Source organism: Aethina tumida, chromosome 1 (genome assembly GCF_024364675.1).
Source record: "Aethina tumida isolate Nest 87 chromosome 1, icAetTumi1.1, whole genome shotgun sequence".
Lineage (NCBI taxonomy): Eukaryota > Metazoa > Arthropoda > Insecta > Coleoptera > Nitidulidae > Aethina > Aethina tumida.
The window spans coordinates 45,918,203-45,979,150 of NC_065435.1; the positions used below are offsets into that span (position 1 = coordinate 45,918,203).

The window sequence follows — 60,948 nt, forward strand, 5'->3', positions numbered from 1 at the left end:
TGGCGGGTATGCGGGGAAATATGGGTATGGTGAACCAGAAGACGAAAGACAGCCAAAGATGCCAGCCTATTGTCGACCGAGTTCGAGACCAATCAGAGAAATCTTTCTGGAGTGCAATTGGAAATGTTGGTGGATTCTAGTTTCCCACTGCCACTGATTTGTGGAGTGGTACTAAGGAGTGGTACCCAGGACCACGTCAAGTTGGATTCATCTTGGAGATTCGGACCATTAATGTTTTGAGTGAATATAGAAGACTGTAGTGCAGCCACTTTTATTCGCCTTATATTAAATGATTCAATCTATTTGTTGGAGTTGGCCACGATAATGAAAGACGATCGTAACTATGGAAATAATTTATTATTAACATATGAATCTAGAACAACACAGTATATTGTTAGCGGGTGAGTGTTCATACAAAGTTGTACAGATAAAATCTCCAAATTATTATAAAAACACAACAAATGGCAATTGTTTTAATTTACAACGACGACGTCGTTCTCGGAGCAGGACGGTGATGCGTGAAATCGGTTGATAGTCGGGTGAGTGTTCATTGTCTTCTTTTATATAGTATATCATAAGTCGACGTGCCCATAATCGTACGATGCTGCCGACGTAAGTGAGTTCCTCTTTGTTTCTGCAAGCATATAGGTTTACCGGATTTAACCGACATTTGCGACCCAGCTCTTTGGCCATACGCCTCAACACCCTCTCAACTCCACTACCATAGCGACCCCATACCAACAACAACGCCATCCCAACTTCACTCTCCAAAAATCAGCGGGTGTTATTCTCGTTTATTCCTTACCATTTACATCCCCATCAACTTCGTCTATCCACCTGTCTCATTTACCAGAAATAGACCATTTTCCTTTCGTCGATCAGGACGACACCTTTCCCTTTATTTCTTTTTCCCCGCACACTTCAAATCTGTTGCAAGAAGATCTCATCCCGCGATGGGTACTTATGCCATTATCTCCTGCTGTCCGCAGGCGTTGTTCTTCCGCCACTTTTATTTTGTCCCATCGCACACTTCAGATATGTTGGTGAAGGGAAACCAGTAATCTCAGCCCGCGGTGGATACTTTTGCCATATCGTCCTGAATTGTCCACCGATTCTTCCGCCACTTTTTTCCTTAACCGCACACTTCAGATATGCTGAAGAGGGGGACTCAGCAGTCTCTGCCCGCAGAGGGTACTTTTTCTAATACCTCCTATTTTCTATTGTTTCTACCACCATTTACACTGCTCTAGAGCAGTGTACTTGTCTTGAACACCTTTAGTTTTTCCCCATCGCAACACATTCCAACCCGAAGTTTTAACGGTTGTCTCATTCCGTCTCACGATGGGTACTTAAGCCCCCACACCACAAGCATATGATCCTTCCGGATCATTGGTTATCCAGACTTTCAGCCATAAACCCTTTCCTTCCTTTTCATACCAACTACCATAGCGCCCCCATACCAATAAGAAATCCATCCCATCTCCAACTCTCCAAAAATCAGCGGGGAGTTAACCCTGATCGTTTCCATTATTTGACCACCTTCATTATTTTATCCAGCCATATTTGAACTGAGGACGGCGCCTTATCCTGATCCATTATTTACTTTCCCTTATATTATGTTGTTTTCTATCCTATGATTTCCAGTCTTTTTTCCCACTGCTACTTTATTCACGGCGGGTTTGCCCAACAAACTACTTTCGTAGCCATTCTCCAACATTTATTTCGCTATTCAATTCACAAAAAGTTTGTTTCCCAGTTAGTCCTCAATTTTGACACTTTATTCTTCTCCCACTTCTCAGTGTTACTTCCCTACCCACTTGTTCTTAACCATTTATTGTTTTCAATACCAATTTTTCCCCACAATTTACTTCAACGACTGCCCGATATTACTCGACAACCACCTCAAGCTCGTTGTGGGTACTTTTCTCCTATGCTACTCAAAAGCAGCGTTTCTTGAGCCACCTTTAGTTTTCCCCACCACAAGGTTCAGCGACCGCCCGAGGGAGAAAGCGCCTACTTCATAACACACCACGCCAATGTAGTGACTCGTGATAAGGGTCTGCAAGCATACAGACGGAATCCGGAAGGGATTGGAATTGTGATTAGATCTTAGCTTTCCACTGCACTGGTTTGTGAAGTGTGGTATTGAGCCCCAGGACTACGACAAGGATCCATCCTGGGGATACGGACCATTTATGTTTTGAGTGAAATTAGGAGACTGCAGTGCAGCCACCTTTATTCGCCGTATATTAAATGATCCAATCTATTTGTTGGAGTTGGCAACAATGAATGTATAACAACTTTGCTTGATGCTTATAAAGTGGATAAATTACTCTTCAACTGTCGGGGATATTATTGGCGATATCACCATTAGACAAGATCTGGAACTAACGTAGCCGATCTTCAAGGACGGATCTCTGGGACTCTGCAATCTCCCAGAACATCATAAAACGTATACGAAGGAGGATCGCTTGTTGCTGGCGCAGTTTATTGTGAGCGGGTGAGAGAATTATTATAAAAACACAACAACAAATGGCAATTGTAATGATTTACAACGGCGACCAATCTATTTGTTGAAGTTGGCCACGATAATAATGGACGATCGTAACTATGGAAACTGTTTATTATTAACATGTGAATGTAGAACAACACAGTATATTGTTTGCGGGTGAGTGTTCAATCAATGTTGTACAGGCAAAATCTCCAAATTATTTTAAAAACACAAGAACAAATGGCAATTGTAATGATTTCCAACGGCGACGTCGGCGTTCTCGGAGCGAAATGGTGATGGTGAAATCGCTTGATGGCCGGGTGAGTGATCATTGTCTTCTTTGATATAATCTACCATAAGTCGACGTGCCCATAATCGGACGATGCTGCCGACTGTGAGTTCATCTTTGTTCCTGCAAGTATACAGACAGAATCGTTGCCATAATGATACCGGGAAACCAAGGAGCTCATCCACGAATAGTAAAAATGTTGCTCCCTTAATTGAGCCCGCCCCATTCCTGCAAGCATGCTGACAGTGTGGCGGTGTAGCCCCCATAACGAGGACCCCCGGGCTCACAGATTGAATGTTGTTAGCCGTTAAGAAGGCCCCGAAGGACTCTGGCAAGCTGCGTGAGCAAGAGGATCCTTCACTACAACTTTTACAACTTTAATATACGGATTTTTTTTATTGGAATAATGAGGGAAAAATCTTAATAGACGCACTTTTGGTGGAATTCGGAGGCAGTGTCGGATTGTCACCGACAAAAAAGCCTTCTTCGGGAACCGATCAAAAGATGATAGCCAAATAGGAGACATATATGAGGATACTCATATACGGATAGCAAAAGTATGGAAGATGGCGGGTATGCGGGGAAATATGGGTATGGTGAACCAGAAGACGAAAGACAGCCAAAGATGCCAGCCTATAGTCGACCGAGTTCGAGACCAATCAGAGAAATCTTTCTGGAGTGCAATTGAAAATGTTGGTGGATTATAGTTTCCCACTGCCACTGATTTGTGGAGTGGTACTAAGGAGTGGTACCCAGGACCACGTCAAGTTGGATTCATCTTGGAGATTCGGACCATTAATGTTTTGAGTGAATATAGAAGACTGTAGTGCAGCCACTTTTATTCGCCGTATATTAAATGATTCAATCTATTTGTTGGAGTTGGAGTCCTAGAACAACACAGTATATTGTTAGCGGGCGAGTGTTCATACAAAGTTGTACAGATAAAATCTCCAAATTATTATAAAAACACAACAAATGGCAATTGTTATAATTTACAACGGCGACGTCGACGTTTTCGGAGCAGGACGGTGATGCGTGAAATCGGTTGATAGTCGGGTGAGTGTTCATTGTCTTCTTTTATATAGTCTACCATAAGTCGACATGCCCATAATCGGACGATGCTGCCGACGTAAGTGAGTTCCTCTTTGTTTCTGCAAGCATATAGGTTTACCGGATTTAACCGACATTTGCGACCCAGCTCTTTGGCCATACGCTTCAACACCCTCTCAACTCCACTACCATAGCGACCCCATACCAACAACAACGCCATCCCAACTTCACTCTCCAAAAATCAGCGGGTGTTATTCTCGTTTATTCCTTACCGTTTACATCCTCATCAACTTCGTCTATCCACCTGTCTCATTTACCAGAAATAGACCATTTTCCTTTCGTCGATCAGGACGACACCTTCCCCTTTATTTCTTTTTCCCCGCACACTTCAAATCTGCTGCAAGAAGATCTCATCCCGCGATGGGTACTTACGCCATTATCTCCTGCTGTCCGCAGGCGTTGTTCTTCCGCCACTTTTAATTTGCCCCATCGCACACTTCAGATATGTTGGTGAAGGGAAACCAGTAATCTCAGCCCGCGGTGGGTACTTTTTCTAATACCTCCTATTTTCTATTGTTTCTACCACCATTTACACTGCTCTAGAGCAGTGTACTTGTCTTGAGCCCCTTCAGTTTTTCCCCATCGCAACACATTCCAACCCGAAGTTTTAACAGTTGTCTCATTCCGTCTCACGATGGGTACTTAAGCCCCCACACCACAAGCATATGATCCTTCCGGATCATTGGTTATCCAGACTTTCAGCCATAAACCCTTTCCTTCCCTTTCATACCAACTACCATAGCGCCCCTATACCAATAAGAAAACCATCCCACCTCCAATTCTCCAAAATTCAGTGAGGAGTTACCCCCTGATCGTTTCCATTATTTTACCACCTTCATTATTTTATCCAGCCATATTTGAACTGAGGACGGCGCCTTATCCTGGTCCATTATTTCCTTTCCCTTATGTTATGTTGTTTTCTATCCTATGATTTCCAGTCTTTTTTCCCACTGCGCTACTTTATTCACGGAGGGTTTGCCCAACAAACTACTTTCGTAGCCATTCTCCAACATTTATTTCGCTATTCAATTCACAAAAAGTTAGTCCTCAATTTTGACACTTTATTATTCTCCCACTCAGTGTTACTTCCCTACCCACTTGTTCTTAACCATCTTGTTGTTTACCATGGTTTATCTCATTTTCACCTTATTATATTTACACCCCATTTATTGTTTTCAATACCAATTTTTCCTCACAGTTTACTTCAACGACTGCCCGGTATTACTCGACAACCACTTCAAGCTCGCTGTGTGTACTTTTCCAATTGTTCTTAAATATCAAGTTGTTTACCGTGGTTTATTTCGTTTTCACCTCCATTTGCATTTGTCCAAATTCTTATTTACACTTCATTTATTGTTTTCAATACCAATTTTTCCCCACAATTTACTTCAACGACTGCCCGATATTACTCGACAACCACTTCAAGCTCGTTGTGGGTACTTTTCTCCTATGCTACTCGACAGCAGCGTTTCTTGAGCCACCTTTAGTTTTCCCCACCTCAAGGTTCAGCGACCGTCCGAGGGGGAAAGCGCCCACTTCAAACCACACCACGCCAACGTAGTGACTCGTGGTAAGGGTCTGCAAGCATACAGACGGAATCCGGAAGGGGTTGGAATTGTGATTAAATCTTAGCTTTCCACTGCACTGGTTTGTGAAGTGTGGTATTGAGCCCCAGGACTACGACAAGGATCCATCCTGGAGATGCGGACCATTTATGTTTTGAGTGAAATTAGGAGACTGCAGTGCAGCCACCTTTATTCGCCGTATATTAAATGATCCAATCTATTTGTTGAAGTTGGCAACAATGAATGTAGAACAACATTGCTTGATGCTTATAAAGTGGATAAATTACTCTTCAACTGTCGGGGATATTATTGGCGATATCACCATTAGACAAAATCTGGAACTAACGTAGCCGATCTTCAAGGACGGATCTCTTGGACTCGGCAATCTCCCAGAACATCATAAAACGTATACGAAGGAGGATCGCTTGTTGCTGGCGCAGTTTATTGTGAGCGGGGTGAGTGACAAACATTTGTGTATGGTACGTAGGGGGCGCGTTCTGATTTATAGTGCTTATACAAAATTGTACAGATAGTCTCCAAAGTTATTCAATCGGTAAAAGCAAAACATGTACTAGTGCATAAGTGGTCTGCCACTTTTCGAAGCGCTTGACCTCGACCGTCACTTTCCTTTACCGTGTATCGTTTCTATTTCTATTCTATTTCTATTTCTTTCTATCAATGGTATTATTTAAATATCCAAACAAAGGTTTTGTAAATACATCTGCCAGGTTTTTATCAGTAGGACAATGTTTGATATTAAACCAGCATCTTTGAAGATCATCGCTGATAAAATGATAATAATATTAATATAGTTACTAATATTAATATGGTTACTAATTAATGTCATCTGCATGTCTTAATGAGTCTTATGGATGATGTATTGTCCACATGAAGAGTAACTGTTACTGTCAGTTCTTGAAGAATGGTCTGGATGGTTTTCATTAGTTTGCAGTATTGAGCCGGAGAGATATACACTCTATTTCACTAACAGAAGTAAGGCACAGTTTTCTGTTTCTTAGTCTTCTAATGTATTGGCCCATTCATATACATCATAACGCATCCAGATGTACTTTTTCTATCATTTCGATCTCCAGAGAAATCTGAGTCACAGTAAACATCTAGAGTTTTGTTAGATCTTCTTTCCTCTTGACTGTATATCTAATTCCCAGTTCTCTGGTCCCACTGATGTAGCGTAAAGTTCTTTTAACGTTGTTTATATCTTCTGAATCTGGGTCATTTAGTTTGCGGCTTTCATAATTCACAACAAATGTTTTTGTAAGTTAAATATTGTAAGCTGTCTACAGCTTGTCCATATGGAAAATCTTCATTCTTCTCTGTTTCTTGATCTGGTTGATCTTCTTTAGTGTTTTTCTTGGCCTTGAAGATTGGTATACGTCATACTGACTTTGATTCTGGAAGATTGTATTTTTGTTGGATTTGTTTGGCATATTGAGGTTGCTTCAGCAAAATTCCATCCTCTGTCTTCTCCAATATCATTCCTAGATAGTTCTTTGGTTTTTCAAAGATTGTTAACTCAAATTCTTTCCTCATACCTTAAGTAAATCTTTGATTTCTTCTTTATCTTCTCCAAAAATAATTCCGTCATCGACATGTATTCATTCCAATATACAATTTCTTCTCTTATTCTTGGGGTTCTTGAACACACATTTATCTGGCTTGAGTTGTATAAATTGTTTCAGAAAACCTGTTAGCTTGTTGTACCATTGGTGAGGGGCCTGTCTGAATCCACAGAGGGCTTTCTTTAGTATTTTTCCAAAATAATTGTATCTTGGTAGATTCTTGAATACTTCCTCTTTCATGTTGCCATGAAGAAAAGCAGAATTTACGTCGAATGTTACTATTTTTAGATCTTGATCTGCAAAAGTTATATCAGAGCGGGTTTTTTATGTTAAATATTGTAAGCAGCCTACAGCTTGTCTATATGGAAAATCTTCATTCTTCTCTGTTTCTTGATCTGGTTGATCTTCTTTAGTGTTTTTCTTGGCCTTGATGATTGGTATACATCATACTGGCTTTGATTCTGGAAGATTGTATTTTTGTTGGATTTGTTTGGCATATTGAGGTTGCTTCAGCAAAATTCCATTCTCTGTCTTCTCCAATTGCATTCCTAGATAGTTCTTTGGTTTTTCACAGATTGTTAACTCAAATTCTTTCCTCATACCTTAAGTCAATCTTTGATTTCTTTTTTATCTTCTCCAAAAATAATTCCGTCATCGACATGTATTCATTCCAATATACAATTTCTTCTTATTCTTGGGGTTCTTGAACACACATTTATCTGGCTTGAGTTGTATAAATTGTTTCAGAAAACCTGTTAGCTTGTTGTACCATTGGTGAGGGGCCTGTCTGAATCCACAGAGGGCTTTCTTTAGTATTTTTCCAAGATAATTGTACCTTGGTAGATTCTTGAATACTTCCTCTTCTATGTTGCCATGAAGAAAAGCAGACTTTACGTCGAATGTTACTATTTTTAGATCTTGATCTGCAAAAGTTATATCAGAGCGGGTTTTTTATGTTAAATATTGTAAGCGGCCTACAGCTTGTCTATATGGAAAATCTTCATTCTTCTCTGTTTCTTGATCTGGTTGATCTTCTTTAGTGTTTTTCTTGGCCTTGAAGATTGGTATACGTCATACTGGCTTTGATTCTGGAAGATTGTATTTTTGTTGGATTTGTTTGGCATATTGAGTTTGCTTCAGCAAAATTCCATCCTCTGCCTTCTCCAATTGCATTCTTAGATAGTTCTTTGGTTTTTCACAGATTGTTAACTCAAATTCTTTCCTCATACCTTAAGTAAATCTTTGATTTCTTCTTGATCTTCTCTAAAAATAATTCCGTCATCGACGTTGTATTCATTCCAATATACAATTTCTTCTTATTCTTGGAGTTCTTGAACACACATTTATCTGGCTTGAGTTGTATAAATTGTTTCAGAAAACCTGTTAGCTTTTTGTACCATTGGTGAGGGGCCTGTCTGAATCCACAGAGGGCTTTCTTTAGTATTTTTCCAAGATAATTGTACCTTGGTAGATTCTTGAATACTTCCTCTTCTATGTTGCCATGAAGAAAAGCAGACTTTACGTCGAATGTTACTATTTTTAGATCTTGATCTGCAAAAGTTATATCAGAGCGGGTTTTTTATGTTAAATATTGTAAGCGGCCTACAGCTTGTCTATATGGAAAATCTTCATTCTTCTCTGTTTTTTGATCTGGTTGATCTTCTTTAGTGTTTTTCTTGGCCTTGAAGATTGGTATACGTCATACTGGCTTTGATTCTGGAAGATTGTATTTTTGTTGGATTTGTTTGGCATATTGAGTTTGCTTCAGCAAAATTCCATCCTCTGCCTTCTCCAATTGCATTCCTAGATAGTTCTTTGGTTTTTCACAGATTGTTAACTCAAATTCTTTCCTCATACCTTAAGTAAATCTTTGATTTCTTCTTGATCTTCTCTAAAAATAATTCCGTCATCGACGTTGTATTCATTCCAATATACAATTTCTTCTTATTCTTGGAGTTCTTGAACACACATTTATCTGGCTTGAGTTGTATAAATTGTTTCAGAAAACCTGTTAGCTTTTTGTACCATTGGTGAGGGGCCTGTCTGAATCCACAGAGGGCTTTCTTTAGTATTTTTCCAAGATAATTGTATCTTGGTAGATTCTTGAATACTTCCTCTTCCATGTTGCCATGAAGAAAAGCAGAATTTACGTCGAATGTTACTATTTTTAGATCTTGATCTGCAAAAGTTATATCAGAGCGGGTTTTTATGTTAAATATTGTAAGCTGCCTACAGCTTGTCTATATGGAAAATCTTCATTCTTCTCTGTCTCTTGATCTGGTTGATCTTCTTTAGTGTTTTTCTTGGACTTGAAGATTGGTATACATCATACTGGCTTTGATTCTTGAAGATTGTATTTTTGTTGGATTTGTTTGGCATACTGAGGTTACTTCAACAAAATTCCATCCTCTGTCTTCTCCAATTGCATTCCTAGATAGTTCTTTGTTTTTTCACAGATTGTTAACTCAAATTCTTTCCTCATACCTTAAGTAAATCTTTGATTTCTTCTTGATCTTCTACAAAAATAATTCCGTCCGTGTTTTTTTTATTTTTATGACATTGAGAATTTATATGATCTGGCTTACCACATTTGAAGTACTTAGTTTTTTTCTTCAGTATTGGAAGCAACTTGAACACTATCCTTCTTGTACCTATCCTATTCTTGTAGCAGTCAAGATTTTAAATTCTCCAGAGTTTTCGACTCTTCAAGGGTGAACTCTCAAGCCACTTGCTTCCCACATATTCCTAGGATAAAACGCCGAGCTCTTACATCATTTGTCTTCCATTGCTTAATGGCGGTGCGACACTCATCCGCCAAAGATTTACGAATATTCTTCTGTAACGATTACTTGGCAATAAGATGTGGTTTTCATCAAACCGAGTACCGTTCCTTCACCAAAGTTGCATCCTCCCATGATTCGACTTGAAAACACTTTATCTGAAAAATTAGCTTCCAGCTTTCCTGGATACTGTTGGGTATGTTGTTTTCTGTTGTTTATTCTTTCTTTCTCAGAATTGTTCACATTCGGTCAGTACATGTTTTACAGTTAGTCGACTATGACAGATGGTGGTTCTTTGGCGCTTAGAAGGTATCCATGTGTGTGTTTTGACCGATTCTAAGACGGGTTATTATTATCTGTTCTTTCCTTGTCATCGTTTCTTTAGGAGCGCTAAGGACATTTAATTTCATCCAATTTCGTTCAAAGGTTTTCCCAATTTGTTTGTCATAAATGTAGAGCTGCATTTTTAAGGTGGTTGCATATTTGTTGGTAGTTTAGAATTTTCTGGTAGTTCTTTCAAATCTAACTCATCTTTGTACTTAGAAAATCTCTTTCCAAAGGTGGTTTGTTAGTAAAAGTTTTATGCAATCTTGTGGTAGTTGCTGTTGTAGAATTTGGGTGGTGTTTCGCTGATGTATTTAAGGGATTGTATTTGTCTTCTTAATTTTAGTAATGGTTCGATGACTTCACTAAGAATGTTGGCACCTCTGTGAATTGTTTGGCTTGAGTTGGAAATTCTATATCTTTGACTATATCATTTATCAATATTAATAATAAGGTTACATTTATGACATATCCTTGTGGTGTCCCATTTTGTTGACTTCTTTTCTCTGAAATGTGTCCGTTGGCTTTGCACGGAAGGTTCTTTGGTCGAGAATACTTTTGACGAAAGCTAGCAGGTTTCCATTGTAGTTCCATTTTTGTAGTTTTTTAATGAATAGTTGTTTCCATACTGTGTCATAGGCTTTGTTATGTCAAAAAACACAGCTAGACACATTTGATTGTTTGAGAAGGATTCGTTAACAAAGCTTTTTAACTATAATCATTTTTTCTAGTAATTTTTACATTGTTGTATATTATATGTGCTTCTGACCATCCTTTAGGAAACTTCTTTTTTGTCCACATATAATTATATATGTTTGACCCTGGACTGGTATTTTTTGAGTTTTTTAGGGCGTCTTGAAGTTCTGTTAGTAATTATGGTTTCTTTTTCTTCTTCGGCAGATTTAATGTTCAGAAAGTCTGCAGTATACTTGTCATCAGAGTTTTCCTTGAAAACATCTGCTAGTGTCTCCACTATTTCTTGACTACTTATTGTGCTTTGATTATTTCTGATTAATTGCGATATTGTGTTATTAAGACCTTTCAGTTTCTTGATATTTTTCCATATTAATGAGGTTGGAGTTGTACCGTTAATGGTACCGGTAAAGGCATTGTAGCGAGTAGGTTCTCCACTGTTTAACAGAATGAGGTTTTCTTGGTTGATTACAGATTCTATTAGCGTTCCTCTGGTCTTTGTGTTTTCTGATCCCCATATAGTGTTGTGCCCATTTAGGTCTCCTAAAATAAGTCGGGGTTTGGGCTCTTGTTTGAATAAGTTCTGTAATTCACGTTTAGTAAACTTAACTTAATATTTATTCATATTGCTTCTAGGTTTGTTTGTAGGGGGATTTCTGACGATTTCATATTTTTGGATATATAGATTGATACTCCACCACTCTTCTATAATTTGTTCTGCTTTTACTGTATATGTTAAAATTTTTTAGCTTAGATTCCTGAAAATGAGTTTCTTGGAGGCATATTATGTTTTGTTGGTGTTCTTTTACTAATATTTGGAGTGATTCTAGATGACTACTAAACAACCCATTTATGTTCCATAGCAATATTTTTTATATCATCTTAATTAACTCTATTTTGAAAGGAGTCGCTATCAATATCAGTTAATGGTTTTCCTTTTATTTGCCTATTTATTTTCTTTTTTAGTTTGGTAAGGTTTCCTTTTATTTTTCTGTCCGTTAGATGTGGCTATATTTGATTTATGTCCAGTAGGTCTTCGGTGCTTCGGTGCTTAGAGGCACCGTTGAGCCATTAACATTTTCAAGGAAATCTAGTATTTGTTTGTAATGAAATGAATTTCTTTATCTATAAATGTTTTCGCAGGTTCTAGCATTTTCTTCAGTTGGCTTTCTTTATTTGGCTTTCCATTGCAATATTTTTCTATCATCTTAATTAACGCTATTTTGAAAGGAGTCGCTATCAATATCAGTTAATGTTTTTCCTTTTATTTGCCTATTTATTTACTTCTTTTAGTTTGGTGAGGTTTGCTTTTATTTTTCTGTCAGTTAGATGTGGCTATATTTGATTTAACATGTCCAGTAGGTCTTCGGTGCTATTTGTATACTGTTTAGAACAGCTTAGAGGCTCCGTTGAACCTTTAACATTTTCAAGGAAATCTAGTATTCATACGTTTTATGTATGCGAAGAAGGACCGCTTGTTGTTGGCGTGGCGCAGTACATTGATAACGGGTGAGTCCTAAAGGGAATTTGTGTATTGCGACGTTTAAACCCAGCCCAAGTGGACAGTAATGTGAGCAAGGAAATGAGCAGAGTGAGAATGTAAAGACGTTCCTACCACTAACCCTGCTATTGCCATTGCCTGGAGCTCCCGCAGTTTTCGATTTTACGTGACGAAGTCAAAGGACGTGAGGCAGCATTCTACGTCACCATGATTACTGAAATTGGGAAGATTTTTGTGCAAGACAGAGGCCAGCGCGTGTGGCAATGGCTGAATGTAAACCTCTCATATGATGGTGTGAGCTTATCGCCCTCCTGACCAAACCAATGATCCGGCCGTAGCATTTGGGGGGACGGAGCCTCCAGCAAAAAGGAATGATGCTAGACAGCGTAGTGGCAGTTCACACCAACATAGACAGTTGTGCGGGTTGTAATCTTCGCCTTGTGTGCCGCAACACGGAGTCTTATTACACAATTATTATGGACAGGTTGGATTGACGGAATGTGTGAACTGCACCATCATGTAAAACACATGTAATATGCTGAAGGAGCGAACTGCGTAATATGTCGGTGTATGAAACCATCTAGAACTATGTGCATCTTCGAGCAGAGTGTCCGAACTAGATAACTATGGTGACATCAATATAACCGAGTGTAGTGGTGATGTGTGTCTTTACAGGACTAGTGTGTCGAGATGTGCCCGTGGTTTGGCCACAACCCTCGTGTGAAGTGTACAGTGTTGTGTAGGATTAACGATGGTCATGTACTTTTAGGCTTTTTCTAAATGAAAACACTTGATTTAACGCGCAGCTGTAATGGCAAGTATAACTGAGTTTACTGATTAAGTGAGAGTGTGAGTTGCTTAGGAATTAACTCTGATACGTTAAGAGCTTTGTGAGGGAGAGCTTACATAGAGCTCGTGAAGTGTACAGTGTTGTGTTGGAATAAAGAATGTCATATGCATTTAGGTTATTTCTCAACGAAAATACTCGATTTAACGCGCATCTGTAATGGCAAGTATAACCGAGTTTACTGAGAACTAGTGAAGTGAATTGCACAGTGGATCATTAATTCCGAGTGCGATCAAGTGGTCGGACATATGTGAAGCTCTACTAAACCAATGGTCCGGCCGTAGCATTTGAAGGTCGGAGCCTCCAGTCTGCTGAATGTCATGGGAAGAGAAAAATGGACTGATACTAGCGGCAGCGTAGTGGCAATGATTCTCATATCAGGAGCAACGTAACGTGTGAGTTCCTTAGGAATTAACTCTGATATGTTAGGCGCTATGTAAGGGAGAGCTTTAGAGGGATTTTTTTCCCCACTAAAAGGTGAGGTAGCTGCGATTTATCATAGCGCGATAATTGGGCTTGTCCCAATCCCGTGTCCCATAGAAGATGTTTACGTGCATTGGCGTATTGTCAGAGATAAATAAAGTTTCACTGAATTATCGAGCCACCAATGTTCGCCCCCCAAATGGACAGTTGTGCGGGCTGTGATCTTCGCCTTGTGTGCCGCAACACTTATTGGACAATTATTGTGGACAGGGTGAATTGACGGAATGTGTGAACTGCATAACGTGTTGCGAAGCATCGGTGTGTGAACTTGAACTATGTGCATCTTCGAGCAGAGTGTGCCGGGATGTGCCCGTGGATTGGGCACAATCCATTTGTGAAGTATACAGTGTTGTGTTGGAACAAAGAATGTCGTGTGCATTTAGGATTCTTCTCAATGAAAATACTCGATTTAACGGGCTGCTGTAATGGCAAGTATAACCGAGGTTACTAATTAAGTGAGAGCTACTGAAGTGGATTGCACAGTGGATCATTAATTCCGAGTGCGATCAAGTGGTTGGACTGGGTGTTTGTTGGAACGTAGGGGCATATGTGAAGCTTTATTCTTAACTGGATGTTTGTATGCATTACGTATATTTCATGGGTGGCGACTATGCGTATCCAAGCTGGCAACATACTTCGCCCTGTGAACCTCATATCAGTGCTGACTAGAATGCCCTGATATCTTGTAATACTGCTCCTTCCTGGGCAAGGATTCGTTCTCATATCGCGAACAACATTTTGAGTGAGATGAGTAGCAATCAACTCGGATAGCTTACCCGCTATGTCAAGAAGGAAGTTAGATAGCTTCGGCTGTCACTGACAGACAAGAGAACAGTGCATGGTCGAAGGCATTCAGTAAATGCGACTTGTCTGGTCTTGCTGATTAGACGCTTCTTAACTCCACGCCTCATATGAGGCCTTATTTTTTAACCAGCAAGCGAGTACACGCACTTTAAATCACTAGCTTATATGTCCAGAGATATAAAATTTGTCCAAAACAAGGATAGTAATAATTACATTAAGGTAAAAATCACAAAATCTGAAATGAAACATAGTTTGACATCAAGGCTAAGAATGTCAATGTTGAGATTGTAAGTGAAAATAAGGTTGTATTATTGTATGTATTGAAATTGAAATTGTACCTGAAAATACTAAAGACTATTCCAGAAAGTCCATATCTATAATTATTCGGGTTTATTGGTCGACATTTGATGAAATTATTTCCAATAAACCCGAACACTATAGTTTATCTTATTAGTTCAAATTACTTAATTTTCTGAGCTTAACATTTGATTATTATTTTATTTTAGTTGTTAAATTAATTAATTTAAATTAAATTAATGGCAGCTGTTGATATATAATTACCAACAGATTTCATTATGACTGTTGATAATTATATACCAACACTGAGGCTGCCATTAGAAATTTACCAGAAAATGTAGCCCAAGAAATCCGCAATTCTAATGGCAGTCTCAGTGTTGGTATATAATTACCAATAGTTATAATAAAATCTGTTGGTAATTACATACCAACACTGAAGCTGTCATTAGAATTGCGGATTTCTTGGGCTACATTTTCTGGTAAATTTCTAATGGCAGCCTCAGTGTTTGTATATAATTACCAACAGATTTCATTATGACTGTTGGTAATTATATACAAACACAGAGGCTGCCATCAGAACTTTACCAGAAAATGTAGCACAAGAAATCTTTGATAAAGGTTAGGGTGTTTCCAACATGAGGTTGTAGCAATCTGGTAGGATACTTAGCTGAGTTATATGTTCGTGACCCAGGAGTACAAACGATGGGTCGGAGTGGTACATTATCCTTATGTATTTTGGGCAGACCATATAAGGGAAGTGGAACTTCTTCTGATTTGATTGTTTTTAGTAACCCTCTGACATGGATGATTTCTTTATTAGGAGGGTAATGTTTCTTGGCCTTCTCTGTGTTGGATCTTTAGCGATAACTTGTCTTGTCCAGCAGTTCTTCCATCTTGTTTTTTTAGTTCTAGGATTTCATTATAACCGTTTTTGCTTTGCCTTTATTGCCCGAAGAACTATGATACTTTTATCCAGGATCAGAACTCTGAACTTGGATAAAAGTATCATAGTTCTCCGAGCAGATAAAGGAAATGCAACAACAGTAATAATGAAATTCGCGAACTACAAAAACAAGATGGAAGAACTGCTGGACCCGACAAACTATCGCTAAAGATCCAGCACAGAGAAGGCCAAGAAACATCACCCTCCTAATAAAAAATCATCCATACCAGAGGGTTAGTAAAAACAATTATATCAGAAACGCTTCCATTTCGCTTATAAGGTCTGCCCAAAATACATAAGGATAATGTACCACTCCGACCCATCGTTAGTACTCCTGGGTCACCAACATATAACTCAGCTAAGTATCCTACTAGATTGCTACAACCTCATGTTGAAAACACCCCAACCTTTATCAAAGATTTCTTGTGCTACATTTTCTGGTAAAGCTCTAATGGCAGCCTCTGTGTTGGTATATAATTACCAACAGTCATAATGAAATCTGTTGGTAATTATATATCAACCCTGAGGTTGTCATCAGAAATTTACCAGAAAATGTAGCCCAAGAAATCCGTATAGAAACTAATAACATCCTAATGAAAGCCAAACCACCGACAAGCAACCTTACAAATATGGAGTGCCAAGGATCAGAACTTTGAACTTGAATAAAAGCATCATAGTTCTCCGAGCAGATAAAGAAAATGCAACAACAGTAATAATGAAATTCGAGAATTACAAAAACAACACGGAAGAACTGCTGGACCCGACAAACTATCGCTAAAGATCCAACACAGAGAAGGTTAAGAAACACCATCCTCCTAATAAAGAAATTATCCATATCAGCGGATATTCAAAAACAATCAAATCAGAAGCGCTTCCACCTCGCTTATATGGTCTGCCCAAAATACATAAGGATATAACTTAGCTAAGAATCCTACCAGATTGCTATAACCTTATGTAGGAAACACCCCAACCTTTATCAATGATTTGTTGAGATATGGAAAGGATTACATCTTGATGTAGAAGATAGACTGGTCAGTTTCGACGTAGTGTCACTTTTCACTAAAGTTTCTGTCAATAAATCCTTAAACATGATATCAGAAATATTCCCTTCAGATATAGTGGATCTTTTTCGTACGTGCCTTACTGAAAGTTCTTTTTCGTTTGGAACAACAAATTCTACGAACAGACTAAAAGATTAGCAATGGATAGTCCTCTAAATCCAGTTATCGCCTATTTCTTTATGGAAAAGTTTGTACAAAATGCGATTGAGACTTCCAAACACAAATCTTCTGTTTGGTATCGGTACGTAAAAGATACTTTCGTGATATGGAAACATGGACAAGAAAACCTGGAGAAGGAGAAGAGTGGGTGAATATTTAGACCATACAATATACCGAAAACCTACACACACTCATCAGTATCTACATAAACTATCTATCCATCACCCTAGTCAAAAACAAGGGGTCATGAAACCATAACCGAACGAGCCAAAAGGATATGTGCCACTCACCACCTCGCTGAAGAACCCGAACCAAATCAGACAGCTGATAAACATTTTTCAACGATTTTGCCTCAACATTTCGGTTAATGATGGAACACCACTTTATTCATATGGCTGCCGCGACTTGGACTTGCAGTAGCCCATTCTATCGACCCAATTTTTCAACACATTTTCGATTGTGTGGCCCTCTTCGGCTGCGATGGCGTTAACAAGCAATACATCCTCAACGAGTGACTGGTGCGGCATATGAACCGGCGGCATCATTGGTCCGAAGGAGATGCCGTTACCGCCAATGCCGATCGTTACCGTGCCATGCTCAGAGATTATTCGTTTCCAAATGTTGAAGAGAAGGACATGGACGATGTGCGGTTTCAACAGGACGGCGCTACGTCCCACACAGCCAACGTGTTACAATCGATCTTTTGCGCACTGTGTTCGAGAATCGCATAATTAGGCAAACGGCGATCTCAACTAACAGTCTCGCAGCTGCGATTTGATTCCGATGAACTATTTTTGTGGGAAGTCGTTAAGGATAAGTGCTAGGCCACCCATCCAGAGACGATTCATAACTTGAAACACGAAATTGAAGTCGCCATTGTTGTCATAGAGGGTCACACAAACGAAAATATGTTGAAAAATTGAGTCGACAGAATGTCCTACTGCAAGGTCAATCGCTGCCGCCATGTGAATGAAGTAGTGTTCCATCATTAAACGGAATGTTGAGGCATTTCATTAAAGGCAAAATATTAAAAATAACAAATTAAAACTAGTAAACTTATAAAACTAGTAACCTAAACTTATAAAACTTACAAATTAACCAAATAAATTTAATAAAATGAAATTAATTTTAAATTATAAGTTTTAAAAAAATTATTATTATTAAAAATTATGTTAAATATGTTGTAAAATATTATATAAATAAATGTTAAACTCTAGAACGTTTGGTGAGATGTTTTAATAAAATCAAGCAGTAAATATTCAGAAAGATCAATATAAAAAATAAAATTAATCATTTCAGTAATAACAATTAAAATTAAAATTATTAAATTTATATATAAAATTTTAAAAATTCAAATTGAGAAAATAAATTTTAAACAACTACCCACCCGGCATTGTGACTCCCATAAACATCCCAGAGAGATTACATCGTCGCACTAGACACTTCCCAGGAAATGCCTATAAACATCCCAGCCAACGCGAAATGACCTATCAAAGGAAGTAACAGGGTGAAGTAGGAATTACCAGGTAAGTTTTATGTGCAGATCACGGGATTTTTGTTAATTAAGCTTTACAATTTTAACAGCACTGCGAACAAATTAACTGGATTCCCGCCGTGGATGTTAATGTTTGGTGAAAATCGACGCCTGAGAGGAACTAACGAATTGTTCAATAGTATGCCAATACAGACCAGTGATGTGGAGGCTGAAGTACTTAGGCAACCAGCTCACAGTCGCGTGTGCGAAGTAACCAGTAAAACAATTACAAACTTAATAAGAAAACGCTGTTGGAGATAAAGTTGTTGAAAATGGTAAGCTGTCGAATGGAGGAAAGTTGAAAGCAAAGTATCACGGACCCTTTGAAGTAACACATTGTTTATCTAATGAGAGGTACGCACTCAAAAGGATTGGCAGCCAAGGTAGAAGTACAGTAGTAGCGCATGAACAGTTACAGTTGGTGATCCAGGAGTACTAACGATGGGTCGGAGTGGTACATTATCCTTTTGTATTTTGGGCAGACCATATAAGCGAAGTGGGAACTCTTCTGATTTGATTGTTTTTAGTTATCCTCTGGTATTGAGATTTCTTTATTAGGAGGGTGGTGTTTCTTGGCCTTCTCTGTGTTAGATCTTTAACCCATTCTCGATAGCTTGTTGGGACCAGCAGTTCTTCCTTCTTGTTTTCTTAGTTCTAGGATTTCATTATAACTGTTTTTGCTTTGCCTTTATCTACTCGAAGAACAATGATACTTTTATCCAGGATCAGAACTCTGAATTTGGATAAAAGTATCATAGTTCTCCGAGCAGATAAAGGAAATGCAACAACAGTAATAATGAAATTCGAGGACTACAAAAACAAGATGGAAGAACTGCTGAACCCGACAAGCTGTCGCTAAAGGTCCAACATAGAGAAGGTTAAGAAACACCATCCTCCTAATAAAGAAATCATCCATATCAGTGGATATTCAAAAACAATCAAATCAGAAGCGCTTCCACCTCACTTATATGGTCTGCCCAAAATACATAAGGAGTATGTAATGTACCACTCCGACCCATCGTTAGTACTCCTGGGATCACCAACATACAACTAAGCTAAGTATCCTACCAGACTGCTATAACCTTAAGTTGGAAACACCCCAACGTTTATCAATGATTTGTTGAGATATGGAAAGGATTACATCTTGATGTAGAAGATAGACTGGTCAGTTTCGACGTAGTGTCACTTTTCACTAAAGTTTCTGTCAATGAATCCTTAAACGTGACATCAGAAATATTCCCTCCACATATAGTGTATCTTTTTCGTATGTGCCTTACTGAAAGTTCTTTTTCCTTTGGAACAACAAATTCTACGAACAGATTGAAGGATTAGAAATGGATAGTCCTCTTAGTCCAGTTATCGCCAATTTCTTTATGGAAAAGTTTGTACAAAACTATATACTAAATATATAAAAACTATATACTAAATATACTTTCGTGGTATGGAAACATGGACAAGAACACCTGGAGAAAGAGAAGAGTGGGTGAATATTTAGACCATACAATATACCGAAAACCTACACACACTCATCAGTATCTACATAAACTATCTAACCATCACCCTAGTCAAAAACAAGGGGTCATGAAACCATAACCGAAAGAGACAAAAGGATATGCGCCACACACCACCTCGCTGAAGAACAAGAACACTTGGAAAAAACGCTACTGGCACCTCCTAATAATAAAGATCCACCTGTTGAGCCCGCGACAGGTAAAGCTTTTCTCCCATATATATGTAAAGTTACTGTTTTCATACCAACCAAGAAGATTCAACGTAGTCTCAGATCTGCCAAAGATAGGAGAGAGAGATCATCAAACAGCTTCTGGGATATACCGCATATCATGCTCTTGCGGGGAAGTATACATGGGTACTACAAAACGTTCAGTAGGGACTAGGACTAAGGAACACAAATGAAATTGTAAACTAGGACAATCAGACAAGTCTGCTGTAGCTGAACATGCACTGTTCATTCATATGGCTGCCGCGGCTGGCCTTGCAATAGCCCATTCTATCGACCCAATTTTTCAACACATTTTCGATTGTGTGGCCCTCTTTGGCTGCGATGGCGTTAACAAGCAATACATCCTCAACGACTGACAGTTTGGTGCGGCATGTGAACCGGCGGCATCATTGGTCCGAAGGAGATGCCGTTACCGTCAATGCCGATCGTTACCGTGCCATGCTCAGAGATTATTCATTTCCAAATGTTGAGGAGAATGACATGAACGATGTGCGGTTTCAACAGGACGGCGCTACGTCCCACACAGCCAACATGTTACAATTGATTTTTTGCGCACTGTGTTCGAAAATCGCATAATTAGCCAAACGGCGGTCAACTGACCGTCCTCGCAGCTGCGATTTGATTCCATTGGACTATTTTTGTGGGGAGCCGTTAAGGATAAGTACTAAGCCAGAGGCGATTCATGACTTGAAACACGAAATTGAAGTCGCCATTGTTGTCATAGAGGGTCACACAAACGAAAATATGTTGAAAAATTGAGTCGACAGAATGTCCTACTGCAAGGTCAATCGCTGCCGCCATGTGAATGAAGTAGTGTTTCATCATTAAACGGAATGTTGAGGCATTTTAATAAAGGCAAAATATTAAAAATAACAAATTAAAACTAGTAAACTTATAAAACTAGTAACTTAAACTTATAAAACTTACAAATTAACCACATAAATTTAATAAAATGAAATTAATTTTATATTATAAATAAGTTTTAAAAAAATTATTATTATTGGAGGAAAGTTGAAAGCAAAGTATCACGGACCCTTTGAAGTAACACATTGTTTACCTACGCACTCAAAAGGATTGGCAGCCAAGGTAGAAGTACAGTAGCAGCGCATGTGGCAAGATAAGGAACCATTTTTCTCCATCAGATTTCTTTATAACAAGATCACTTTCACAATTCCAATGGTTCACTTAATCACTATTAAGTCATTCACTTGTATTTATTTTGTTGTATTTGTATTTATTTATTTCTATGGTGTATAGTTCTTAAGATTGTTATAATGTACAATAAATAATATAATAAAAATGATTTAATTTCATATATTGTTTTATTTTTGGCAATACACAGAACACATTACATTACATACAAATTAATTTAAATTTTGTTGTTTTTCAATAGGAAGTTGTTACTTCTTAGGTTTTCTATGAGCGTCCATGACTCATTATTCTGAAATCTAGTAAATTAGTTTCTCTAACTAAAAACTAAATATTCCCTGCTCATCCCGGAAATTTTTGTGGAATTTCTATTACCAATAAAATCTAACATTACAAATCCCCAACACTCCATTTCTCACCAGTCTGCACCCCGAGACATAAATGTCGTGCCTTTTCGACGATGCCGAACGTCTATGATCGGCTGTTGCCCCTCCGCCCCTATTCGCTTATGCCCCCCATTGTCAACTGAAATTCTGCACGCAAAATCTTCCCTACCATGGGAAGTAACATCCCAGGGAAGTTGTAGAGGAGCTCCTTGGGAATTCCTGACTTCCCGGGAGTCTTGGGATATTTATAAATTGTTAAGGTAAGGAACTTTTCTGTATTTGTAATTGGCTAGAGAATCTAGATCAGATACTGATGATGATTTTTTTTCTAAAGCCATCTAGAATAAATACATTGGTCTATATTGTGTTTTAGTTTAGCGCTACCAAAAACAAACAAATTAAACTATTTTTTTAGTTCAAAAGCTCCACCTAGAATTAGTTTTTAAGAGCTATTTCTAATAAATACATTGAATTATATTTTTTGTTGGTAATGTTGCATTATAGCGGCCTGAAATTTTGTTGGTAGTTCCCGCAGGAACATTACCATCAAGAACTATTTTATTACTTTTTGAGCAGAAAATGTACATAACAAATAAAGAAAACGCTCTAATTAATTAAAAGTATATTGTTTCCTTAGACAAACTAAGAATGAATTTCGACTACTTTTATACTTATTTCGCCAAACAGTTCGTGTATATCCGAATGCCCTCATCCACATGTGTTCTATATTTTGTGTGTATTACATAAATTTTTGAAAATCTTAATATTGTTAAAATATTGACAAATTTAAAACAAAACTAAAAAGTTTCAGTATTTTTCAAATTTAAAATTATTTTTTCTCTAAGATTTCATAAAAAATAAAAACGTTACGGAAACGTTTTAATATATTTTTAATGAACTTTCCGGAAAAAATAGGTTAGATTAGGTTAGGTTTCCATTTCTTTTTTTTTTTTTTAATAATCTATTGATTATTATTTATTACATAAAACCGTAAAAATTAGCATTTTTTTCAAATTTGAAATTTTTTCTCTCTTGATCGAAACATATTCTTTAATGCATCGAAAAGTAAAATGTTTTGAAAAAATAGTATGAAAAGTCGTTTTGCCGATTTTTTATAGCCTAAAATAGGTGGAGCATCATGCATGATTCTATTTCTATAGGACTTGATCAACAATTTCTGTTGGGGTCACCATCATTCAAATCCTTAAAAAAAAAACTAAACAATTTCGTTTCAATATTATCATTATTCATGACTGATATTATAATTAAAATTAACCTATGAATACCTAAAAGTACTAAGCTTAAGTTGTAGCACAATCTGAAATAGTTGAAATAAAATTAATAATATAATATACAAATAATTAATAATAAATTATTTACCAATAAAATTAATACAAATGAAACAAATCAAACATAATAAAAATTGTCCATAAATCATAATCAAACTAACACAAATTAATAAACACGGCAATAAATTAAAGATAAATATAATTCTAAAATAAATGGACATACGTAAACACATGTAAGAAATGAAATGTTAAAAAATATAAAAATTCACGTTGAGTCCAATTTCGAGGTTCTAAAGCTGACAATTTAATTTTAGGTCGCTATAATTCAGTTTTACCTTTTTATTTACTAGAGCAATCTACAACAAAAACGCTAAACTACTTTTTACTAGCGGCATCTGGAATTGATACGTTGAAGAATTTTTTAGTTTAAAAGCTCCACCTAGAATGAACCTAGTTTTAGTTTTTAAAAGCCATTTCTAATAAATACTTTGAATTATATTTTTTGTTTACTACTACAAAAACGCTAAACTACAGTGTACTATCGGCATCTAGAATTGATACGTTGAACTATTTTTTTTAGTTTAAAAGCTCCACCTAGAATTAATTTAATGAACTATACTTTTAGTTTTTAAGAGTCATCTATAATTTATTGTAGATGTATTTAATATATTTACAACAGTGGTCTTGGATAGCCAACACCAATCCAAAACAATTAAAAAATTTCTTCCATTTCCATAATTAGTGATATCTGTTTTATAAACTGACGGATCAATCACTTTTTTAAATAAATTTAATTAAATTGTGGTTCATTAATACCACCTAGAACAATTTTAAAAATAATAAAAATAGAACAAATAAATAAATAATAGAACAAATACGTTGAACTGTTAATTGGTGGTTCTTTTGTTTTCTAGGGCCCTAATATAAATAATTATAAAGAAAATGTTTAATTAGGTAACCGTTTTCTTCAACAACTAACAATATCTAGAACACAAATACATTTTCTTAGATAGTTTACTAGCGTCATCCAGCTTATTTTGTATTAAAAGCACCACCTATAATACACTAAAATATTTAATTTTTTTTGTCACACTAGCGCCATATAGAATATATACTCTAAACTATTATTTTAGTTAATAATACTAAGCTCTAGTTACATAGAGGAGGTACATACAACTATTTTTTTGGTTCACTAACTCTATCCAAAACAAACAAGGTGAACTATCAAGGTAAGGAAGTTTTTATAACAGGTTTCTGTATTTGAAGTTGGCTTGTGAACGTAGAACAGATACTCTGAATTATTTTTATTTGTTTTTAAGCGCCATCTAGAACAAATTCATTGTATTATTTTTATTTATTTAAAATGCCATCTAAAACAAATAAATTGAACTATTTTTGCTGGCGACATCTAGACAAGTCGATTTTTAAACTATATTTTTTTGTTTAGGATCGCCCTCTACAGGAAATCAGAACTACTGAAATAATAAGAATCATTTTTTGTTTAGGAGTGAAATTTTTAAATTTAAATTTATCACTTCCAGGTTAACTAAACAGAAATAGTTCAATTTATTTTATCCAATGTGAGTAATAAAAAAAATAGTTCAATTTATTTGTTCTAGATGTCGCTAATAAAAAGTAGTTTAGCGTTTTTATTGTAGATGGCAGTAGTAAACAAAAAATATATAATGGGGTTGCATTTAACCGAAAAAAATCGGCTTGTTCTTGATAGTTCAGTTTACTTATTCTAGATGGCGTTAAATAAATAAAAATAATTCAATATATTTATACTGGGTAGCGCTTATAAACTAAACAAAATAGTTCAATATATGCGTTCTAGGTGGTGAAACAAAAAAATAGTTCAATATATTTATTCTAGATAGCATTGGTTTAAAAGTAGTTTAGTTAATTTGTTCCAGATGGCGCCATTAAAAATAGTTCAATTTATTTTTTTTAGATGGCGTTTTAAACAATTAAAAATAATACAATGTATTTTTTATAGATGGCGCCAGCAAAAATAGTTAAATAGTTAAATTTATTTGTTTTAGATGGCGTTTTAAACAAATAAAAATAATACAATGTATTTGTTCTAGATGGCGCTTATAAACAAAATAATTAAGAGTATCTATTCTACTTTCACAAGCCAACTTCAAATACAGAAACCTGTTATAAAAACTTCCTTACCTTGTGGAAATGGAAGAAATTTTTTAATTGTTTTGGATTTAATTTGGTCTATCCAAGACCACTTCTGTCGTTTAACCTTATATTCTTATTAGTTTTCGCGCTCTTGAGTCTTGGATATTTGTATAATTTTATTTTAATTTTATTGTTAAATACAATTTTGTGGGGATCTTTGCGATGGGCATTCCCAGGTTTTAGACGGTTTTAGAGGGCCCCGTCAATTACATAAATGTATTTGACGAAAATATAAATAATAAAATTTAATTTTGTATTTATGTTTTCATTTGATTTTCAAATCAAATCAAATACGGTAATATTAGAAATAAAAAGATAATTTATTTAAAAATGTGACGATACAATTTAATACAAATTAATAAAAAGACATAACTTGCGGCGATGTATGATTTTTAAAGATCATTGGTGGTACATACTGACTACCAACGTGAGTATTAGTTCAAAGATATGGTAGTTCTAATTTACTAACACATGTTTGGAATATGAACTTTCGATAGGTTATGTTTAATTACAATTATATTTTTAAAACATTTTTTTAACAGAAAATAATCAGAAATGGATTTAATTAACGACGACAAGCCACGTATAATATTAAATGAATACAAAGTGACACAGGTATGTTCAATAATGTATATGTTGATAGTGAGTAAATATTAAAATTTTAGAACCTTCCCCAAAGAAAAACTGTAATCGATGAATTATTCGATGTTAAAAAGTTCACTGAAAAATTTCGAATAGTGATTATTCGGAATGAGAATTACGAAATGGAATTTGATATGATTGGAATTCATCCATTTTTAGCAAATACTTTTCGCAGACTAATGCTTAGTGATGTACCAAGTATGGCTATTGACAAGGTGCATGTATTAAATAATACTTCTATAATTCAGGATGAGGTCTTAGCACATCGAATTGGCTTAATACCTTTAAAAGCAGATCCAAGACTATTTGAATATAAATCTGAAGGTAAAATTTAATCTTAATGTCTAGCAGTTACTTCATTTTATTTTTTACAGATAGTGCAGAAAATACTGAACATGATTCATTAGAATTTGAATTAAAAATTAGGTGCAGTAACAATAAGGATCAAAGTACTAAGAACTCTTCGAGAACTGAAGATCTCTATAAAAATAGCAATGGTAAGATTAATATATATATATATATATCTAACCACTTACTAATACTGTTTTGGATTGTCTTTTTGTGCTATATTAGTTTTATTTTTACTATATTTTGTTTAATGTTGTTTACTTACTGACACTCGATAATTAACATTTAAAGAATATTATTATGTATTATGAACGAACTGAATTTATTGAATGAAGATTTGTTTCAGTTTGTTCCAGCCATATTAAATGGGTGCCTATTGGTACACAAAAAGAAAGATTTAAAGAAATAGATGTAGGCCCTATCCATTTCAATATTCTGATAGCAAAAATGAGACCAGGACATGAATTGGATTTGAAACTAATTGCAACCAAAAGTACTGGTAGAGATCATGCAAAATTTTCTCCAGTTGGTAAGTTGTTTTAATTTGTAAATATAATTTATCTTTATATCTTGATTTGGGGCTGTTTGGAGCAACTTGTAAACATAAATTTTAGCTACCGTATTCTACAGACTATTACCTGATATAAAAATAATTAAAGAAGTGGAAGGAGAAGCAGCTGAGAGATTGGCAAAGTGTTTTTCACCAGGGGTAATCGCTGTTAGACATGAGAAAGGAAAGAAAAAAGCTGTCGTTCAAAATCCCAGATACGACACTGGAAGCAGAAACGTTTTTCGATATGATGACCTGCGAGATTCCGTAATAATGTCAAAAATCCAAGACCACTTTATATGTAAGGAATACCTTTAACGTTGCTACTGTTGTACAATGTTTAATTGTCTTTATTTTAGTTACGATCGAGTCGGTCGGAGCTCTTCAACCAGAGGCAATATTTCGGGAATCTATAAAGATCTTGAAAAACAAATGTTTACACTTATTGGAAGAGTTAAATAGTAGTTAAAACAGATGTTGTTAAAAATCATTTTTATTAATTTTTGCAACAATATTGTAAAACATTAAAAAACATTAGATTGACCGCGAAGTCATTAGATCATAAAACTATACATTACTACAGAACGCATTTTAAACATATATTTTACTTATAATTACTTTTTACAATGTTTTTATCTTATTATTAAATATTAATTATGTCCAAATTATCAACTTATTTTTATTTAAATTGTGATCACCATAAGTCTAACAACTCTGCGGACAGTCTGTACAATAATTGACTATTAAATTAAACTAATAAAATTGTTTTATAGTTTACATAAATGAAATCTTTTTATTTTTGGTATAAAACACTATTTGATATTTGATTGTTTGAACATTGAAAATTAACTCACCAGTACCCTTAACCAGTGTGGGTTATGTGACCATCACCTAAATTATTGAGATTAATAAGTACGAGTTATAATAAATTTTGGTAAAATGTATCAGTGTCCTTTTTTAAGCATAGTAACTTGGGGGCACAGTGAGATCACTTAGAACTAATAATTCTTCTTCTGTAAACTTCAATTTGTGCAGTTCCCAATTGTCATGGTGTGTCCTTTTAAAATCACCTAAGGTTTTCCGAATTGTGGCCTAAAAGTATAAAATATTAGACTTCAAAAGTGAAAGTTCATAATGACATACCGGAATGGGTTGTGGATCACTTAGGTGTGGTCCCAGATTTCCAAATATCGCTGGCATGTAATCAGGTACATCGTAAGGATGAGAACTTATAAATGCACAAAGTCCTAAAACACCTGCATGTCTAATTCGCAGGTTGCTTAGTTCTTTGTTTGTCGAATTTGGATTTCTCTTTAATTTCGTTTTCGCCTTCAGTTTAAACTTGGTCTATAAAAAGAAAACAGGAATTATATTTTACTATCAGTTTCTATAGCTTATGTTTGGTAATTAGATGTTAAAAAAGAAAACTTACCAGAAGATCCATTGGATTATCCAAGAAATCACAATGCAACAGGCCACTGAGCACCTTTGCAGAATTCTCTCTAACTTCTGGTTGGACATCTTCCATTAATTCCAATACCATAGTTTCAACCTTAAAAAAATAGATAAAAACAATAAGAACATTTAAACAAATGGAAATAGTTACCTCGTTCTTCCACTGAGCGTTCGAGTGAAACGAAGGCATGTTGTAAAACACAAACACTGCCAAAAATTCGGCGATAACAGCACGTCCAGACCAGAATGGTCCATGCGCCACCTTTCGTATCGCCTCCAGGCCATATGGTATATTCCGAATGGGGCTCATCACTTGTGCTAACACCACCAACATGTTAATGCTGCAATTGACCACCTCTTCGTCCGTATCGTTGGTGTGAAGCGCAGTCGCCAGCGGAAGCAGGTCGAAAAACTGCGGCAATGTTGAGAAGTTCAGACGCACAACACTGTGGGTAACGTATCTCGACACTGGAAACATTCAAGGATTTATTGCTGCTCAATAAACAATCTTACTATAAGGAATACCTATTTTAAACATCCGCATAAACCTCTCTTTTTCTTCTTCAGCCTCTATATCTAATACCGCTAATTGTTCACATGCGTCATCAATTTCATTTCTACCATTAGACTGGACCTTTTTCAACAGGTAGTTGTAAAGTTTATTTAAACTGGGCATAATTTCGGCGAAAAAGTTGGCTATTAGTGGCCCCTTTGTTTGTTCACCGCCTGGGAAAGTCATGTCAGTACTCAGAACTAGACACAACAACATGCTGAGTTTCTCCCTAATATTCTGGAACGGATGCGTCAAGTGTTCCTTTAAATATTCGAACAGTCGACTGTGCAGTTCCGCATTTCGCCAGTGTTGTTGGTTCATGGCTATAAATAACATTTGCAGTCGCGTACTACCTAGGAAACTGGTCTGGTCCTTCAGCGGCTCCTTTAGGAGATATTCGTAGATCCAGAAGTACCTATACAAAATTGCAGTATTAAGAGGCTTTGTAACGGCGAAACAAGACTAACCTTTTGGGATCCCTCCATTCAAGTCCCATTGTAAAGCACAGACACCAATCGGGTACCGTCTCTGTGTGCAGGTTCGCGAACACCGTATCGAAAATGGGCAAAAGTGATTCCCATAATTTTTCACACTGCGCGTAGCTCCAGTGTTTGGCACCGCGCATCATACCCGCTATTATTTCTGCGGCGCACCGCTGACTAGATTCTTGTTTGTCCTTCACCAATTTTAGTATGTGGGGCAAAAAGGCAGGTACCAGTGTGTCTTCGAAAATTTTGAACAGGTTCTAAATTTACACAATGATTTATTATTTTTAAGGCAAATATTATTAATAGATCTTACCTTGAACATTAAAAATCGGTACCCATTAAACTGATCCATTCCTTTACGTTCTTCCAGGGACAAGTATTTTATTAATATCGACATGTTGTTTTCGTCCATAAAAAAATCGTAAATTTCCTTTTCGATTCCGTCTATGGTGTTCATTCTTTTCGCCACTGTAGGTTGTTCAGGATAAGGCGCGTATATTTGCAACTTCTTGGGCCAGGAGTAATATCCAACGTTAACGTCATGTACAAAACTGTAAAGAATATTTAGAAATTCCCAAAACTATATAACAAACATAAAAATGATTATTTTATATTTTATAGATCCATGTGAGTGTGATTTTGGATATTTTCAGCAAGTCAGAGAGAAAAGTAATAAATAAAATACAATAAAATGAGCAGAGATTCTAAGTAACCACTCACTTCCAACCATTTCAGAAGCGGAGTTTATAAAAGTCTGATTTTCTATCGTCTCGTAAAAAATTCAACTACTTACCGTGGCTGATTCCATTCCTCTTCGTTTTTGGGCACGCTTTGTAGGGAATATAATAACCACTGATTATCAGCCCTATATCCAGGTACAATAGTTTTCGTTTCAGGATGTACGCCAGCAGTTTGGTAAGGGTCAATTGTAATTTTTTTAAATTCAGGTTTATTTTGTACAGTTATATATACAAAAACTCTCAGCGCTGTTTTGCGTATAATGATCGAATCACTGATGATACACTTAAGAAAGTATTTTACAACATCCGTACTGTATTTTACATCAAAATGCACCAGATCTTTCATAAATCCTAATGCCATATGATGGTACCTCCAGTGTCTAAAGATAAAGAAATAAATATAACTTATAATAGTAAGACTAAGTAAACTTACAAGTTTCCGTTTTGGCAAGCATCTAATAGGGCATTCAGAGTGTCATCGTATGCTTTTCTACGATTATCTGACAGTTGTTTCAAAGATGTTTCGCTATTATTTATAATTGTTCGGAAATGGTCGTCTATGTGACACGGTGTTTGTGCATTGGCAAATTTCAAAGCTGCTTTAATGCAACTCTCCGGAATTAACAATTTTATAGCAATAGTGGGAAAATATCTGTAAACGTAAATTATGGTGAGTCAATTACCCGTTTCAAGACCTAATTTTTACCAACCTATGAACACAGTCGCTGATTGAATTTATAAGACTTATAATTGACTGTTTTTCTGAAGGCTTAGACCTAATAATCAAAGGCCATATGTCCCTTGTGAAATTCCAATCATGTCTTGCTATAATTGGCGCATTCTTTGGGCAACACAAAATATACAAACATCCCTTGAAACACTCGTGGTGGGTTTCCGAATCCTTTTGTAAAATTTCGATTATTTTCGGCTTAATCACGGTGTACGAATAAGGAAAGTAGGTGATCATTGCATTTAGTTTCGACTGAGCGGCAATTCTGACCTGAAACCGCAATTTTGAGTACCCATAATAAAATTGTAAGACGGAAACACACCTCGCTATAACGTGACACCGACAACTCGAACAAGTCCAACAGTATTTGCTTGTGAGTGGCACTAAATGAACAGTTCCTGCTTTCAGTCCTGAACTCCTGATGTAACACCGCTCTGTCAATTAAAACGTGCCTCAAGTGCAGTTTCTTTTGGTGCAGGCGATCTTCCAGCATTTTTTTACTCAAATGGAAGTTTTTCCAGTGCAACTCAAAATCATGACCTTGTGTCTTACTGAACACAAGTATGTTGTAAATCTAAATAATATAAATTTTAATAAACGTGCAATTACTAAGGTTTAGGTGGTAATTACCAGTATTAGATTTTTGATGCTCTGGGTGTCACCTTCATCAGTCTCAAGAGTCTTTTTCTGGAGACGATGCAAAGTATCGGCAACCACCTTGCGCACGTTACGACCATCGGGCATGGTGGCCGTATGAGACCCTGAAACTTTCAAATTGAAAGCCCACGGTTCCAGTACAGAGTCTACACTAAAAAAATATAAAACTTAAAACGTTTGAACCCCACACTAATTGAGAACTAATTGTGTGCATAACTTGAACCAGAAACTTACAGTTGAATGGCAGGCTCATCCCATACTGGCAATACTGCATGGCACGACAGAATAGAATAGACGATTTTAAGGGACTGTTTTAAACTTTCTCTGCTCAACATTTCTTCGCCGCTTGAATGCTTATCCAAACGTTCCAATTCCGGTACCAGATACCGGTTAATTAAGAATTGAACTAGTTCTACCTCTTTATCACCTGGAATGTACCAATTGATTTTAAGTTTGCGTATATCTTGAGCCGGACCCCATTCTCTAAAAAAAAACAATGGTACTATTCCCTTATTTTCCCACAGTTTAATGTTTGTTGGTGTGATGGCTAATGGTGATTACCTTATAGATAGAAAATCTTTCACGTGTAATCCATAATCTTTAGCCGAACTTTTCGCCTCAGTTGGTTGAATAGAAGTTAACGAAAACATTACTAAATCTAACATTCTTGCAGATAAAGGACTGGCTTTTAAACTTGTCATGTGCAATGTCCTATCTAATATTGGTACTATATAGTCAATATAATTTAAAATTTCATTTCGCCCATTTATGACCTAAAGTAAGCATTATTTACATATTATTTGAAAACCTATCTGAATTAGTCACCTCTGATAAAATTAGTAAGTTGTACAGTAGTTCATCGTCGATGTTTTCTTCTTTCTCTATATGGGGATTTTCATTAAGAAGCTTGTTAATTCTTTCACATAAATATGGAACAAACACTTTGAGTGTTTCCTTAGGATTTACTCTGGCAAAGCAGTGACAAGCCACTGCAACCATTTTTCCTGAAATGTGTATTTCCATGATCTTTTCGCTCACGAAATTAAACATCTTTTTAAGTGCAACCTTTAAAATAAATTGGATAAAATAACGTAAACCATTAAGAGTTATACAACTTACGTTAAATATTTCCGGTGAACATTGACTCAACACGACGGAAATTACTGACGCTAAAGCGGACTCGGCAAAAGTTTCGGATCTATTCTTGTTGTTGTTTGTATTATTCGTTGTTTCTTGACGAACGAAATCTAGCGAACTTGACTCGACCCAAATGCAAATTTTATCGAAAAACTGGATAACAAAGTCTTCGAAATTGGCACTGGCCTCACATATAATATGCTCTTCTTCTGTGAGGTCGCTGTAGTAATTGTGAGCGTCCGAAGAATTGATTACTGGAATCATGTTTATGAAATGCACGATGAAGCTAAAGGTAACGTAGGATTTTCGGATATCGTTAGGATCAATTCCAGGTAACAGGGCCAACAAAAGTGGTATGACATGTGTTGGTCCTTCAGGATAATTGTTTTTCTTTCCTTGAATCATGTACCTAGAAATGATCTTCAGTTGGTTTTCGAGGTTTTCAATTAACAGGTTACGTGGGTTTGAATTTTCCTTAAATTTTTTGTCTAATTGGACAAATAGGAATAAAACTACAGAAGAAAAATTTGCTAAGTTTCTAAGTTGACACACCTGCTCAGTTAATGCTTCGTCCTCTGTCTTTAACCTTTAATAGTATATGATTTTTGAAATTGTTTTTGAAAAATGTAAAAATGTATTCTTAAGAACTGCTGAAAATTTAGATTTCTTTTTTATTTAATCCTTCCATCATGAGTTATCCTGACAATCTTTAAGAGAATGAACGTCAAAAATATTATAAAACACTGTTTTTCATACGGTTGAAATTTGATATTTACTCTTCAAAACCCATGTAACCCATTAAGGCATTGTTTTTTCATACCTTCCAACAGCTATCACCCCCATCATGGAGCATGTTAGCTTGTGAGGCTCTGTCAAACTGTCCATGGATGCATACAATTTATCTATGGTCATTGGACATATGATATTAGGTCGTAACGAAGATAAGTACTGCAAAGTTAAGCTGGTTTCTTGTTGTCCAGTGCGTGAAAACAACGAATGTTCGACACAAGGTTTCATGATGTTAACGAAACGATCGATATCTTCGTCCGTAAGACAGAACTCCGGCACAATATTCATTTCCCACGAAATAGTTTTGAATCGTTCATAGTGAACGCGCTGAACAAAGTAATAAGAAAGCTTCCGAAGTAACTCGCGAAGCTTAACAGTCCAACTGCAGAAAAATATCGGGTTAATTACAAGTTAAGAAATTGGTCATCATTTTCTAACCGTCCATTGTTGGCTGTGTAGAAATATGACTTGAGTGTCTGCATGAACTTCTCGAAGTGATAGAAGACGGAGTTTTTATCTCCGTTTAAGGCACATGTAATCCAAATTGCTATGGGAAATATGTCCATTTTGTGCTGTATTCCTAACTGCTTCTGCTTGAAAACGACCGGCAGTTGGAGTATCCTTATAAATCGTGCAAACATTAATGGCACGTACGGCTCCCAATTAATGTACCCCATATTATACGAACTCAGACGGGACAACAGCCACATCATATGCTACCAGAATAAACAAAAACGTATATTAAAAAAAGTGTAAATTCATTCAAAAATAATCTAATAAAGAAATTGCTTACATTTTTCCAAATCAATTGAACAAAAGAAAAAATGTTGAAATGTTGAATATTATTTATTTATTGCAATTTTTAACATAACAAATTTGTCCTATTAGACAAAAATTTTAATTTTATACTCATAGACATTTCCTCTTGTACTTTTTTAGGATAATATGGTAAAATTAAAATTAGTGCCTATATTTTTGCTGTAAAAATTCGAGTTACCGCTAAACTCGCTCACCTGGCTGTGCCCATAACAAATTTTAATAATAATTGCTTACATTTTCCCAGTGGGCAGCATTATGACAAACATCCCACAATGTTAGAAACTCTTCAAACCACAGCTTGTAACTAATATCTGCTTCTTCTGGTTTTACACAAACTGGCAAGAACATTTCTAAATATTGAATGGCACTTGCAATTTCAGTGAAGTTTGAAGGGCACATCTTAGGCCTAAACTCATCTAGTATGTCTTGGGTGGCAGAAGCAGGGAAATATCTAAAAATAGAATGTGGTACATTGTCAACAAAGAAACTAATTGGACTCACATTCTTGCAGCTTTAATCATATCGAATATGCTGTTTTCGAAGGTGGAAAAGTATCTGTACATTCCTATATCTGATTTGCTTTTTTCAATTGTACGAATACAAAGATCATAGAGTGGTCTCCAATCTAATTGCAATTCATCTCTTGATATAAGGTATCTTTTTCTGCAATAAATCATGCATTATTTTCCTGGATTTGCATACAAAGGCTCCAGTACTCACTTAAGCAGATTGGTTAATGTGGTTGCACATTTATTTATTCTTGTTGGTTCCAAATCAGGAATTGTAACTAATTCATAAAATAATTTTATTAAAGCTATGTGGTCTTCCTTTGAAAACTTCAGTCCATATATTTTTATATATCTTAAAAAAAACAATATTCATGATTAATTGCATGATGTATTTATTCTGTCAAATTTCATAAACAAAACATGACAAGCAATTATGTATGGTAAAATTGCACAACGTGAAATAATAAGAAATGAAAATTAATGTTACTTGTTTAAACGAGATGTCCATAGGGCACATCCTGGTCTCATTTCCCTTGCAAGAACAGATTTTGCAAGGTTCTCCTTAATATCACAGAACAATTTTGATGATTCCTCATCAAGTTCTTTTGCATAGGGTAGTAATTTGTTGTAAACATTTTCTTTTTGTGGTATAAAGCCCAATTTTTTAATACGTTGATCTTCTACATCTTCATCCATTCTTTCTAAGGTCTGGGAAAATAGATTATGTCACTGTCACAATACACCAGTTGTAAATAAACAACATGCAATCACGAGAGTATGTTAAGAAATGGTTGAAATTAAACGAACACTACTTGCTATTTTTATTTTACAATAGTCATTTTGTAGACATAATTACTTTACACAAAGTGGCAGTTTTTCAACCAATCCCCGAACTGTTTGTGAATCGTCAAATCATGCCAACCTATCGCTGCCCACTTTTACAGCGGCAAATTTGAATTGCTTACAAATAATATTTTTGTTGCCAGTAGTAAGTTTATTTAAAAACACAAGTACACATTGAACACAATGACTTATCCCAAAGGTTAACAATTTAACTGGCACACAAACTTTTTTGTTTGTTTTCAAATACCTACACACGCATAAATAGCATTTTATTTTGTATACATTTTAAAAACATCATAAAACCTGAGTGTTATTTTGTACTTTTTTACTTTTCGGGAAAAATCTTGGGAATTTCTTTAAAAATGAAAAACATTAATCTAAACACTGTACAGACCTGTCATTTAGGCACGTGTATCAAAATTCAAATGTCACAGTGGTGTGTGTATAGGTTATGTAAATTATGAAACACTTCCGAAAATCAAAAAACAATACAAGTGTGATTTTATAGTTTTTTTTAATTTTACAATTTTACCAATAAAAGGTAATTGATTTACATATAGTTTACTGCATGAATAACATCCTTAACTTTTAGATAAAGATGTCCCATGTAATAAAAGCAATAACAAACACCCAAAGATGCCCACAGTATAATATTTTACGGTTTATGTGCAGTTATGGGAAAGGTACTATATGCGTACTGCGTTAAGCACTCAATGTACTAATAATTGTTGTAGATCTGGTGAGATCAACTGGACCTGATTTGTTATTACAGAACTTAAAATGTGCAAGTACTACACACAGTGTGTTGGACATGGTTGCCAGCCACTATACAATAATGAACAGCAAACACAGTATGCAAGCACTTAGATCTCTATTTGAACTAAAAAGAGATGAAAAGTATTAACAAATGTTACCTTTAAATACCAACCACTCAAATTATTATTTTAGGGATGGTGCTTCCATGAATGACATCCTAAAAAATCCAAATTTTGTAAAATTATGCAAAAAGCTCAAATCTCAAGCTGGTGTTATAGAACTGAATGAAACCATCGAAGCTTTGAAAGTAATGACCTATGTTGGTGTCCCTTCTGACAGCAAAATCATACAAGTTTTATTGCAACTGTTAAGACACAATGTTAATTATTTAACATTGAATCACATTATGTTCCTTGACTTTTTATTGGGACAATATAAATCATCACCTCTTGTGGAGGCTTTAAAAATTGCACTGCCCATGGTATTTGAGATTAATTTATCATTAAAATTGGACAAATCTAATTTATCTCAATTAACAGAATGTTTGTATTATGCTTCGAGGCATAAACTTTCTGATCAATCAGTGGAACTATTAATAAAAACTTTGTGCGATTATCCAGATGAATTCGATGCCAGATCAGCAAAATCTATTATTTGGTCAATAACTGATATGAATGCAGATGAAATGTTCAAGCTCCCTTTAGAAAAAGCTTTAAATGACTTAATTGTACATATGGATGAAGTATCTTTTATTGATTTAGATAAAACAGCAGGCAAACTGATTGTAAAATATAGTAGCAAACACACATTCTATTACAATGAAACATTTTTTGATAGTTGTGTGAACAACATTATTGACCACAATTTGGGTTTTGAAGAAGCTATGATTCTTCTTAGGAAATTTATTAGGATTGTGAGTGTACAAATTATTATTTAATATTCTCAGTTTTTGCTATTAATTTATCTATTTATAATAACATAATGAATAATAATGATTCACAATTGAAACATTGATTTTAGAATCACTGGAACAAATATCTGATTGATTACATATGCAAGAAAGTAGTTGAAGATAATAGCCTTCTGCAATCAAACATAGGACACATATACACCTTGGTAACATCACTATCTTCTGTGAACTACAAACCTAATGAATGGGATGCTGTTAAGGATATTATAAAGAGTGTTAAAAATATGGCTACCTATAGGAAACGAGATATCCTTTGGTTGCGATTTGGGGCGTCACTCTGCCTACTGGATATCTATAAACTAGATGTTTTAAATAAATGTCTTAGTGAAGAATATTTAAACTCATTGTTTGATAAGAGTGAGTTCATCATCAATTGATAAATAATGTTTTATTTTATGTTAATTTTTCAGAATTCCTATTTATGTCCGACATCGAAAATTATTTGTGCATATACCATGCTCTGCACTTATACAAAAAAGATTTTATAGAATTGTTACCTACAAAGTATACACCTGAAGTTTTAATAGGGAAAATGAGGGAAGTTACAGAGTATCCTCTGGAAGGGGCCCTGAAAAAAGGCATTGGAGGAGAAGATTATGTTTTGACGAAAATGTATTCTAAACTTGGTCATGTAATTGGTAAAATTATCAAATAATTTTATATTGCTTGCTGTTAATATTATTTGATTGTAGATCATGCCATTCTCTTTAGAAAGGGAGGATACCCAGTAGCTGTACAGCAACAAACTAAGTTTATTGAAGACATAGAAGTACCTCCAGATCACTATTTGTACGTTCTATTATGTTAATAAGTAAATTTGTTCTAACAATTATTTTTTTTATTTTAGAGTCTGCATACTTTGTATAAAACCAATATTTTATACAATTAATACCAAAGTACTGAGGGAGTCTGTAAATTTGTCCATAAAAATGTTAGAGGAACAAGGATACCCAGTTGTTTATATTAATGCTGAAACCTGGAGTAATTTAGAAGAATTTGAAAAGATTCCATATCTTATGCAAAATATTAAAACCAAAGTTGGTAGTGATAGTCTATCACAAAGTGTTAATTTATAAGTTATAATAAATTAGTTAAAAGAATACCGACTTTTAATGTATTACATTTTTTATCTCTGAACACAAAACAGAATCTATGGACAAACGTGTCTACTAGAAAGCTTAACGTTAGTTAAGTTAATGAATTAAACGGAATAATATTGCCTTTTCCATAACTGCAACTATACTAACAATTCGAATAAAAAACTATTTTTATTCTAAAAGTAAATTTTAAAATTATATTTTTTTCCCGCCAACGCTAATACTTAAATTTATTTCCTGTGGAGGGGATCACCTTATAGCTTAAGCGTCCAATAAACGCCAATGTTAGCATGGAATGTCCCACAAACTGCAATGGAATGACTGTGGTCAAAATCTAAGTTAGTTCATAAAGAGTCACGCACATTAAAAACTCTACTTCCTCATTTAATTTATACATTTTGTTAACATTAAAAATCCATATTTGACATGCGAAATCGTGCAGCAAGTTGATTTTCAAAAAACCGAAGCTTTGGCGCCTCCAGGTGGCGTTGTTATGCACGTTGTTGCAATATGTAACGTCCTTGTTTGGAAACATGGCAATGGTGTGCAAGTGACAGAATAACAGAATCAACCGCCTTGAATCCTTTTTGCAAGTTATTGTGGGGATTCTTTTTTGTTTTTCCGATACATATTGTGAAATTATGATTTTCTCATGGTGCGGTCGTAATATATTTGTGCGGTTGATTTCTTTGAACGTTGCTAGAAAGTGTAAACTGTTGATCCCAAAATAAGTTGCTATAGAAATGAGTTGCATCTCCTTATTTACTGGAATTCTGATTGAAAACTGGACCTTTCTCCGCTCACAAACGTTCGCATTGTTTTAAACTGTTGGTCTAGACAAAACCTAATCAACCAGAATATCCCACAACGATTTTATTACAAAGATACAAAATGGTAAATCATATTTGTTGCAGTGGTTATAAAAACACTAATTGTAATTATTTAAATTCCAGCAAGTAGATGATCCCCCATATTTGGCAGTTGGCACAGCTGTGAGTGCAAAATACAAGGGGGCTTTCTGCGAAGCAAAAGTTCATAAATTAGTGAAATGTGTAAAGTGCAAGGTAAAATGCCTTTCTATATTACAAAAACTCTCACTAACATTCAATATTTACATAGGTCACCTTCAAATCAGGCTTAGGAACTGCAACAGTATCTGATACTGACATTAAAGGTAGCCTCCGTGTTGGACAAGTGGTCCAGGTAAAACATCCCACCAATGCTAAGGATTATGTGGAAGCAACAATTACCAAAATGCAAGATTGCAGCCAATACACTGTTGGTAAGTAAAAAACAAATAATGTGTGAGTGTACAAAACAAGTTATTAATTGTTTGTGTAGTGTTTGATGATGGGGACATAACAACTTTGAGGAGGACAGCTTTGTGTTTGAAAAGTGGAAGGCATTTTAATGAAAGTGAAACTCTGGATCAACTTCCTTTAACAAATCCAGAGCATTTTGGCAATCCTGTGGTAGGAGGCAGACGTGGTCGGAGGAATAGACATTTGAAGTAAGTACAAATTTGTAATTTTTAATCATTATTATTAACTATTATCTCAGGGTAGACAAATAATTGTCATTATTAACAAACAGTACATGAATACTGTGACTCACTTAAGATGAAAACAATATTACAAGATTATGGAAAAATGTGACAGAATAAGATTATTTGATTTGTTATAGGTGATTTAATATGTCAAGTATTTTTGAAAACAATCTGTATAGAGAGAACTGTATTTTTATGTACTAAATAGTATTCATTACATTTGGGAAATGTGTTTTACCTAGATTTTGTTTATTTAAAACATTAGTATTTCATTTCCATGTAACTATGAATAATCATATATCATATAATAATATATCATATTCTTTACAAGTACTGATAAATGAACGATACATTACAATAAATATTTCTTTGTTGATAAGTGGACTTTATGAAATTGCAGTGCCCACTCTATTAAATTACAGCTACAGAGCTCCATGTATCAATGATCATATCTTCTAAAAACAGGTATACGTGGTCAATATCATAAAATATACTTAAAAAGCTGTACGGTTAACATTTTCATATTTCATAGGCAATACTTCATTACTTACTCTTTTGTATTATTTTGTTTTTTTTAATATCTTATGATATTTATTTATTTAATAATTTCTAAATTAAAGCCACTATTACACAACATATAAAACTAAATATTCACCTTTGAAATACTTTTTTAATTGAATCTAACCTTAATAGTAGGCATAATAAAATATATTTTTATTAACAATATTGAAATTTGATATTTTTTCAGAAGACTACTTTAATAATATCATAAATTAATTTAATAATGTCTATAATAATTATTTCAACAGCGCCTTCTATTTAGATTTTATAATTTTTCATTTACTCTGATGAAAGGAACCTAAAACTGTGTGTTATTGTCTGAACTTGTAAGATATTCTCCATTTTAAGGGAGGACAGCAGCGAGGGAGAACCTGAAGAAGAAAATGAACCAGATCTTGAAGGCTATAGTGTCGATATTGGACGAGTTAAAATGTACGAGCAGACAGATAAGAAGAGAATTAAAGACAGTTGGTTCCCAGGTTTGGTCGTCATACCAAGTTCTACATCCACCACAGGAAAAATAAATGTTAAGGAGGAGTACCTCATTAGATCTTTTAAAGATGGGAGATAGTAAGTACCACAGGGAAACACTTAAGACTGTTTGATGCTTAAAGTTGAATGTTTTAGCTATACGGTTCCCAAAAAGGAAACGCGTGATTTCCATAGAGAAGAAGAAATTAAAAGTGATAGTTCACAAATACTTACCGAAGCGGTTCATAAAGCCTTGCGATATTTGGATCACAATGAGCTGCCTGTTCATTGGGAAAGAAGCTCCTTATTTAATACACAGACCATGGATAGTGATTCAGAAGATATTCTTTCAGATGTAAGTTTAAAGTTAATGAAAATTTGAACGATTTATTGTTTGTTTTCTCTTATAGAGCTCAGATGATGAACCATCAGAAGAAAAAGATTTGTTTGTTGCTCAGTTATACAAGTTTTTGGATGATTCTGGAACACCTTTAAATAAAACTCCTTCAATAAGTGGTAAAGACATAGATTTGCACAGGCTGTTCAGAATTGTTCACAAGTTGGGCGGATATAACCGAGTCAACAACAAAACTAAATGGAAATCTGTTACCACAGTCTTGAAGTTACCTTGCAATCAAAATACCTTTAATCAGGTTAAGGTGAATAACTCATTTAATTACATTTATTTATTACATTTTTTGTTATAAATCGGTTGAATCGGTTAAAAAAGTAATGTTTCCGCCCGGGATCGAACCGGGGACCTTCCGCGTGTTAGGCGGATGTGATAACCACTACACCACGGAAACATGTTGAAGAAATACGCGTTCGATTTAGAATGCTAAGTTCAAGTACTTGTCGTAGGTTTAAGACTAGTTTTAATAATTTTTCTTTTTTTCAGAGTGTTTATAAGAGATGTTTGTTGAGTTACGAAAATTTTAATCGTGCTCTGGGTGTCACCATGCTTAATCACACAAGATCAACTAAGAAAAGTGGTGGTAGATCTCTTATAAGGGATAAGGATAGAGCAACACCTGTTAACAGTCCAAGGCCAGAAAAAGAGGATGAGTTTGAGAAAAAGGAGGAACCTAAACCAGCTCCCTCAGAGACCAAAAATAAAAGGAAGAGTGATGTGAAGAAAGATGACGATAAAAAGAAGAAAGAAAACGAGACAAGTGATACTAACAGTAGCAGTGATGCAACTGATCAATCAGAGTCAACAGGAACTTCAAAGGATGTCAGAAGACCCAAAAGAGCTGATGTCAAAGGCAGTAGTCAAAAGAAAGGAAAATCAGTTGCAGGAGAAAAAGTTAGAGCTTTGGTGGATAAATTTGAAGAGCAACAAAAGAAGGAAGCAGATGATAAGGTAAGACTTAAACTTGCTCTATGATAAGTATTTACATAATAAAATAAATTGTTAATAGGTACAGCAGCAAACAAGATCCAAGTCAAATTCAAAAATTAAAGAACCAGTAACACCTGAGAAAAAGCCAGAATTGAAAACCACCAAAGAACCTAGTGTTCCCAAGGGTACACCATCTACAAAAATTAAGAAGTCGTCTGATGATGACAAGAAAAAGGCAAGTAGCAGCAGAAAACGTAATATGGATGAGAAAATCGATCCGGAGTCTGCAACTATACCAAACGTGAACATTGGGGACAAATTAAAAGTGTATTATGGTCCAACTCATGAAAGCAAAGTGACTTATGAAGCTAAAGTTATTCAAATTGGAAAAGATGGCACAGGCACCATTTACCTAGTACACTACACTGGATGGAACACAAGGTATGATGAGTGGATTGCACCAGGAAGGATTGCGGAGAATTTAAGTGCATCATCCAAAGCTAAAAGATTGAAACAAGGTCACACGCCTTCGTCGAAAGCTTCGACAGCTTCAAGTACAAATTCTTCACATAAAGTGGCAGCTAAAAGAGGCAGAGGACAATCAATCTCTGGAAAAAGTGCGGAAATACCAAGATCCACCACTCCATCTAGTGTTACGTCGTCAAGTAGTAGAACGAAGAGTCCTGCAACTCCTGCTACTAGATCCGCTAGTAGGTCACAAGTTAAACTTGACAAAATAAGAAGTACTCGCAGAACATCAGGTCAGACTGACATTTCTAATCATTCTGAGTCGGAGAGTGAAGCATCTGATAGTGAGCTAGAGGAAACAACTCGCACACGAACTACATCAGTAAAGGTAGAAGAACCCGAGGTTAAAACTTACAAAAGAAAAATTATAAAGCCTCCCTCTACCCCAAAGGTGGATAAACGGAAGGAAAAGGACGATGATGATACGGAAAAGGAGGAAGATACAACTGATAAATTCATTAAAAGAACAAGACGCATTAAGAAGGTGTCAGAAAAATCTGCTGATGAAAGCGATGACGACAGCGGAAATCCCCCTAAAGGAAGAGATTTTGATTTGAATCAAATAAGATCTGAATTAAAAGGTTTTTCAAAACCTATTCCTGCAAATGAAATTTCAGAAAAAGACGCCATATCATCGTCGGACGATTCCACCAACTTACCACCTGAGAAGCCGGAAGAGGAAACGGAGGACAGGAGAGAAAAGTCCATTGAAAAAACCACAGACAATTCGGACGACATTTATGAATTTAAAGAACCTGAACCATTTGAGTTTGAGAGTAGGAGCAAACTTACTGATGAAAAGAATAATAAGAAACGATTGGTTTCGCGACTATTTGATGATGTGGAGAAGTCGCCCAAGAAAAAATCTCCCGTGAAAGTTGAAATGAAAGAAGATAGTCCGGAATTAGATAAGAAACGATTCCAACAACAAAAGAGTCCCGTAAAATCTCAAGAATCTGATAAAGAAGCTAGAAGATCTGAAGATCCATTTGATACATTGGTTCAGTCTCCCTCATATAATTATATCAAAACTTCTGACAAAAATATATCTGATATAAAGCCCAGTGCTGTTAGAAATTTGCATGCTACTGGAATGGGAGAACTGTTTAACGACTTAAATGATACTGTTGATGACTATAGTACTGGTGATATGGAATTATCAGACAGTGAATCTCAAATGCCAAACATATTTTCAGGGTCATCTACAATATTTCACGAGTCGTTTTCTAAACCATCTCCTGATCCAAACACAATGGATATGGACTTCTCCAGCGGTAAAACCGACGAATGTAAGAAAGATAGTGATGACGATGATAATATTAGAGCCCAGGTTCAGAGGTTGATCAATCAAAGTTCCTCAACTGATGATGATAGCAATGAACCGCTTGTGATAACACGTAGCACTTCGAGTTATCAAGCTAAGAAGCGAGAAATTGATTCCAAACCATTGTCAACAATTTTAGGCATTCCCTCCACGTCCAGTTCTGCAGGTGTGTTTAAAGAGAAAGAGGAAGAAATGGAAATGGATCCTCCATTACGAGAACCATCTCCAATGGATTTAGAACCAGCACCTTTGGAAGAAAAGCCCATCATGGAGCAGTCAGTTTTCGTGCCCATCAAACCGTCGCCACCCATACAAATTTCACCTGCGTTGCAAGAAACTGATAGTTCTTTATTAGAATCTATTGTCAGTTCTCCAGTTCTTGCTGCAAAATTGGATGAACCTACTATTGAGTTTGGTGTGAAGAAATCTAGCGGCTCTAAGATTGCTGATTCTATTCTTCAGAAATTTAACTCCATCAAGAAAATGGAGGGAAAAAGTCCGAAGAGAGAATCAGACGAAGGCGACTCCAAAAAGGATGCTGACTCTGTCAAGGAAGAAATAAAGCCCAAGATCAATCTTGAGCTGAAACAAAAACCAACAAGTGACCTGAATCTAGATGACATTAAACCCATAAAAAGCTTGAGTGACATGAAATCTAAGCCGTTGCTGGATTGCAAACCTTCGCGGCCTCTTATGGATTTTAAACCCAAAATGCATGAACATAAATCCAAGCTAAATCCCATTGAAGTTAAAGTGGAGACCAAACCAAAACTGGAGGTAAAGAACAATGCTTCACCAGTGCCGAAAATGGATAACGTGATTGATGTCAAGAAACGCCGGAAGAACTTGAGCAAGCAGTACATTGAGGAATCTGATACAGATAGTTCCGACTCCGAACAATTGGTGATTGCTCGGTCGGATGAAGATTCCCAAAGTAATTCAATGGAAAACAAAGCTGATACGAAAGAAAGTGATAGTAACATATCTCAGTTACCGACCACCGACGACTCCCAGTCGCAAGGTAATTTAGTCAATTTTATTGCCATGCTATAGTTTTATATATGTCATTTTGTTTGTAGATCCTTCAGTAGAAGAACGGAACTTCAAATTCGATAATAAAGCTGAGTCGTCCAATATCGGAGAATTTGCAAAAGAAGTGGAACTAAAGGAAGAACCGGAACCTCCCAAGGATGAAGAACCCGATCAAAATTTCCACTCGTTGCTACTTTGCGAGGAGACCATTCCAAGAAGTCCGGCACCTGTACCGGAACCTCAGGCTGTAGATGATGTGAAACCAGCCAAACCTGTCCTAGAGATGCCGTTTGCTAGTGCTCCAGGTACCAGTAATTGCAAAAGTGTCAGCAATATGCTTCTGGACCAGCAGCAGCAGCAACCGAAATTGGTTGTTTCGCCGAAACCTCAAGCGGCTCCTGTAAATATTGTAGTGCCTGTGGAAAGAGAAATCGTACGGGAGAACCGGGGCGATGCATCGGTGGTAATGGATAATACACCACCAACCACCCCTGAGAGTACTATTAGTAATCTTTCACCAAGGGGGTAAGAATGGTTTCATAAATATTGGAGATGTTAATGTTAATCTCTAATTGTTTTATTGCAGTGAAAATGGTGGTTTATCACCCAATGCTGCGGATAACGAAAGTTGCAAATCTAACGATATTGATCCCGACTATTCGCTACATAGAAGAAATTCTTCAAATAAAGTAACAGCTTACAGTGAAGAAGGTATGTGGTAACATTTACCATAGGTTCATTGTTAATTATTATTAAATTTCAGACACTCAAATGACAAGTGAAGCTGGGGGATCCAAAAAAAGGGATGAGATGCCAGGTTCAACTAAAAAACGGAGGCGTTCCTGCAGAACGGAGGATGTACCCGTTAAACGCGGGAGGAAACCTCTGAATCGAACAAGGCACAATAGTGATAGTGATGATACCTCTGAACATTCAATAAATAGCACGAACATGGGATCGTTTGATATCTCTGAAAGAACACCGAGGCCCACTCGGTACAATTTCCTTGTAGAATTAGGTATGTGTTCAAATTTAAATGTTTGATTTTTAAAACTACATATATATTTTCAATGTTTAGATGACAGTATGGATAGTGTTCAACGGATAGCCATGCTGCAGCAAAAGATGGCCGAACTTCGCAAAACATACGCTGACGTTAAAGCTGAGCTGGCAATCGTCGAAAGACGAAGAAAAAAGATCAGGAGGAGAGAGAGAGAAGGTAAGAAGTATACCAAGTTGAGGGCTAAGATAAACGACATTATTGGCCATTCACCTCGCGCTGATAATCGCTTTGAAATCGGACATTCAAACTGACGAAGACAGAAACACCTAGGCTAGTTGTAGTACTTGAAGACTTTAGAAAAGAGTAAAACAAATTGGGGAGAAGACTTTGTTATGGACCATGTACATAATGCAGGTGACCTGCAACGAATTCTTTTGTATATATTGATTACCAGTGATGTAAATATTAGCGTTCTCTTTAAATTATCAATTTGCACATAATATACACTAACATTTATCTCTTGTAGAAGTAAAGGGATTAATTATTAAAACAAATTCTCTTCTATCGACACATCTCGCGTTAATTTAATGGCATTTACATCACTGGTCACTTGAAGTGTTTGATTTACAGCACTGAAAGCATCAAAACAAGAGGCGACCAGTACCTGATCTAAATGAAACCACCAACCAACCGCTCTTCCAAACGTCACTTGTCGAGTTTCACGCGTCCGCAGGGAGACGTCTGCTGCAAGCAGGAACGAGTCGCATAGATGTTAACTTGTTCTGTCTCCAAGATTTACCAAGAAAGCAAGTCTCATCGACACTAAAAATTATTTGGAATTGATCTAAGTCAGTTCGATTATAAATTTTTGTATAAAATCTTGAAATTCAGGCAGTATTTCTCCTGGTTTTACAGGAATGTAATCTAAATTATTTTGTATATTTTAGTATTGAAAAATGTCCACACTTGCTATCTTTGTGATTCTGTTGACGTGAGTATTTTGTCTCTTCTTAGTTGTACAAATATTTCTACAGCCTGTTAAAAGGCAACTGTTTTATAGTTATAAAAATATTAATGTGTTATAAATGATTAATTGTGTTCAGATTTCCAATCAATGTAATGAGTCGTGACTTATTAATTATGTATATCAAAATCGTCTTTTTAGTTTAATACCTGTATGGACAAGACTGATTCCGTCTTATGTTTGTTGGTACTTGTGTTTAGGTTATTATTGATACAATTTAATTTTATATAATTTAAGATTTGTGTAATGATCTCATTTTCATATTTCTGAATTTAGTTTAGTTTAAATTCAATTCAACTTTAAAAATTGATTTATGACGATTTTGATATCTTTAATATGAATATTTTAAGCAATTGATTTGATTTCTGAGTACAACTTTATAGATGTTAATTTAGAAGTGTTACTTTGAAAATTACATTAAAAAATGTAAAATAAATTGCAATCAAACATATGTCCGTATTTATTTCTTTTGTAAATAACATGTTTATTACAATGATTTGCAAGTTTTGCCACCACATTATTGTAAGATAGATAAGTATATTCGATTTTTATGCAAAAATTGTGTATATTTTGAAGTATATTTAATTTACCGAGCTAACGACTTTATAAGAGGAAAGTAAATTAAATATGCTAAAAGTTGGGGCAATATTTTTATATTGATTTTATTTATTAGAATAAATAGATTAAAAAATATATTCTTTTTATTTACCATTCAACTGGATATTTTCTAATAAAGTTTAATCTATTAATAATTACCAAAATTTTCTATTGTCATAAAATTGAAAAATACACTTATGACAAGAAAATTATTATTGATCAAAATGGAAAATTAAAGTGGTGACAAAGACAATTCATACCAGTAAGTTAATTATAATTAATTTTCTTAATTTTATTACTTAACACATGCTTAAAACAAATACTTGTACACCAAAAAGCTGTATCCTTAAATTTGACATTTAATGACAACAGTAGTGAATGTCATTTATAAGTAGTACTGCAATGGACACGCCAATATGTACTCGCGACCGAAGGCGACCTCGCCTAGTAAGAAAAATGCCAACAAACATAAAAAGAAGCAGTCCCGAGAAGTTGAAAAATGTATGTACATGTAAAATAGATCGCAGGCATTTTGATGAACTTGTAAGGATGACAACTCCAGAACGTGCCAAAAGGTATTTTCTTAGCAGATTCTATAAATCTGCAAAATTACCTCTTAACTATTCACTGTTTCATATCCCTAGATGCTAATTAAAAGAATATTAATGATCCTCACACAAAATACAAGATAGTTTAAATGCTATTTTTTCGATATTCACGGTATTCTAAAAGTACAAATCGCAACATCAATACAAACCATCCATATTTTCTTATTCTCTAATCAGTACACATAACTAAAATTTAATTTTATGTCCAGGCAACTAAGAAAGAAACTCATTAATCAAGGGGACATGGGAAATACCTTCGGTGGTACTAGTAATGAAAGATCTGTCGATTTTGAAGACTCAATGTCCATTAAACACGAAATACCACTCCAGTTCAAACTTAGCGATACCGATAAATTGGAAAATGAACTAGCGGAATTTTATTCGTATTCCGAAATCGAAGAAATTAAAGGGAACTTGCATGTTTTCGAAGAGGAGGCGAAATTATGTATGCAGCTCAACACGTGGGCGTCCTTCACAACAGAACAAAAGAAGTCGTTCATAATGAAGTTGCAAGATGGACTCGATCTGCAAAATAGGGAGGAGCGACTCCGACATTTAAAAATTCTTTTATACATTGCTCAGGGATGTTGGAATGAAGTAAAGGATGTAAACGAGCAGATGTCCTCGCAAAGGATTAATTGTATGTTGTTGTATAATGCAGGTATATTAAATGAGTTGCTTCAAATGATAAGCCTTGAATACGAAACTATAAAGAAGCAACAAGAAACTGCTAATATTAGAACAGTATTTGCAATTATTTATACAATTATCGAGATAATGAGGACAGAACGAAATTCTTTAAATGAAGAATATTTGCAAGAAGTCAATAGATTTGTTGAAGAAATTGAGATTAATGGTGACGCAATCATATTTCAATTATTCAATTTAACATTGGAACAACATAATGGTCACTTTGATGTACCCATTAAAAAAATATTGTTGTTATTATGGAAATTTATATTGTTATACCTAGGGGGAAGCGATAAAATTAAATTGGAAAAATATACAAGAATGAAGGAACTAGGTTTGAACATATATGAAGATAACGAAGAGATGTTGGAGAAGTATCCGATAAACATCACATCGATGACTAAAATTCCCTGGAAATCGAAGGTATCTCAGCAAGACCTACATTGTTTTTTGGAGAAAGTACGAAAGAAATATTTTGGTATTGCTGCACCAGACGATGATACCACGTTGATTGGGCTACCAGATCGAGTCCTTAAAAGTGTAAACGTCCTAAAAGATCATGTTTACATCCCATTGTCCGATGAACAAGCAAAGCGTAGCAATTTTAATAAGAAACATACCACCCCCGTCGATTTAATATATAAAAAAATTATGCCGTTCATTAATGATTTCATAATAGTTTTGGGAACGATATTTCAATCAGCTATTGAAGGACATTCGTCTTTAAACATGAACCTATACGTCGAAATTTTCCAAATAAATTCAGCAACCTACACTCAATACAACGTAGACATAAATAGGCATAGAGAAATTATTTTTAAAGCCATATCTGGTATAGTAATGTTACTATTAAGACATTTTAAATTCAATAACATATATCAATTCGAATATCTTTCTGTTGGGATGTTTCTAGAAAACTTCATTCGCTACATGTTGGTGTATTTGAGCTATGACCAACAGAAACAATGCGAAAACAGCGTGTGCATCAAGTCAATGGAATTTCCGTACTGCGTTCTGAACGGTCCTAATCGTCCCTCGGAAGAAACATACTCGTGGAAAAATATGTTTTCGTGTATCAATTATTTGAAGATTATAAACAAAGTACTCAAACACAAACCGTTACGAATCAACGTGTTGACGGAGGCGATAATGACCGCCATGTATCACGTACTGAAGATCAATAATAATTTAATTCAATTCTATACATTGAAAATTATAAAAATGGTCACGAAGTACATGAAAAAACCAAGAAGGGCGGTCAAAGTGAATGAGCTCAGCAGGATTTATCTCAGTATTCGCATCAACATTTTCGAAAACTGGCCATACGGCGCGAAACAGTTGACTACCGATCCAACTAAAGAGGAGACCGAATTAAGAGAAAAAATCCTCAAATACAACAAACAAATAAGCAAGGAGGTAAAAAAAGTGTATGCTGGGCCGTTTACAGATGCGTGCAATCTTCCGGAAGATTTTGAAAAGCACTATGAAGAGTGGTTGGAAAGAGAAGTGTTACAGAATCCGTTTGACTGGGATCAGTGGTTGAACAAAGAAAAGAAACACACTCTCAGAATTTAAATGAATATCTACTATTTAATTGTTTTACATTATTTATATATTATGTAATTTATACGTATATATATATTTTATTAGTATAGAATGTACCATCAAAATTTAAATACTTGATTAATTGTTCTTAGATTACTCATGGCATTCTTTAAATAAACACAATTAAGTGACTGATACTTGTTTTAACAATTATTTCTTTTCAAATTAAAAAAAATACATAAGTCAAAAAGCAAAACGCGTGACGTATTTTCTTTTAAATATTACATTATTTAAAAACTCAATTCATAATAAGCGCAAACGGTACCGTCAACTAAAATTTAACCAAACATAAATCTGTAGCGTTGGAACTGTTTTCAACGAGCGACTATTCAGCGGACAAACGAGCAAGTAGCGGCTTGGACTAACGAACCAACAGAGGTGACGTTGCTTCCTTTCTTGCATGGTCTACTAGTTTTTTAGAATTCCAGTGGGAAATCTACTATCGGCGTAATTAAGGCTGTAAAACGCTCATCCGAAAATCCTATCGTTCTCACTTTATTTTGATAACGATTCTTAGTAATTATGAAATTCCTAATTCATTAACTGGAGCATTTTTAACATCAGCATATTGTTGATGGAGTGTTTGTAAACACATGAGGAAGTTAAAAAGACTATATTTCCAAATGTATTATGGGTACAGCCAATTTATTACCTTAAATCGATTTGAGGTGACTGTTTTATAGTTGCAAGGGTTTTTGTTGCGTTTTATCTTAAACAAAAAATATCTCCACCATCACAGACTATTTTGTATTGAATTAATAAAGTCAGTGACTGTTGTAATATGTTTGTAATTAGCAGTATCTATTTTGGAGCAAGTGTGCTGCTCCCTTATTGGTTGAAAGTCTTATGTCTCATTAATGTTTTAGCTTGAACCAATGAATTTTTTATACTGTTTCCTAATTTCTTGCAAAAAAAGACAACAATTTAACTTACATTAAGGGTGCATACAACATTATCTATAATATATCTGGCAAATGTTCGGATCAATTTCACATTTAATATTCATGCAAATGTGTAGTTAATTACAATTATAAATAAATATGGTTAATTGTAAAAGTAATTAGACATTTATTTTATGTTATCAATTGTTACATCGAACCTTACCTAATTTTTAATGATCATCAATAATTTTCTGAAACAAGCACAAGTTGGAACGTTAGTTAATTAACTATTTGAAACCCTAAAGCAGGATTGTAAAGTCGACTAATATTTCTCGTTTAAAGAGGAACAATATCGAATAGCTCACAATGGTTTATGGTAACTCGCTAAATTTAGATAAAAGAGCTTTTTAGATTTTAAATAATCTTATGGCACCAAATTTTCCTCTACGTATAGATCGATCGTAACGTTCGGTTAATTTTTTGCAACATTAAAAATAAAAAGTGTTGGCAAATTAAAACTAATTATGTTAATGATTAACATTAAACAAGTTTTCAAAAAAAAACAATATAAATCAAAATTCATCGCCAACAAACATCCCATAGGCCGCCGAATAATAAGAAAACATGCAGAAAATAAATGAATTACATAAATTAAATATCTCTCCGAGTTGGAAATTACATCGCCGAGAAATATAAAAATACTCTCCATCCACTCTATCCGACGAACAACCAACCCCAAGCTCAAATCAAAGAGGCCGGGCATGCGCCCCTGCTCTCTTCATTTGTTCCACTATTCGATTGTTCCACTGCACACGGGCGTACAATGTGACCGGGACCAACGCACAGTACTCTCAACTCCGTTAATTTTATTTAAAACTGTGCTGTTTTATTCGCTGTTGAATAAATGTTAAATTTTAATTATTTAGTCACATTTTTCACACTTAAGTTCGATAATTTCAAATACTTCTTTTTTTACGTCCAGAAAATTCACATTAGTTTTGTGGTGAATTGTAACAGAGGAAGACTGAGAACCTCTGAAGACTTTTAATTATCAAACAAACTATAAAATACATATTTTTATGTGTTTAAACAGTGGGCATTGTCAGCTGTATCTCTGTAATTACTAATATTATTAATAAAAGTAGTTCTAAAAAAGATTAAAAATATTTACATGTTTCTAAGATGGAGACTAGAGATTAATACCAATAATCTTATTACAAAAATCAATTTTTCTTACTAATTTACTAATTAATGGTTTTAAAACATTGATTCATCTTTTTTGCTATATCCTTTAAAATAAAAAGATAAAACTTCATAACTTCAATTTGGCTTGTTAACTCAAAACAAAAAGTTTTCCTTGATTTTTATATTTTATACTTTATTCCTTCTTTAAGAGCCATTATAGAAACAAATATTAATTAGAAAAAATTGTAACGTTAATTTTTTGGTCCTTTCAAACATTTTTTTAAAAGGATACAAGTTTTTCTAAACTATCACTTAAATGAACTCAGAATTGATTCCCTCTATCTATCTCTATCGAATAGTTAATAACAAATTAGGTATTCGTCTAAATATTCGCATTTACTGCCAAATATTCCGTACTAATTATCGAACATATTCAAGTAACCGAATTTAGAGTTTTCAGCTAAAAATTATACATAATTTTCACAATTGTCAACAAATTTGATTGTTGAAATGAATTATTATTATTATTATTAATAGAATAATTTTTAAGAATCTAAATTTGAGAATAGTATCATGATTCATAATATTTTTAAACAGTCCCAACGTGGAATGTTATCAACCTGAAAATTCTTCAAACTGATCAAATTCCTTGAATTTTCTCAATGTCATCTTAAATAAATGAACTCAGTACCTTGTTTTCTTGTTATTATAAAATAGTATTGAAGTATTAAATCCACAATTTTACAATTAAAATTTGTAAAAGCAAGAACTGAATAATTATGAAACGAACGATCCGTTCCATTAGTGATTTGGAGAAACCAGTATTTGAAAATACCCAAGACCAGATCGATTTTGAAACCGCATACCACTGTGCCGTGACCGTCCTTGTCTGGCCCGATATTAATTATGTATCTCCGTCTCCCTCGTGACGTCAGCCATAGTAGATGTGAAGGTACCCCAGTACAAAAATAACTTCCATCGTTCAAAAACACGAGGACTCCGGTCTGGTCGGTGCTACGCCGCTCGGCTACAACAGCCCAAACTCATGGCAGATGTGTACCATCAGTTCGCTCGCAGGTTTCCCTATCCCGTTGCTCCTTCAGCCGGCCCATTTAAATTATGATTTTATTTTATTTTTTTGATTCATGTAGATCTCTCCAAGTGTTTTCGTTTCTCTTAATTCACCGTTTTAATGAGGCCTTCTTGTACGTTTTCCACTCGGCACGTTTTTGCCCATGCCTATTTTTTATGTATTGATTAATATTTCTTGGGTAGATTTTAATTATTCCGATGAAAGAATTATTTCAGTTTCGGTTAATTAATTTTACTGTTGAGGTGTTGGGGTGAAGAGGCAACTTGTCGTCTTTAAATGGGCAGGCAAATCCACCTGTCTTATGACAAAATTCGTTTTGTTAATTTAGCTTTTTTTAACAATGGGACTGAACAATTTTGAACATGGGGGAATATTTGTGTCCCCAATTGGAATTGGAGATGTTCTATAATTCTATTATTTTCCTCAATCACATAATGACAGTGTCAACTTGCAAGGTCGAGGGCGAATTTATTTTCTTAACCCGCTGGTCTTTGTCATCTCTTCAACGATAGCAAAACTGGCCATTTGTTATAAATATTTGATAACTGAATATCTTATCAGACATTGAAATACGACGATATTAAACCTTATATATAGTTTAAAGTCCATTAAAGTGGTAGTTAAATGAAAAATACGTTTATTTCATTTCCCTCCAAAATAATAAGTAATAAATCAGAAAGTACATATCGCATCACATTAAGTGATCCAACTTAGTGATTTATCAAAGAAGCAGTGATACTACCACGTTCCGAGTAGTTATTAATATGTCCTGGATGGAGGTTATTATCAAAAAACAATGAAAAATCCGAAATTCCCATCATGATCCTCGTATAAAGTGTTTACGCTACGGGTCGATGCTATAGTCTCTCTATATCGAGGGCGGCGTGGAGCACAGCCGAACGAGAGAAAGAGAGAGAGAAGGCCGAACAACCAAACACACACACACACATAGGCAGGCTATAGCAGCCAGTTGTTTGGTCCTCCTTCTCCCTCGCACGACACCAGAACCAAGCGGCAACTGTTTTCTAGCTGTTCAAGCAACCAGCGACGTCGTCCCATCTCTTTCCTACACGTTGGGGTTCGCTTTAGTGGTTTACAGTGGCGTAGACCGTTGGGTGAACCGACACAGGGACGGCGAACGTGGATTTTCGCTTTTTTGACAATTCCCTCTTCCGGACGTGCAATTTTACCAATACTTGTCTTCTAAAACTATTGAAGTCATCTTCTTATATATTTGTTACACATTCTGTTTCCAACTTCATCATCAACGTGGTGAATTAGCACTGGCAACGACAAATGTTTTTTAACTCATTTTACTTTCAAGACCGCATTCATCAGTTCTCGTTAAATATTATTTTATAAGATTATTCGAATTCTCCTTACAAATGATTATCCAATAAATTATGTATAAATTTTAATATACAATTAATGAATTTAGGAAGCAAAAATAACAGTTTAAAATTTTTTGTTTTGTATTCATCTTTTTACAAGAGGTGATGAAAGCCAAATGTGTGTTAACTAACTGAATGTAACTCTGCGTAAGTATCTTCATAATTTTTACATTTGCTAATACTACAACAATGAAATAGGTCATTCAATGTTCTGTAACTATTTCTATCTTCAAGACCATTTTTGTCAGTTCTCATTAAATATTATTTAATTAGAATATTCATATTCTCCTTACAGAAGATTATCGAACAAATTATGTATAAATATTAGAATACAATTTAATGAATTTAGGAAGCAAAAATAAGTTTCATACTATAATTGTTCCAATTGGATTCATCATTTTTTAAGAGATAATGAAGGACAAATGTGTGTTGACTAATTGAATGTAAGTCTTTGTAAGTATTTTCATTATTTTTACAAAATGTGCCGTTCAATGTTCTTTAACTATTTCTAACTTGAAGATCATATTTATCAGTCCTTGTTAAATATTATTTTATTAAAATATTTAACAAGGACTGATAAATTTTGTTATATATATATATATATATATATATATATATAACAAAATTTAATGAATTTAGGAAGCAAAAATAAAAAAATTTTCGTTTTCTATTCATCATTTTTTTTAAAAGATGATGAAGCCAAATTTGTGTTGACTTATTGAATGTATGTCTGTGTAAGTATTTTCATAGTTCTTACGATTATTAATACTACAAAAATAAAATGTGTCATTCAATGTTCAAATATTTTTACATTCCAGACCATATTTATCAGTTCTCATTAAATACTATTTTACTAGAGTATTCAAATTCTCCTTAAAAAATGATTATCCAACAAATTGTGTATAAATTTGAGAACACAATTTAATGAATTTAGGAAGCAAAAATAAAGACAAGTTTCAACTGAAATTTTTCGTTTTGTATTCGTTCTTTTTTAAGAGTTGATGAAGGCCAAATGTGTGTTGACTAATTGAATGTAGGTCTGTGTAAGTATTTTCATAATTTTCATATTTAATAGTACTACAACAATAAAATGTGTCATATAATGTTCTTTAAGTATTTCTAACTTACAGGCCATATTTATCAATTCTTATTATATATTATTTTATTAAAATATTCAAATTCTCCTTAAAACTGATTATCCAACAATTTTTTAATACAATTTAATGAATTTAAGAAGCAAAAATAACGCCAATGTTCAAACTAAAATTTTTAATTTTGTGTTTACCATTTTTTAAGAGGTTATGAAGACCAAATGTGTGTTGACTAATTGGATGTATGTCTGTGTAAGTATTGTCATAATTTTTACATTTATTAATACTACAAAAATAAAATGTGTCATTCAATGTTCTTTCACTATTTCTACTTTCATGACCATATTTATCAGTTCTCGTTAAATATTATTTTATTAGAATATTCAAATTCTCCTTATAAATGATTATCCAACAAATTATGTATAAATTTTAGAATTTAGGAAGTAAAAATAACGATAAATTTCAAACCAAAATTTTTCGTTTGTATTCATCCTTTTTCAGAGATGATGAAGGTCAAATGTGTGTTGACTTATTGAATGTATGTATGTGTAAGAATATTCGTAGTTCTTACATTTATTAATACTGCAACAATAAAATGTGTTCTTAAACTATTTCTACCTTCAAAATATATTTATCAGTTTTCATAAAATAATAGTTTATTAAAATATTCAAATTCTCCTTAAAAAGTGATTATCCAACAAATCATGTATAAATTTTACAGTACAATTTAATGAATTTAAGAAGCAAAAATAAAGACAAATTTCAACTAAAATTTTTCGTTTTGTATTAGTCCTTTTTTAAGAGATGATGAAGGCCAAATGTGTATTGACTAATTGAATATAAGTCTAAGTAAGTATTTTTATAATTTTTACATTTATTAGTACAACCATAATAAAATGTCCTTCTAGACCATATTTATCAGTTTTCATTATATATTATTTTATTTGAATATTCAAATTCTCCTTACAACAAATTGTGACCAAATTTTAGAATACAATTTAATGAATTTAGGAAGCAAAAATAGCGACCAGTTTCAAACTAAAAGTTTTCGTTTTGTATTTATCCTTTTTTAAGAGATCATGAAGGCCAAATGTGTGTTGACTAATTGTATGTAAGTCTGTGTAAGTATTTTCATAATTTTTACATTTATCAATACTAAAACAATAAAATATGTCATGTAATGTTCTATAACCATTTCTATTTTCAAGACCATATTCATCAGTTCATATTAAATACGTATTTTACTCAATCTAGTACTATTAATGCGAATTTGAGTCGAAAAAATGTTCTGCATTAAGACAACCGAAACGATATTTCCGTTCCTGAACTAAATCGTTTTTATTACCCTTTTAAAATATACACAACAATATTTATGTTTTGTTTTATATAAATTAGGTGAATCGATAAAATTTCCCTAGGTTCACCGAACAGTTTCAATTTTATTACCCCAAGGTAGTCGTAATAATTAATGCGAAAATATTTTAGGGGTAATAATTTTTTGAAAAACCGCAATAGACGTTCCTCGGGCGTTTTCTCGGCGCATTCGCATTTCTTCATACGGAGGTGTATATTTAGGATACGAAATGCGTTCGGAAAAGTTCAAGGCCCACATTTCGAGTCTTGCACACACCGTTCCATCCGACGCATTTTTAAACAATTTACCACACCGCACGTTACAACAATCGGCCGTCCCCCGGACGAAACGTTGATAACATTAAAAGAAACCATCCAGACGTCCGTCCGAAATTTTATAGGAACGGATTTTTTAAATTCCCACCCATAGGTGAAGCATATTTTTAGTAAATTAATTCTACGAACTGTTTGTGTGGAATATATGGTGCATGCGCACTACACCTGACGTCACGAATTTGAAAGTGTTCACCGCTGACTCGGCTAAATAGGTAAAGGTTTTATAATGTTACACGCAGTAGTAATATATTTGTTGAATCATTTCAGCTCTATTGAAATTATTTCGAAGTTGACTCGCACTGTCACAGTGAACAGTCGACGGTCGACGAAACGTAACTCATTGCCGGACGAGTACAATCCGACAAAACTTATTTCGAATAATATTTAGATGCAAATTGCGAATCGTAATTAGCGCCGCACAAGGTCCGTTCTTTGATGCTCCGAATACGTTAAATATTGTTTAAGGACTTCAAATCACGTCCGGAATGTTCAGGACTAGCTCCAATTCAAATACGGGAGCGATTCGTTGCCACTCGTTGTAAAATTAACTGGCCCAGTTAATATTATATTGTTTAAATGAGGCGTTTCGGTCATTTTTGTTGGCGTTGCTGGTAAATTGTTGTTGCCACTTGGTAATTGGCGTTTTGTGCGTCAGGGTGAATGAAAAACACCTCATCATAATGACCACAGTTGAAAGTTACAATGTTACAGTGCATTTACTTACGTTGTAATTCGCAGGAAAATATTTTTTGGAGACCAAAACTAAATTTACTTAATTTCAGAGACGCATTGGCATGTTTATATTGAATTAAATAATTAAAAATAATAAAACAGATAAAGCAAGCCGTCATTTCACGTATTTTAATTAAACCTTTATCAATAAAGATTGTACAGTTCAAATAAAGATAGAATTTAAAGAGCGTCAGTCGTCCGCAAGTAAGTAGGTGGCGTCCCCTGTCTACGGGTCAGCGAATCAACGTCGATTCAGGCGCAAAAACACGAATTTGAATCTAACTCCGTTGCCAGCCATCGATTTTACTTTTAGCGTTGTTGGAAGGTATTTTAAAAATAAATATTATTTGAAAATACACTTTGATATTGTTTTATATGTTCCATTTACATTGGTAATTAACCCGTGCTATTTAAAATAATATTCATGAGAAAGATACAATCGATGTTTTTTATCTACATTATATTTACTAGTGTTTTTCCTTTGCAGTCACAACACGACGCACACTTCTTTGACTCATTGATTACTTAGTGCCTTCTCCAATTAGTAATTTTCATTTTTGCAGTCGTTGTTTTGCTGAACGGTTGTTCGATGAATACAAAGTAATCGGGCACAAATTATTATCGAATCAGCTCTAATGAAAAACTATTTTTTGTTGTTCAACATATTAGGCACAGTTGGGCCAGGAATGGCAAGACAAAGAGTGTTTATAACTAGTCAAATTAGTAGTACCTAGTGATGAGTACTTATATCTAAAACTTCGTTTATTACGAGGGATGATAGGGGGGCAAAACAGAAACCATCAACTCGGTGTAAACGACCGCCGTTGAAAAATAAAAGTGCCAGTCCTGGCCGCCGCCGGTCGTCGGATCCTTGCGACAGGATTTCGCCAATTAAAACGCGCTACCGGTTAAGAAGAGCCAGTCGTCGCTTTTGAATGATTATTAAAGTTTTATCTAAAAATATCCGCGGATGACCGTAACGAGAGCAGCTGTGAATTAAGCATTGGCTCGATTAAATGTCGGACGTGGCATCGGACACATCTAGTCGTAGTGCTGCGGCAGAGCCAACGCGGTCTCCGGCAACGGGGACGAAGGATTTTTTGAAAAAGCCCGAACTAGTCAAGCAAAGCAGTACGGCGAGCAGGAGAAGAAAACAAGTTTATTGCAGTTAGCCGGATAGCCTTGCCGTCTCTCTCTATCCTGTTCGAAACTTGCCCGATCTGCTACTTTAGCCGCGCACGGTGGTTCGCGTTCGGTGCGGGCGGCGCGTTTTCTCCGTGCCGACGCACCATCCTGTATGCTGTGTGTTTGTACGGTGTATTCGAAATAACGCGGATGATTTACGTTAAAATTTATGTGCTGCTGCTGAAATATGTAAATTAATAATAAATAAATCCTACCTTTTGCAAACAATTGTTTGTGTACATAAAAAAAATTTTGCTCACTCTGTCTAATGCTGTCGCTGTCGGGGTTTTTTCAATAAAAAATTCACTTTTAATGGGGGAAATAAAACAATTTTAAATAAAAAGTTCTTCACTAATTTCACATTCAAAAAGCATATATAGCAACATAATTGTTTCCTTTCCTGAAACAACATATTGAATGGTGTATTTTTGGAAAAACTTTTGTCATAATCATGTTATGTGATGTTAATTAATTATTATGTTCATTTAATAAATTTTATCAAAAATTAATAGTTGAAAATAGATATATACAAAAATATAAGTGCATGACAAAAATTATATGAGTTTAATTTGTGTAACCTAACTAACTAAATATTTTTTATTTATATTAACTGATTATTAAAAAACCAAACGAATCTATTTATTCAAATTCCTCTTTCTGTATTTTATTAATTGAAGTATGTGTTGCATTTTGTTTTAAAAACAATATATACAACAAATTATACTTTTTCGGAAAAAGCAAAAACTTTTGTCATAATAAGAGTTATTAATTATTATTTTCCATCAATAAATTTGATCAAAAATTAATAGCTCCAGTTTTCACAAGTACAAAAACATAATAATTTCTTTAGGAAAATAGTTATCTACAAAAATATAAGTACATGGATAAAATTAGCTTAGTTTAATTAGTGTAAATGAAATATTTTTATACTCATATTAACTAATTATTAAAAATGTTTAACACAAATAAAACTATTTATTCGAATTCCTCATTTTAAATTTTGTTAATTGAAATATGTATGCATTATATTTTAAAAATAATATTTTGAATTATATATTTTTGGAAAAA

The 60,948-nt window shown here is 34.7% G+C and overlaps 5 protein-coding genes and 1 non-coding gene across 7 annotated transcripts; 4 read left to right on the forward strand and 2 right to left on the reverse strand.

The window, feature by feature from the left end:
• The first annotated feature begins 25,707 nt into the window (after positions 1–25,707).
• On the forward strand, positions 25,708–27,547 carry LOC109599163 (DNA-directed RNA polymerases I and III subunit RPAC1). The gene is made up of 6 exons (XM_020015115.2): positions 25,708–25,834; positions 25,885–26,185; positions 26,236–26,358; positions 26,556–26,738; positions 26,824–27,060; positions 27,119–27,547. The coding sequence occupies exons 1-6, from the start codon at positions 25,775–25,777 to the stop codon at positions 27,226–27,228; spliced, it is 1,014 nt and encodes a 337-aa protein (XP_019870674.2). The 5' UTR covers positions 25,708–25,774; the 3' UTR covers positions 27,229–27,547.
• On the reverse strand, positions 27,235–35,916 carry LOC109599116 (proteasome activator complex subunit 4-like). The gene is made up of 23 exons (XM_020015060.2): positions 35,874–35,916; positions 35,124–35,344; positions 34,848–34,988; positions 34,629–34,790; positions 34,362–34,578; positions 33,747–34,024; positions 33,340–33,690; positions 32,502–32,928; positions 32,208–32,447; positions 31,944–32,155; positions 31,617–31,865; positions 31,356–31,533; positions 31,048–31,299; positions 30,706–30,995; positions 30,429–30,647; positions 30,049–30,375; positions 29,569–29,806; positions 29,235–29,512; positions 28,740–29,182; positions 28,366–28,682; positions 28,192–28,311; positions 27,903–28,106; positions 27,235–27,851 (listed from the first exon to the last, which is right to left on the reverse strand). The coding sequence occupies exons 2-23, from the start codon at positions 35,330–35,332 to the stop codon at positions 27,717–27,719; spliced, it is 5,487 nt and encodes a 1,828-aa protein (XP_019870619.2). The 5' UTR covers positions 35,333–35,344; positions 35,874–35,916; the 3' UTR covers positions 27,235–27,716.
• LOC109599173 (uncharacterized) lies at positions 35,884–38,305 on the forward strand. The gene is made up of 8 exons (XM_020015123.2): positions 35,884–36,020; positions 36,072–36,162; positions 36,214–36,376; positions 36,428–37,148; positions 37,256–37,562; positions 37,616–37,843; positions 37,898–37,994; positions 38,053–38,305. Exons 2-8 carry the CDS (start codon positions 36,078–36,080, stop codon positions 38,279–38,281), a joined length of 1,830 nt encoding a protein of 609 aa, XP_019870682.2. The 5' UTR covers positions 35,884–36,020; positions 36,072–36,077; the 3' UTR covers positions 38,282–38,305.
• A 561-nt stretch (positions 38,306–38,866) lies between these two features.
• Positions 38,867–47,826, forward strand: LOC109599127 (AT-rich interactive domain-containing protein 4B). Of its 2 annotated transcripts, XM_020015080.2 has the most exons (14): positions 38,867–39,196; positions 39,256–39,366; positions 39,422–39,584; positions 39,644–39,812; positions 40,758–40,979; positions 41,037–41,235; positions 41,291–41,539; positions 41,779–42,243; positions 42,302–45,095; positions 45,154–45,631; positions 45,693–45,817; positions 45,870–46,124; positions 46,185–46,325; positions 46,740–47,826. In XM_020015080.2, exons 1-14 carry the CDS (start codon positions 39,194–39,196, stop codon positions 46,775–46,777), a joined length of 5,412 nt encoding a protein of 1,803 aa, XP_019870639.2. In that variant the 5' UTR covers positions 38,867–39,193; the 3' UTR covers positions 46,778–47,826. The 2 variants fall into 2 exon arrangements, with proteins under 2 accessions (XP_019870639.2, XP_019870630.2); XM_020015071.2 differs by having other exon boundaries at positions 46,185–47,826.
• Positions 41,614–41,686, reverse strand: Trnav-aac (transfer RNA valine (anticodon AAC)). Its single transcript has one exon. It is a non-coding gene; the product is annotated as a tRNA-Val (tRNA).
• Positions 47,827–48,145: 319 nt separating the features above from the next.
• LOC126264149 (striatin-interacting protein 1 homolog) lies at positions 48,146–50,768 on the forward strand. Its single transcript, XM_049960971.1, has 2 exons — positions 48,146–48,305; positions 48,548–50,768. The coding sequence occupies exons 1-2, from the start codon at positions 48,187–48,189 to the stop codon at positions 50,601–50,603; spliced, it is 2,175 nt and encodes a 724-aa protein (XP_049816928.1). The 5' UTR covers positions 48,146–48,186; the 3' UTR covers positions 50,604–50,768.
• The last annotated feature ends 10,180 nt before the right edge of the window (positions 50,769–60,948 follow it).

What these genes read in the sequence shown, in the direction of transcription:
- LOC109599163 (XM_020015115.2), top strand. Translation starts at nt 25,775, where the DNA reads ATGGATTTAATTAACGACGACAAGCCACGTATAATATTAAATGAATAC. An exon ending in ATGAATACAAAGTGACACAG is followed by an intron (nt 25,835 to 25,884) that starts GTATGTTCAATA and finishes TTAAAATTTTAG; the next exon opens with AACCTTCCCCAAAGAAAAAC. An exon ending in TGCAAAATTTTCTCCAGTTG is followed by an intron (nt 26,739 to 26,823) that starts GTAAGTTGTTTT and finishes CATAAATTTTAG; the next exon opens with CTACCGTATTCTACAGACTA.
- LOC109599116 (XM_020015060.2), bottom strand. Translation starts at nt 35,332, where the DNA reads ATGGATGAAGATGTAGAAGATCAACGTATTAAAAAATTGGGCTTTATA. An exon ending in GATGAGCCTGCCATTCAACT is followed by an intron (nt 31,534 to 31,616) that starts GTAAGTTTCTGG and finishes ATATTTTTTTAG; the next exon opens with TGTAGACTCTGTACTGGAAC. An exon ending in TATGCGGATGTTTAAAATAG is followed by an intron (nt 28,683 to 28,739) that starts GTATTCCTTATA and finishes GAATGTTTCCAG; the next exon opens with TGTCGAGATACGTTACCCAC.
- LOC109599173 (XM_020015123.2), top strand. Translation starts at nt 36,078, where the DNA reads ATGTCCCATGTAATAAAAGCAATAACAAACACCCAAAGATGCCCACAG. An exon ending in TATGTGCAGTTATGGGAAAG is followed by an intron (nt 36,163 to 36,213) that starts GTACTATATGCG and finishes TAATTGTTGTAG; the next exon opens with ATCTGGTGAGATCAACTGGA. An exon ending in AAACTCATTGTTTGATAAGA is followed by an intron (nt 37,563 to 37,615) that starts GTGAGTTCATCA and finishes TTAATTTTTCAG; the next exon opens with AATTCCTATTTATGTCCGAC.
- LOC109599127 (XM_020015071.2), top strand. An exon ending in CGGAGGAATAGACATTTGAA is followed by an intron (nt 39,813 to 40,757) that starts GTAAGTACAAAT and finishes CTCCATTTTAAG; the next exon opens with GGAGGACAGCAGCGAGGGAG. An exon ending in ATACCTTTAATCAGGTTAAG is followed by an intron (nt 41,540 to 41,778) that starts GTGAATAACTCA and finishes TCTTTTTTTCAG; the next exon opens with AGTGTTTATAAGAGATGTTT.
- LOC126264149 (XM_049960971.1), top strand. Translation starts at nt 48,187, where the DNA reads ATGCCAACAAACATAAAAAGAAGCAGTCCCGAGAAGTTGAAAAATGTA. An exon ending in ACTCCAGAACGTGCCAAAAG is followed by an intron (nt 48,306 to 48,547) that starts GTATTTTCTTAG and finishes TTTTATGTCCAG; the next exon opens with GCAACTAAGAAAGAAACTCA.